We start from the raw sequence: 72089 nt of genomic DNA on the forward strand, positions 1-72089 counted from the left end.
TAATTGACTGAGCCACCCAGGCACATCAAATGAAGACTTTTAAACTAAATCATGGGCCTTAAAATGACATTCTGTTATTACAGCAGAATATTTTCAAATTTTAGCTTTTTAAATTAGTCCTGAAAATGTTTTGTGTGCCAAGAATTATGCAAAATATTTCATCTATCAAAATTATAATTACCGAGCATCAGATATCTAGCTGTAAAACAAAGGGGGAAATAAAATATTACCCTAATGATCTTCCTATGGGAATTTAATACTGCATGGGAAATAAAAAATGATGAAACTCTGATCACATTAATAAATTCACACTTTTCTTATCCCTGGCGGGGGGGGGGGGGGGGGGCTCTGTTAACATGGTACCATGTGTAAATGTGTTTCCTCACTACCAAAAGAAGTATTTCAATGAAATTTTTAGATTTTATAAATGACCTTTTTAGCATAACTGAAATGTGTAACAAGTATCTCAAAAATACCACAGCTGTTCCAGAATTTCTTTAAAAAAATTAAAAAATGATGACATGTTGGCAGGATTGGATGTACCCAAGAGGGGTGGTCATCCTTCCCATTTCCATTTCATTAGTTTTATGATTTTAATTACTAGAAGTAAATCCCTCTCACGACAAATAAAGTGTCTACAAGATAGACAGAAACGAAGTCTTGTACGTCCTTCATCTTTCAGCTTGTACTCAATTCTATGATGGATTAGAATAGAGCAAAGGGCAAACTCTACCAGCTTTCTTTAATCATAATACCAGCTATTTTCTTTGATCCTTCCAGTAATTAGGAAATGATTAAGTAATCTAAATTTCTATTGATATTCTATATATAAAACTTCTGCCATGCCCTTTGGGAAAGAGTCAATCTTTTTCTTTAAATATACACTTTCTCCCAAAAACATAAATGTACTGGAGAAGAATGAAAGCCTATGAAAGAATATCTATGTTGAAATCCTCTCTAGTCTATTTTGTAGTCCACATGAAATGGGCCAATCCTTTCCCTTCTCTCTGATTCAGCTTACCCATTAGTAAAATAAGAGATAAATTGTGGAGATAAATTACCTTCCTTAATTCATTAGGTTTTCTAAAAATAAAATCAAGTATGAATATTATTTGAAAAATAGAGAACATGAAATGAAGGTATTTTAAGAGGAAGATTGAACAGAACACTTGAAAACAGACATAACAGAAACAAGCTATTTGCAGACAATTTCAAGAAACTTAATTTGCTCAAGTTTGCCTCTATGGAAAGCTGATACATTCAACTTTTTCTCTCCCTTCTCTTTCCCCTACACATAAACAGATACTCTGCTAAAACTCCTGAGGTTTTTTAGTTGTGTCTTCAAAATAATTTAGGAGTGCTTTAATCTGAGTACTTCTGGGACCATTTCAAATTTTACAGAAATATACAAAAAAAATAATAATTAAGTGAATGTTTGTTAGATATTTATAAGGTGCCCAGTGTATGTCAGGATAAATGGTGCTGGGTTTTGTTTGTTTTTTCAGAACTGCAGTTGTCAAACTGCTACAGAGAGTGAGTGGGATTGAGGCAGAGACCTGGAGAAGCAGACTACCATTTTCCTAAGGCAAGCACTGAGGCTGGGCTGGGAGAAGGTAGGAAAATGGGGGAAGAGGTGAGGGGCAAAACAGGAAGGCAGGAGGGTAACACCCTCTACATATAAACTGTTTATGGTTTTGAGATATCCCACACCTGGCTATGGCTTAGTTTGCTTTACTCCACATGTCTCAGTAGACTTTAAACTCCTAAAATTGAGTCAGCCCAAGCAAGGGGCTGGCAAGAACCAGGGATCCCAAGAAAACAAGCATGTCTCTAAGCAAAGACCCCAAAGGCTTTGTGTTTTACTTCTGGTTTCACTCATTTGTGAACTGCACAGTTCATGTGTTGGGGTTAGGAGGAGTAATAAAAGGTGAGTTCCCCCTGGAGAGTTCAGAGGGAATTCATGCCTCCCCAGGAATTCAGATCAGGGGCACTATAATGAAATACAATCCAGTTACTGGTTCAGAGCCATCTCAGCCATCCCTACCCACTTACTTTGCTCTGACCATCTTCCATTTAGAATGCTAGCTTCAAGGTTCCATTATGCTAAAAGTAGAACCAAAGAACAAAGTTGTAAAATTCTTGGCTTTTATTGGTGGTGGGGAAGAGCTTAGTCCAGATTCAGGGCAGAGTATTAGAAGAATAAATGATCCACGCTACCCAGCAACCACCCTCCGTTCTCCCCCTGCATATAGTGGGCAAAGGTGGGGAATGGTACAAAAGAGAGCAGAGTCAAGAGAGGAAAAATGAAAATCTCTTAAAGACAATTACATCTCTAAGACTGAAGGAGATGGCAGGATCATAGTGACAGAGACTCTCAATTTACATTTAAAAATGTGAGAGTAGATGTGTTTTATTATGCTTCCCACCAGAAGCATTCATAGTACGCACATCTCTGAAGAGCTGCCCATTTACTCCTGGTTATAGAAGGGCACAGCAGACTCACCTGTATAAAATGTCCAGGAAGACGTGTCTAAACAGCTTCCGTGAGTAACCTAAATCCCCAAACAAGGCTCAATATATAGCTAAATATTTCCCTCAGGTGACTGTGAGTGGTGTAAATGAGACCACAAACATAGGTGCCAAGAAGGGTCCTTTTGATTAAAATAGGAAACCCTGCAATGAAAAGAGGCATGGATGGGGTGGCTGAGGTTCAGAGGCACACACACAGTGACCTCAGATGTTAGCATGGAGGAGCTCCAAAAGCTAAGAGCAAACAGACAAATGGGTATCTCAGTTGATAGAAACATGAAGAAATTTCTCTCTGCAAAGCTGCTCAAGGATGTAAAGTAGGCCAAACTCAGGCCCACGGACTTGAAGGACAACCACATTCTGCTCTCAGGGATATGTGAGTCCCCAGATGATTTAGATTTAAAACAAAGGCACCGATTTTCTTAGTCTTCTTTTTTAGAGCTTCTGCATACATTTTGAGGTCAGCAACGTACCATACCTATCAGAAGGATAACCCTGAGTCTGAATTTGCCTAGAACATGTGCAGGGTGATGATTTTCCACTCTCAAGTGTCCCACTTTAGACAATAAATGATATAGTCATCCAACCTTTAATTCCTTTTTTTTTTTTTTTGGTCTTGCTTCTACTTTGGTATCAGACAAATATGACTTTTGTTTTTGTTTTGTTTTTTTAATTTATTTACTTTTGAGAGAGAGAGAGATAGTGGGGAAGGGGCAGAGAGAGAAGGAGATGGAAAATCCCAGGCAGGCTCCACAACCATCAGCACAAAGCCTGACGTGGGTCTCAAACACATGAAATGTGAGATCATGACTTGAGCTGAAACCAAGAGTTAGATGCTCAACCGACTGAGCCACCCAGGCGCCCCAAATAGGACTTCATTGATGTTGCTATGTTTATGTTTTTTTAAGGTAAAATATATAAGAGAATAAAATAAATTCCTCCCTATTTTGATTTGGTTCTTTAGTAAAATAGGCTCACCTTAGAAGTAAAGCAGCCAAATATGGTGATTTGTTTTTCCAAATCAAAATTCTAAATACAGTCAATGATATTGTAATAGCGCTGGATGGTGACAGATGGTAGCTGTACTTGTGATGAACATAGCATATCCTACCGAGAAGCTGGATCACTATGCTGTACACCTGAAAGTAATCTAATGAAGTGTATCGTCTACACTGAAATAAACTTTGAAAAATAGTCCAAATGGCAAATGTATGCCAAATGTATGACAAAGGCAAACATTAGCAGGACAGCACAGACTAAAGAAAGCAAATAAGAGAAACTGCGAAAAAAATTGTTTGGGAATATTTGGAAATTCTCCCAAGATGTCACTGAATTCACTTCCACATCTGATTCTAAATGCCAAATATATACGGTATGAACTCCAGCCTCAGGGCTTTTAGAATATCCCAGAAGAATTATGTAGGTTACTGACTTGTGCTGTGTAGGCAGAAAGATAGACTTCACATGTGGCAGGGCAATAAAGCAAGTATTTGTCAGCTTCCAAATTGGAACCAACAATGAATTGGCTATTTGCAACACTGCGATTTCTACAGGCATGATGTAAGCATCCTTTACTCCTGTATAATGGATGGAAGGATCAATTCTAGATGTGCAGTGGCCCAGTATATTTTATCATTATATCATCTTATAACAATAAGAAAATCTAAAATAGAAACCTTTCTAACAGGCCAGGATATCCCCCGCCCCTACTCCTTGAAGACTACAGACTTGGAAAATTACATATTTATAAAATTGTGTTTATAATCAATGAAATTTTAGGATGCATAGCTCCAAGAGAAAGGATAGTAGTAATCAACACCCACACCAAGGAAATAGAAATAGTTAAGATGTTCTTATTTATAAGTCAAAGTCTTTGAGGTATATTTGATATTCTTGTTCCTACAAAGGTGAATTGAACATTTCTTCTTTATTTACTCTGATATTCCTCTTCTAGATTACAATTTCTTAGTTCTAACTTGTCAAAAAAAAAGTCTTAGAACCAAGTTATCCATTGGAATGACTGTAAAACAACCTTTTACATAATAGCTAGTATTAAAACCAAGTTTCTGAAGTGCTATGTCTTCTAAACATACATGAAAAAGCAGAGCTGTGAGTCAGTTCCTCATATTTAAAACTGTTTCGTCATTCACTTTTACTCCAAGAATTTGTAGATGTTCAGGCAACTTTCAATCCTCCTTCCTATTCAACAACCATGGGTCTTGGGAAGATAATACTCACTTCTTAATTGAAACTGCTCCATCCACATAATCAAGATAACGTGGATTGCCCCAAGACAATGAGGCACCGTCTATAAAGCAGCTGCCCCAGAGTGGATGAACACAGATAAATCTTGTTTTCTATCATACGCTCTAGAAGAAACTATTTATAACATTGCCTTAAGCAACAACTAATAAGGAGAAATATCCACCCAGAAATTTTGATAGTGACTTATAGAGACAAGAAAAGGGAGCCTAAGAGATGATAGACATGGGCTTAAATTCTGGCTCCACCATTCTTTTTCTTTTTTTTTTTTTTAATTTTCTTTCTTTAAAAAAAATTTTTTTTAATGTTTATTTTGAGAGGGAGGGACAGAGTGTGAGCAGGGGAGGGACAGAGAGAGAAGGAAACACAGAATCCGAAGCAGCTCCAGGCTCCGAGCTGTCTGCAGAGCCCAACGTGGGGCTGGAACCCACAGACCACGAGATCATGACCTGAGCCGAAGTCAGATGTGTAACCGAATGAGCCACCTAGGCGCCCCTAAGTTCTGGCTCCTCCATTCTCAAGTGGCATGCTACTTTGGCTTGCTGCAACAGTTTCTTATTGGTTAAGAGCCAGATGCAATCACCAAGAATCGTTAACACTGACACTTGATGATTCCATCTGTTCTCCCTTGCCCAAATAACAGTTCAGAGGACTGAAATTTGACTTGATAGCTGTTCTCTTTTTTTACGTTACCTTTTGTGGCATAAACTTCCACTGAAAAGAGACAACACAAAGGCATTCAGTTATGTGTGATACATGCATATAAGCTGTGCTTAGAGGTTCATTCTTGAAGCTGGTAAAGAGAAAGTGATTGTATTTGGGGGACTGCAGTAAATTGATTCTGGCATACCATTTGTTCCACAATTTACTATACTCCAATTCTTTGCCAGATACCTGCTCCATCTGTAATAAAAGTGTGCTGAGAGTCTCAAAGAATAAAAGAAATGCTGCTCATCATTTCAGCAATAATGTGTAAGCCCATGCACTTGGCTGAACAGGAACTGATGAACAAAATCTCTAATCCAAAATTACCAACGTGCAAAGATTTCCAATAAAGATGCTCTAAGAGATGACTGTTTTGCCTCCTCTCAATGTGACACAGCTATCTGGTAGAATCTCTGTCATATTAGAACCAGTGGACATTAACATATTTTTAATGTTTCTGCTTTGAATATTCAAATAATGAATAACCATCTTGTTATTGATCAATATATGCATGTGTCAATTACTTTAAATGTTTTGTACACATTGCTCAATGTTTTCAATCCCATTGAGAAATAAATATTTTACCCCCATTTTGCTGCTGAGGAAATTGAGGATCAAAAAGTCTAAGTCACTCAGATCTCCCAACTCAGAAGGGTTCTTATCCTCTCATCACAGCTGGATTAAACAAAAATAATTTTGCAATCCATCTTACGAGAGCTGTGGTATTAAAGTAATGCTATTCAAGTTAACGTATGATAATTTTAAATGACACCAGTTACTTTTTGATGGAAACTTGTATTCATTGTAAGTTTTTGCATGGAAAGACAAGGTAGGGAGAAAATATTAATAAAACCAAATGGGGGATAAAAAGGCATAGTTATTAGCACCAGAATAACCTCACAACAAAGGAAGCTTGTGTGCCACAAGCTTGTAAGAAGTATTGTGTTGCCTCTAATTGTCTGGGTTTTTTGTTTGTTTTTTTATTCCAAACTCAATCCTATTCCTCACATGATAAATTCAAGTGAATGAAACAGCAAGAGGTGAATTCCTCCTAAAATATCAGTCCTTCTGGATGCTAATACATGGCTTCTGCTCAAAGTGGTTCTGTTCAGCGTCTTCATTTGCCATTCATGAATCCTTTACATGCGTCCTTGCACCCCTAGCTTGATGATGCATTGTTTGCAGGCATCTTACCAAGAACTCAGCTCAAGCAGGAAATGCCCAGTGCAACAGCTTTGTGGTGAATGTTTGCAAAATGTCAAGAACACCTGTGCCCTGTCACCTGAATTTCTCCTTGGCGTGCGCAGAAAATCGAGTAACAATTATGTTTCGAGAGCAGTGCTGCATGCCTAAAGTCATATGGAATCAGGCACCCTAGCCCCAACTGAGAATACAAGGGAGTAAAAGGGTAGAGGCAGGGAAAGGCATTCGTTCATTCATGCCAATTTCAGCCCAAAGCCAGCAAAGCAGTGAGATAATATACAGGGTTTAACCCTAAGTCATATACTCTTCCCTCAGGCTTTAAATTGTGATTGGGACATAGATAACCCTTGAGAATGAATTGCAGGGACCTTACCCGAGTTCCCATCTGTTTGCACCATGAGCCTCTAATGCAAACATTTCCCAAAGCAAACGAGAGAAGCTGTCTTGGGAGTCATTAAAAAGGGACTGGGCAAAACATTAGAAAATATACAACCGAGAACAATACAGAATGGCTCCGTAGGGAATCAACTCACTTTGACCTAATATTGAAGACTGATAGCTGACAATGTTGAAACATTAATAGTAGATAAAATGCACTGAAAGGTCTTTGTTAAGCAAAGACTTTGTGTTAACAATGGTTGCCAAATAGGTATCTGATGAGTAGAGGGGTGGGGAAGGGAAGACCCCCAAGACAGGAAGTGGCATAGGTGGTCTTCTTATGGCATAGGTGGTCTTCTTATGGCATTGGAAAAGTAGATGAAATAGTAAAGGTTATATAGTTTGGGCCTTCCCTGGAGCCTAAGTCTCTTCTGTGTGCCTGATAGTACAGAGCACTGGCTCTTCAAAACAAACCTCTAATGATTAGCTGGTAATGCCTCCACAGAGAAGATAGATGTATTTCCACGCCTCTTCACCGACAGTAGAGATGAGGAAATAGACCAAAAGGATGCTTGGGAAACCTGAAATCATTTAGCAAACTGGGAGACTCAAGAGCAGGAAAGATCAGGCTGTCACTGTAGTTGGCAATCAAGAACTACTAAGCTCAACCCAGTAATTTAAATTTGTTTGAATTCCCGGATCCTCAATCAGCACCATTTGCACTAGAGGACCTTGTAACTTAGTTGAAGGAATAGGATTATGCTATCATAAATTTTTAAGGCCTTGTTTAAACACCAAAGAAACACAGTTAACAAAGACAAAGGGACTTCACAGATGGTGGGGACGACTGTGGGTGGTGTCATGAGGGAAGATGTTAGAGAGAGAAAAACTACACCAGGCACTGCCATGGACTGAATAGTGTGTCCCCCCAAATTCGTATGTTGAAGCATAGTGCCTCAGTGTGATTGTTAATTGGACACAGGGCCTTCACAGAGGTAACAAAGGCTAAATGAAGTCATCAGGGTAGAGCCCTTAACTGAATAGGATTAATGTTCTTGGGGCACCTGGGTGGTTCAGTCGGGTAAGCATTCAATTCTTGCTTTTAGCTCAGGTCATGATCTCACGGTTTGTGAGTTCTAGCCCTGCACCAGGCTCTGTACTGACAGTGCAGAGGCTGCTTGGGATTCTCTCTCTTCCTCTCTTTCTGTCCCTCCCCACTTTCTCTCTCTCAAGATAAATAAATAAACTTAAAAAAATAAACTTAAATAAACTTAATGTTCTTATAAAGAGATACACTGGAATGCTGGCTCTCTCTCCCACTCTGTGAGGTCCCAGGGAGAAGGCAGCTGTCTGCAAGCCAGGAAGAGTGCTCTCACCAGAAACCAATCCTTACAAACCTTGATCTGACACTTACAGCCTCCAGAACTGTGAAAAATAAATTTCTGTTGTGTAAGCCTCACGGTCCATGGTATTTTGCTACGCCAATCCAACCAAACTAAGACAGGTCCAGAGGGCAACTAGCATGCCTAGACAGGTAAAATAAATGATACCATGTCAAGAGTTGGCAAACTAGATCCAGCCTGCCACCTCCTCTTTATGGCCTGTGAACGAAGAATAATTTTTACATTCATAAATGGTTCAGAAAACACACAAAAAAATTTATGACATGTAAAAATTATATGGAATTCACATTTCAATGCCCATGAATAAAGTTTTATTGGAACACAACCACATGCCTTTATGTGTTATGGCTTCTTTAACACTATTACAAGAGAGCTGAGTTGTAGTGACAGAGACTGTATGGCGTGAATACCCTAAAATATTCACGATCTGGCTCTTTACAGGAAAAATTTGTCAACGTTTGGTCTCCACTGGTTCTCCAATAAGGTTCTTAAACCTTATTGTATATAGGCATCATCTGGAGGTCTTATTAAAATGCAGATTCTGACTCAGTGGAGCTTGAGTGTGCACAGTCCTATGAACTCCAGGTGATGTTACTGCTACTGCATGTGGACAACTTGATTAGGAAGATTCAAAATCCACTTTATCTAAAATCCTGACCTTCATTTAGAGGAACATCTTCTTTAGTGATCTGGTTGATTGGGTAATCAGCGCTCAGTACTAACAGAATTATCTTGGGATTCACCTGAGACTTTGAAAATCAGTTCTTAACAGGGATGGGTAGGACTAAAGCAGAAAGGTAATCTCTGGTTTACACATTTGCTGATGGAAAGCCACTGTAGGGGCCACCTGGGTGGCTCAGTTAGTTGAGTATCTGACTTTGGCTCAGGTCATGATCTCACAGTTCTGAGTCCTGCATTGGGCTCACCGCTGTCAGCCTGTCACTGCAAATCATGTTTTGGATCCTCTGCCCCCATCTCTCTCTGCTCTTCCGCTGCTCATGCTCTCTCTCTCTCTCTCTCAAAAAAATAAAATAAAACATTAAAAAAAAAAAGAAAGCCACTGTAACAAGGAAAGTATGTCAAAACTGATCATTTCCGGCTTATGTGAATGTAATGATTTTTTTCATTTTTTTATGTTTTTCTTCTTGATATATTTTTTTTCATTATATGTAAAATGGCTCTTGTTTCCTTTCTATGTTAACACCCAAATCTCTTTTTTGAAGATGTAAAAAAGGACAATTCTCTCTCTCTCTCTCTCTCTTTTTAAGCTTTTAGAGCAAAACATCTAAAAGTAAATATTGAGATTTGAACTGATGAGAAACAGATTGGGTATTGCCTGTCAACTCCCCAAAGGCCACAAAATAAATGATAAGGTAACAGCAGCCTCAGCTCATTAAAATGCAGCCTATATTCACTGAGATTTCATATGCATGTCTTCCCGCCACTGTCTCCTTAACAGATGTCATGGAATCAGACACACAGGGCCAGAGAAATGAAGTGCAAATACCACCCCAGGAGCCACCAAGACCCAAGCTGTGGGCACCCCAACCTGTGAGCCACACATGCGCAAGTGCATGGGTGTAAATTCATCAGGCAGAAGCCCAACATGTCATTTGAATCAAAAGAAAAATCTGGCATTTTAGGGATTTATCTCTAACAACTTTCTGATGTTTTGGTGATATAGTGCCTATTCGGGCCCCATACAAAACTAGCTATGTGATTTTGGAAAATATCTGGACAAATACCCTGCATATTTACACTGTCCTAAGTATCAAAATTATGAACAATTAAGCTTTATTTTTTGTGTTTTTTGTTGACTTATATGCTTTTTTTTTTTTTAAGTTTATTTATTTTGAGGGAGAGAGAGAATCCCAAGCAGGCTCTGTACAGGCAGCACAGAGTCCGATGCGGGGCTTGAACCCATGAACCATGAGATCATGACCTGAGCTGAAACCAAGAGTCGGACGCTTAACCAGGCACCCCCGATTTGCATACTTTTGATTGCTAAGTGCAGCACAAAGTATATGAACGTCATAAGTTAAACAATTATCTTCGGCCTGTATTTACATTATCCATATCCTGTAGTCAAAAGGGTAAGGCATAAAGAAGAGGACTAGGAAGTGATGAATTATTTCACTTTAAGTTAAAATAGAGGCTGGGCTGTAACCAAGATAAGTGATAATATTGCTACCCATTATTGAATACTTAATATGCACTACGGTACATACTATATTCAAGTGGGATAACATTGGGGCACCTAGGTGGCTCGCTTGGTTGAGCATGTGACTCTTGATTTTGCCTCAGATCATGATCTCATGGTTCATGGGATCAAGCCCCACGTGGGGCTCTGTGTTGGCAGGGCAGAGCTTGTTTGGGATTCTCTCTCTCATCTCTCTCTCTCTCTCTGCCCCTCCCCTGCTTGTGCTCTGTCTCCCTTTCTCTCAAATAAATAAATAAATAAATAAACATTAAAAAAATAAAAATATAACTTAAAAAAGTGGGATAACATACATAAGGCATTTATGTAACAAAAGGAAGCCATCAATAAACATATTCCCCCTTAACCACCCTTACAAACATAGGGAGGTTTCTCTCTCCCCATTTTACAGATGGTGAAAGTGAAGTGTAGAGAGACAGTATCTCAGCCAAGGCTGCACAGACAGTAAGCTGCTCAGCAAAGGCCGGCGGTCCCCAATGCCAGAATCACTGTTCCCAGCTGCCAGCAATGTTGTTCCAGGAAAATGCATCACAAAACTCCAGATTACTAAGAAATAGCATTCAAAGCCTTTAAAACTTCCCAGCCCCACTCAATTGAAGGGTAAAACCCCTTGGGGATGGTTTATTTTGTAAAATGGCATTGTTTTGGGAATCTGCTTGTTGAGCTAAGATGGAGTAGCTTGTGGCAAAGCATAGCTCCTGCCAAGACAACCTAGAAAAGCTGGAAAAAGTAAAAAAAATCAATCCATCAATCTGTGTAAAGGTATCAGATTTTTGCTAAAGCAATGAGAACTAAAGGGGTCAAGATTTCAGAGACAGGAACACTTCAATAAAAGTGAGCTGTTATCCTATGGAAACTTTTTTCCTTGGGGACATTTGCCAATTCTCAGGGCAGAGAAAGAACCTAAGAATGCAAGTTGCCTGGGCACAACCCTACAGGCAGGAATAGAGAAACTGGTAGGTTTTTGTGGTCTTGCAGAAACACAAATGGGGATGTGAACAGTCAGGATGCTTCTGAAAAGAGGAAAAGAAAACGGAAACAATGTCGGATTCTCCCCGGGACACACAACTGAGGCTATACGGGAGGATGAACAAGTAATTTACAAAGCCACTATGGGAAGAATGGAGTTGCCTGACAGTCCCTGGCTACTGAGGAGATGAGGATTAGGATAAATTAGGGTAAAACCCATTAAAGGAGGAGCCCAAGTGGTCACACTAGGCTCTTTGTTGAAAGCCTTGGAGGACTATATCCTAGGAACAGAATGAATGAGAGAACCTGTAACCCAGCCTGACTCAACTCAGTCCCCTACTGGGTTAAGCTAACAGAAGCTGAGTAAACTAATTATATGTACACGTGTGTATAGTTTACACACATGCATATACATACACACACATACATATATGGATATGTATATGTGGTATTTAGCATTCAATCAAGAATGACTAAACAAGGCAAGATACAGGACAATATAATATTAAAAAGAAATAGACCCACAGTGAGCAGACATTTTAATTAGAAGTTCAAGAAAATATAGAACAAGCTGGAGAAAACAGATGCAAAGAATGGCTAATTTCACCAGAGGACCAGCATTCATCAAAAGAATCCAATGAAAATGTTGGAACTATAAAACATAAGAAGTACTATTAAGAGCCTAATGGATGGGTTTATCAGCCAATTAGATACTGCATAAAACAGGGTTAAGAGAATGGAGAAAGTCAACAGAAAAGCTCAGCATTTTTTTAAACAAAAAATTCAGGAAAAATGAGTAAGAGATGGTGGAATACAGTATAAATGTTGTAACCTGCAAGTAGATGGGGAACTATTGAGAGAAAAAATGAGGCAAAAGTAGTATTGAAGGCACAACGACTAAAGGTTTTCCAAAATGATTAAGGACATTAACTCTCTGACTGAAAAATCTCATTGAACTTTGAGCAAGATAACACCGACACACACACCAACACACACACACACACACACACACACACACACACACCCTCCCCCACAATATGAGCTGTATCATAGTCAAATTGCTGAAAGCCAAAACCAAGAAAAACATATTAAAAACAGAAAACAGATTTTTTTTCTCAATAACTTATAATTGACTTCTCAACAGAAACGATCAAAGTCAAAGAAAATGACTGGTAACCTAGAATTCTACACCCCACAAAAATATCCTTCCAAAGTAAAGACGAAATACACACATCTTCAGAAAAACAAAAACTGAGAGCCCTTTCCCCAGCTGGCAGCCTGGAGGCCGCAGGACGCCTGGAGTTACTGTAAAGGATGTGAACCAGCAGGAATTCATCAGAGCTCTGGCAGTCTTCCTCAAAAAGTCTGGGAAGTTGAAAGTCCCTGTATGGGTGGACACTGTCAAGCTGGTCAAGCATAAAAAGCTTGCTCCCTGATGAGAGCTCTTTCTACACACAAGCTGCTTCCATAGCACAGTGCCTATACCTACAGGGCGCTCTGGGGTGAGCTCCATGACCAAGATCTACGGGGGATGACATAGGGAAGATCTAGGGAAACAAGTTCTAGGGAAACAAGGTCATGCCTCCAAGACAGGGGCTGCAGCCCTGGAGTGGCTGAAAATGGTTGAAAAGCACAAAGATGGGGGCCGTAAACTGACCCCTTGGGGACAGAGAGATCTGGACCGAATCGCCAGACAGGTGCCAGCTGCCAATAAGAAGCACTGGGACAAATGCTGGGTTAATAAATTGTCTCAGTCCAAAGAAAGAGAGAGAGAGAAAGAGAGAGAGAGAGAGAGAGAGAGAGAGAGAGAGAGAGAGAGAGACTAAGAGAGTTTATCACTAGCAAACCTACACCAATGAAACTTCTAAAGGGAGTTCTTTAAGCAGAAGGAAACAAGGCAATGCCAGATGGAAACAAAAAGGGTAAATATGTGGGTAACTGTATTTCAATGGCAATTAATGCCTTATGGGCTTTAAAACATATTTAGAATTAAAACTCATAATAAAAATCAGAGGACAGGAAGGGATATGTACAGTTAGAGAATTCCAAGATGTTACCATTATTCATAGTAATAGTTTGATTTTAAAATCAAATTGTAAAAAAAAAAAAATCAAAACACAACAATTTATTATAGTAAGTCAAAGGCACATGTTGTGTCTAGGGTATCCACTAACAAAATAGTAAATAAATGTGTAACTAACAAGTTAATAGAGTAAAAAAAATGGAATAGTTATAAAATGATTAATTTTACAAAGGCACAAAAGGAGAGAAAAGGGAATATTGAAATCACTGAGATCAATAGGAAAAAAAATGATAAATATAAAGCCAAGGATGTCAATAATTAAGTTCCAATGGATGAAATATTCCAATTAAAAGATTAACACTACCAGTCTGGTTAAACATTTGGGACACAGAAAGCTGGAAATTTTAAGGATGAAAAAAGATGTACCATGCAAATATCACCAAAATAAGCTGGTATGACTGTAACAGCACTTTCAGGTTTCTTTTTGAAGATATTCTAGGAATATAAACCCATTCTAGAAAAGAAAATGCAACTTCCTATTTTCTTGAGGGTTTAAATTATTTTTATGTTTTGTGCAATTAGCGCTCTGCATTGAAAAACAAAAAGTGAGATAAACAAAGATCCTGATGTTTCCTTGGAGGAAAATGGGTGAGGTTTCCAAGGTGTGATAACAATTCCAGAGTAGCTGTTGCTCCCCGTGGTGTAGGGCTAGCACCCTACATTTACATAAACTCAGAGGAAAATCAGAGAATTGGAACCACCAAATATAACCATAGTCTAAAAAATCTGTAGCACTTTTTTTATAAACTTCATTTCCGGAAACCATACATCCTGAGTCATCCCCTATGGCTTGGTTTATCATTTAATCTAAGACATTTATCTACTTCTCCCTTCTTTCTCTCCCTTTCAAATCCTTCCTCTGTGATCAGCAAATTAATCTATCTCCTCAACCTCTTTCTCAACATGCCCTCCACTTCGTGGCCTTAACTGAACCCTGGATGTTTATGGTCATGGTGGTGACTGTTTCATAATGATGACTCTGCAAATGGCACCACTGTCTTGCTGCCCTCTTCTTTTGCAGAAGCACGGGTCTGGCAAAAGCCAAATCCTGGGTGTATGTACTCTACTGTGTACCTTCTGTCAATCTCACTTCAGTGGCTTTATAAATATTTCTGGAGAAAATCACACACTGGCAACACTACTCTACTGTGGCAGCCTCAGTTTTTCAGTCATCATGAGAAAGTATTATGTCCTGTCCTTCTCTCCCCATTAAACTTTCCCTATATCTGCCTTCTCTCTTAGCTCTCTCACACTTCAGTGAGAAAAAAAGAAATCATGCACTGTGAATTTCTCCATCTTCTTAAAAACAAAATTCAAATCCACCTGCAAAGACATCTTTCTTCCCTCCTCCTGCTTCAGTGGAGAAAACCATCCCTGCTTCTAACACCGCTCTCCCTACACAGTCTGGATTCATCTTTTCTCCTCAAGGACCCAGAGTGATTTTCTTCCTCTCTTCTGCATCATCAGGCTCCCACTCACTCATTAACCATTTTTTTTAATTTTTTTTAATATCTATTTATTTTTGAGAGAGAGAGAGGTTGAGAGAGAGAGAGAGAGAGAGAGAGAGAGAGAACACAAATGGGGGAGGGGCAGAGACAGAAGGAGACACAGAATCCAAAGCAGTCTCCAAACTCTGAACTGTCACCCTAGAGCCCAATGCAGGGCTTGCACTCACGGACCGCGAGATCATGACCTGAACTGGAGTTGGACGCTTGACCCACTGAGCCACCCAGGCATCCCATTAACCATTTCTATCAACATTTAAAAATGTTCTTTCTTAAAACAAGTATTTTGTTTCTACAGTGACCCCTATAGCTGTGGTTACATTTTTCTGCTCCCCTCTCAAGTGGTGTCTGCTTCATATCTTCTCCCAAATGTTCACCGGTTCTACTACTCCAAGTTCTTCTGATTAAGAGAATCAACATACTGTATTGCCAGATCTAACAAACATTAATTTCCTACTCAAACTTTCAGAAATATCCTTACATTTCAGCACTTCTTCATTTGTGAAATAATTTCTTCCTTTGATTTAAATACCACTATTCTCTCCTGCTTTTCATCCTATGTCACTGACTATTCCTTCTTACCTGGACTTCTAATTACTTCATTTCCCCTAGGGCATTGTTTTAGGATACTTCTATTCTCTCCTGACATACCTGTCTACTGTCAAATTTACATCACCCTCAGACTAGTCCTCTGAGCTCCTCTGATATATATGGCCACCTGTCTCAGAGAAACCCTAAAGATCCCAGCCTCCATTCTGTCCAGGCCATGCCCAAATTAAGATACATCAACAATTTAAACCCAGAGAGCTGCTCAAGTAAAACTCCCATGTATTCTCAGGTTTCCCTTTCCTCTACTCCCCACATGTAATGTTCCAGTAAGTTCTGTCCAGTCTACCTAAATATACACATTAGTTATTAATATCATTAGTTATTAATATCATTAGTTATTAATACCATTAGTTATTATAATTAGTTATTAATATCAACAATATCATTAATATCATTAGTTATTAATATAAATAATAATTATTAATAAATTAATATTATATCTATGGCTATATATCTCCTGCCCATTCATTTCTCTGTCTCTATTGCCACTGCTACAGTCCTGGCCACCTCTCTTACCAACATTATTGAAACAGCCTTCTCAACCGTCTCTGCTTGAGCCTATGCCACTAGAAACCATTCTCTGCAAGCATCTGAAGAAACATTCCTTTAACTTTTTATGCTGAAATAATTGCAAATGTACAGGAAGCTGCAAAAATAGTACACAGAAGTAGTGTGTGCACCCTTCATTCAATTCCCCCCAATGGTTACATCTTGCACAACTACAGCAATTATCAAAACCAGGAAACTAACAAGGACACAATGATTGTATACTATGCTATGCCCTTTGGCCACATACATAGAGTCGCATAACCATTACTGCAGGGGAGAAATCTACTGAAGTTAAAATGATCATCTACTTCCTCTGCTTAAAGTCCTTTAACAATTTTTCATTTTAGATAAACAAAAATTCAAACTCTTTGCTCTGGTCTACATGATCTGCTCCCTGCCCACTCTTCCACCTTAATGCTTGTGTCTCTCACTTTCTGTGTTCCAACATCACTGAATAGTTTCCTTCATTTCCCCAAACAGGATGACTTTGCCCTCAACTTATCCCCTTTGTACATGTGTGTCTCTTTATCTGAAGCACTCTTTCCCTAGCTCATGTACTGCAACAGATCACCCTTGTCAAATATCTAAACCTGTTCTCTCTCAGCACCTGGGTTTCTTTTCATGAATCAGACCACAACTTGCAATTATATATGGAATTGTTTATATATCTGGCATCTGTATTGTTCCTCCACTATATAAATTCCATTGGGAAGATAAAATGTAGGTCATAATCTTCTATCCCTATTTCCTAGCATAGAGCATTGATATACGAAATGTAGCAGGTGCTCCACCTAATGAATAAATGAATAAGTAAGGTGGGATAAAGAAAAGAAATTAGTAAAATAATAAAAGAAAATTCATAGTTTGAAAACATTCTGAGAGCCTTTGATGAAAGGCCCCATGTAAGGCTGGAGAGGAATTAAGTAGATACGTAGTTGCTGGCCTCTGCAGTATGGCCCCCCTCCTCTGGGTATATATAATTCTAATTAATACTAATTGGATTTAAAACTGCATCAAGGAGGAAATTTTTTGTTGTTGCTTACAGCTCCTGAACATCAGATCTGAAAGACACAACTCCTCACTCAACACAGAACCCTCTTTTTATTTTAGAAGCCATCAGCACTGGTCCAGGGATGTAATCTTTTCCCTGTCTCTCAGAAGGGGGTGTGGTGCCCTCCCATCCCTAGCATCCAAATTCAAATAGTTTCCTACTATATAAACCAAATATCATAAATGATGCCCAACTCCAATATGTCTTAAAATAGATATGGTAGACATCACAGGAAAAGAGCGGGGGTGAATAAAACAGAAGAACATTCATGGTTTGAAAACTTTTGAGAATCTCTGATGGACAACAAGGCAACTGTATGGAGTCTTTCACTGACAAGCAGGTGCCTGGTTTCCAGTCCAGGCTCTGCTCCCTGCTAGTGAAGACCAGCTATTTTACCTTGGCTTTAGTTTTCTGGTTGTTAAAGAAAAGGAAAAAAGCCTTCCAGTTCATACAATGTACAAAGCTATTCCCCACCTCAAGTTGTATTCATAAGTTGTCATGTGAGTAAGAAAACAAAAAGAGAACCAGAAAAAAAAAAATAAACACTGTTACTGCTGTCTGGTCACTGTTTTTTGAACAGGGCTCTCTCTTTCTTCTCTCTCTTATTTTTTTAATAATGTTTATTTATTGAGAGAGAGAGAAAGAGAGAGAGAGAGAGAAAGAGCAGGGGAGAGGCAGGGGGAGGGGTATGGAGAGAGAATCTCAAGCAGACTCTGCACTCAGTACTGAGCCCAATGTGGGGCTCAAACTCACAAACCATGAGCTCATGACCTGAGCCAAAATCAGGAGTTGGACCTTTAACCTACTGAGCCACCCAGGTGCTCCAAACAGGTGATCTCTTTTGCATGAAGAAAACCTCATATTTTCTTTGTTGCCTCACTGTAGCATGAGACATGCCATTTTTCCCTACCTTGTTAAAAGCCTCTATTACAGAAATTGCCAGATCTATTAGTAAATCTTAATTACCACTTCTTGTGCTGCTTTTAGCCTCTAGTGGGGCAAAATTGCCATGATTTATGCTTTACTAACAATGATATTTTTACATTAGTAAGCAATTAAAGAGCCCAACAGCACTCCTGGGAACTTCAAAAAACCGTAGAAGGACTGCCATCATTTTGATTTATATCTACTCTAATTGTATTTACAGAAAACTTATAAAGGAAGAATATTGTGTCCAAATGTTTATGGTGCTGACAATAAATGCTTGTAAAAAGAGAAGCATTCATGCACATGCTTCACATTGCCTGTAGAAGTAGCATATAATGTCACAGAGAATGGACTTAGACAAGGTTACATCAGGTGGTGATCAGTGTTGGGTCTTAGACTTGTCTACCCAGGAAATTCAGATGGAAGGGATTTCACTGGGGGGTGAAACTTCTATCTTCTGTCTAGAGGGGTGACAAGTGGCATTGATTTCAACTTGGAGAGGGGATTGTGGGGAACAGTATTCCTTTACATTTAGAGTAGCATGGAGATCTATTAATAAAAAAGATCCATGGTGAATAAAATAGCTAAAATGGCAAGTTCTTCTGCAAGCCATGAGTAGAATGAAGGCCAGGAATTACTGCTTCTCTTCTTCAAGACATAGACTATTGGAAATCAATCCTTCTAATTCAACAGAAAGATTTACTTCTTACATTTTTGAGGCCTCACCAATAAGACTTCTTTCTTTCAGTCTTTATGTGTTTAGTTTTATTGTGCCTTCTGCAGTGTCTCCATATTTACTATCAAAACCTTACTGTGCAGAAAAAGGCTACATAGTACACTAGAATAATTGTAGGAAAATTATATTGATTAGAATATAAATTTTTTAATTTAAATCTTTTTGAGTTACCCATATTTAACCAAAAGCTGGTAAGAACCTAAACTCTGTACTTTTCCTTAAGTCGCAGAGCCTACCGTCTGAGCAGCAGGGCCAGCATCATCCACAGCTTGTTTGAATGCTGAGTCTCTCCCTATCCCAGACTTACTGAATCAGAGGTGGCATTTTAACCAGAGGATTCAAGGGGACATTAGTGTTTGAGAAACCCTGTAATAGAAGGTTGGCAGAGAATGGGAAGTCAGTGTGTCTATCAGGAAATTTAATCATGATAGCTGATATTACAAGGTCCATAGCTCTAAAAAAAATGGTGAAGATGAAGATGAAGAAGAGGAAGAGGGGGGTAGGTGAGGGGGAGGAAGTGGAAGAAGAAAAAAGGAAAAGAAGCAAGCACAGTGGGGGGGAAGGGAGAGGAGGAAGAGGAGGAGGAGGAGGAGGAAGGAGGAGGCAATGGCTTTTTCAAATTATGTCCCAAAAGTCCTCTTTCCTAAATCTGTCACCAAATGAACCAAATCTTTAATACAAAATTTACATGGTTATCCTTTCCACATTTAGGGCATGCAGAGAGCAGAAGGAACTTCTTTGACCTCAAGGTTCCTGCTTTAATAAAGCAGCTTATAGATGCCTCCTGCCTAGAAAGAGCAATTTGTGGCAGGTGGCTTAACCATAACTTGAAACTTTGCATTTAAATAACCAAGTCTCAGTGTCTACAGGGTGAGACTTATACAACATTTCAGAATGAGTTTGGAGGGTCCCACAGATTAAGCAGTAATCAGTGTCGGTTCGAGGCCATTTCACATGAACATTTCTAGAGAAATCATGGTGCAGCAGTCAAATCTTGTTTCATTTATGTATTTTCCTCTCTCTTTTCTACTAGAGGTTGTTCAACACCAGTGCTGGTGCTGGGCACACTGAATATTCTCCTGCCTACTTCCCCAGTGTGTACTCCCATACCAGATAATATTCCCATGGTTTACAAAAGCACATTAATACTAGAGGAATGAAAACAACCCACATCGATCTCGTTTCCACTTTCTTTTCAAGTACTGCTGCTTCATGGAAGTTTGAGGTTTACATCTTTTTAATTAAATTACATTTAACTGACAATTTCTGGTTAAAATTTCTATTGCGAATTCCAGATGATTGTAGAGTCTTGGAGAACCTGAGGAAATACAGTTAACCAAAGAAGATACTAAAAAATGAGGAATAATTCTAGGGAAAGTGAGGATGGTGGTAGACACACAGGGAATAAGCACAAAACAGCCTCTTATTTCTTTTTAAGGTTTTTCTGTTTGTCCTCAATCCTATCAAAAAACATTGCTGATCAAGAATTAAAGAAATGTCCAGTTGGGATGAAGACAATTATGAAGACATAATCCTGTGCAACCAAATCTTTGTCAGCATCTCTTTTTTCCCCCTAGTTTTATTGAGATGTAACTGACATACATCCTTGTAGAAGGTTAAGGTGTACAGGATGATGGTTTGATTTACATATTTTGCAAAACAATTACTGCAAGTTTAGTTAGCGTCAATCACTTCATACAGATACAATAAAAAGAGAAAGAAAAAAAGATTTTTTTTTCCATGTGATGACAACTTTTAGGATTTACACTCTTAACAACTTTCATATATATCATACGGCAGTGTTAAGTATAGTCATCATGCTGTACATTCACATCCCTAGTACTTGCTTATTTTGTAACTGGAAGTTTGTACTCCTTGACCACCTTCATCCAATTTCCCCTTCCCCAAGCCCCTACCTCTGGTACCAACAAATCTGATCTCTTTTTTGTGTGTTTAAATTCCAATATAAGTGAGATCATACAGTATTTGTCTTCTTCTCATTTATTTCACTTAGCAAAATGCCCATAAGATCCATCCATGTTGTCACTAATGGCAGGATTTCCTCATCTTTATGCCCAAATGATATTCCACTGTATGGATGTGTGTGTGTGTGTGTGTGTGTGTGTGTGTGTGTGAGTGTAAGTGTGTACTTTCCCCATTCATTTGGCGATGGACACTTAGGTTGCTTCCAAATTTTGGCTATTGTAAATAATGCTATGAACATGGGAGGGGGCAAATATCTTTGTGAAATAATGTTTTAATTTCCTTTGGACATAGTCCCAGAAGTGGGATTTCTGGATCATATGGTAATTCTATTTTTAATTTTTTGAGGATCCTCTATACTGTTTTCCATGATGGCTGCACAAGTTTACAATTCTACAAGCAGTGCACAAGGGTTCTCTTTTTCCACATCCCCTCCAGCGTTTGGTATCTCATATCTTTTGTTAGCATCATCTCAACCTGTTTAGTGATTAAGTGGCATAAGAAAAGAATTTCTCACGCTCCTAAAATACTGAGTATCTTAAAGACGACTCATATTGTGACTAGCCTTGTAATCAGAGTAATAGTTTTTTCAGTTGTCTAAGGGCTGCTACAGAAGGCATTTCGATGCTTCCTTTAAGGTTTATTCTTCTAAATAATTTAGTGCTTTTTAAAAATTATTTCAACATGTTTTTCATTATTGTTAATCACAGCATCCCAAGGAGACCCAATGGGCAGACAATATTTTCTCCATTTTATAGATGTGTTAACTGAAGCATTTCTGGATACAGGGTACTTTGATGAAAAAAAAAAAATAAATAAGTACCAGACTTCAGTTAAAAAGTCTCCTAACTTGCTGCTTAATATTTAACACCAACTCACCTTCCCAACTGCATCTACATTTTACAGTGATGGGGTTCCCTTTAGATATCTTAGTCACTGGTTGTGATGCTACTGATTATTGACACAGTTTGGCAAAGACTACTAGACTCACTTCATAATTGGAAAATCGACAGATAAACACATATCCAACCCATCCAGATACCCACTAAGCCTTCCAGTCCACAGCATAATATCTGGGAGCATTTTCAATACAGTTATTAATTCCTATCTAAAGGTTTCTGAGTGAATACATTTTATGCCTTTTCTTAGTTGTACATTCCAAGTCTAAAATCTGAAACTACATCCTGCCTAAAAGAGGTTTTCCTGTTCCCCACAGAGAACAATAGCATATGTCTCTACTGTTTAAGAGATAGTGAATAATTTACCAAATCAGAACATTCTGTAAAAGACACTGTTTTTGCTTTGATGCTCTTGTGTAACTGCCACTGACTTTAATGAGAATTACACACATCTGTCATTGGGCAGAATCAACCCCATTATTTATTAAAGCTGAAACCCACCATTTTCCATAAAGCTCTCCTCTAGTCAATAATTAACAGATATAAGACTCACAGATTTGTGGTGCATACTCTATCTTTCTGATGAGTAAAACATGGTGGTGAAAGAAAATGAGCTAGAGAGAAATATCCTTGGCCTGACAGTCTTTTTCCTGTTTGTTGTAGCCACATAACTAGATTTTCCACCTTTGGTGATTAAGAAGGAAACAAATAGCTTCAATATTTGTTTGTTTCATTGCTATCACATATCTATTATGGCAGGTAATAGGAGTTTATTTGACTAGTTGGTATAAATCAACCGCTTTATATTTTCCAAAATCACCAGGAGGATATAATGAGGACATGAGGTCCATATGAGTATCTTGAGGAATATGTAACCTTGAACTCTATCCTTGTTACTCAGATGTCTTATCAGTAGCCTAGTTGTACTGGCATCTACGGGAACTTGTTGGGAACAGGACCCCACACAGGTCTACTAAGTCAGAAATGCTGAGCTATCTCCTATTAGTGTGTTAACAAGCCCTCCAGATGATTCTGATGCTCACTGCAGTTGAGGAACCACTAATCTATATACTATTATCCATGACCTTGGAAAATAATTGCCATCTGAGAAAAGATGGAAAAGTAGTACTAATATTCTTACACTTCTTTTTTGTGTGATTATATTGTATATCATAAAATTATATTACTTTGTAATACAAAATATGCTTTCAAATAAAAATTATCCCTCCTATTTTCAATTAATTTCATAGATCATATTCACTGTTGAATTATCCTTTTTGGTTTAGAAAAAGAATGCTTTTCATGTTTAACTACTTTCTCTTTATGACATTTAAGTGATTCTTTTTTTGCCCTTTGAGTTCCAATTATTTGTTATACCTTAATTTATTCTGTAATTTTCATTGAAATATAATAAAATATACCAAATAAAACACTCATAATACTTGTACAATTCTTCTCATAATTTCTCTATCATTATCTACTTCTCCTTCACTAGTAAGGTCTACTAAAACATCCTTTTCTCTATTTGGCTAAAAATATTTTAGTACGAAGTGATCCTGCCCATTTATTTACTATCCCCCCAAGTCTTCTGATACTCAAAGAGTCGCTATTTGTTTTACAGTACTTTGTAATGGGGTTTGGGGGTGGGTAAAAGCTATCAGTGCCAGTACACAGCCAGACAGTGCATAAAAATGTCTAATGATGCAATTTATCTGTTAGACCAAAATACATTTCATGGGATGGAAGAAATAACTCTTTTAGTGCCGCATTCTTGGTACATTCTGCATTCAAACCTCCTCAAATTTTCTCTGGCAACATAGTCCATATTGCGATGATGGATAACTGATTTCCAGCAGTGCTGTAAAGTGATTATTAACCCATAAGCATTCGCCTGCTGAGATATTCTATGGTTTTAAAAAAGTTAAGAACCATTTCTACACTGCTGGAGCTATTATAATCTTTTTGAAGCCTTCAGTGTAGGACCTCCTGTCTCTTACCATACTTCTGTATTAATTTAAGCCGATTGCCAAGACTTCTTAGCACCTACAGTCTAGCTCCAGAACCACAGAAGAAACCACATGTCATGTTATGAAGGACAATGTTACCATGTGGCATAAATGCAACATATCAGTAGTCACCACGTGGAACCTTCAAATTACAAATCTCAAAGGTCAGAATAATAGGAGTATCCCATCAAATCACAGAATTGCAGGGACAAAAAGAACCTCTGACATCACCAAAGCCAGTTACTTAAAAAAAACATTTGGAAGGAAGCAGGGGACCAGGGGTGCTGGAAAACCTAATCTCCCAAAAAGCAATCAAACAACAAAATCTTAGAACCTTAGGCGGAAAACAGACCAAAGTGGCCTGCTCTGGCTGAAGGATGAAAGGGTAAACAGTCACCCTATTTCTCTCTGCTCTTGCAGAGATCTGCTTAGGCATCTCAGAATCACTTGGTACCTAGCCAAGCTCAGAAACTTCTGGCTTAGTGCAACTCCTTATATCTTACAGATGAGAAAACTGAGACGAGAGGATCTAAATAACTTGCTCCCCAACTTCAAAGATTATTGATAACAGAATTTGGCCAATTTATATGTATCGTGACTCTTAGTCCACTGATTTTTCCACTAAATTGTATAAAAGCAGAAGCTGACCAAGGAATCCTGAATGGGAAAATAAGAATAGTAGAGGCTGTTCCTGGAGTAGGGGTGGTGTTCATTACAGGTTCCATCTCACTCCTGAGGCAAAACAGGTCATAATAAAATCTAAAATAATGTCAGGAGTAGGTATGACCAACCAGAGATGCCTCCCTGCTCTGAACATAAATGAGACTGGCACAAAGATCCACACAAAACACCAAGAATAAACAGAGTAGGCAAAAGGGCCTTGATAATCATTACCTTTAAAGTGGAGGGAAGAGAATGCAGTTTTAAACAGAAAAAGCAGGGGAAATCACATTGTAAGAAGGCACCTGGCTGTAAGTTTGGTTACTTTCTCTTCTTTTGATCCCTATTTAAGGAAAGTCGTTAGCATGAAATATAAAAACAAAGTAAAAGAACTTGGAGGAAAGAGATCTGATTCAGGGAGAAAAATTCTGGAAAATAACAACAAAGTAAAACAAATTGTCAATATTCTCAGAGAGCTGAGAGACGAAATTGTCTCCACTGAACAAGAACATAAAGCTGTCAAAAGGGAAAATTCAGAGAACAATTCAAAGAGTTCTTGAATATGGAAAATATAAAATAGAAGCAACAGCTGGGATAAACAGATTTCCTAAAAAGTAATCCACAAAGATCAAAGGATAGATAATAGGTGAAAGAAAAAAAAAAAAAGACAAAACCTGGAACAACAATACTGGAAGTTAAGCATCCAGAGCAAGAGAAGAAATGATCAACAAAATAATTAAAAAAAAAAAAAAAATCTCACAGAACTGAGAGGACCTAATTTTTGAGATTAAAAGACCCACTACATGGCTAGTGGAATAGAAGAAAAACACCAATATGTTATAAAGACTAAAAAGAATCTATATGCTTCTAGTGAAAAAAATAATCACATAAAAATTATATGACATTAAAATGGTTTTGGACTACTTGAAGCTACATAAGAATGTAATGTTGAGGCATCTGGGTGGCTCAGTCACTTAAGCATTGAACTCTTGATTTCTGCTCAAGTTGTGATCTCATGGTTCATGAGTTTGAGCCCTGCATCAGGCTCTGTGCTGACAGTGTGGAGCCTGCTTGGGATTCTCTCTCTATCCGCCCGTCCCCTGCTCATGCTCTCTCTCACTCTCAAAAATAAATTTAAAAAAACTAAAAAAAAACAAAAACAAAAACAAAAAACAAAACCTAAACAAACAAACAAAAAAGAATGTAATGTTTTCAAGGTGTTGATATCCACCCACATATCTATTCCTAGATAATTTGTTAACAATATTTATATGTAAAATAACGATATTTCAGACATGCAAAGTTTCACAAAACTTACCTCCATACACTTTTTCTCAAAAGCTATTGTTGGAGAAAGGATTGTACGAAACTGAAGCACTAACATGAGAAAGGAAGACAAAAATGTGGTGAGTTGAATGGTGTGGCCTCCTTCTAAAATATGTCTACCCAAACCCTGAACATGTGGCCTTACTTGGAAAAAAGGTCTTTGCAAATACAATTAAGTTAAGGATCTTGAGATGCGGTCATCCTGTATTTGGGGTGATCCCTAAATCCAGTGACATGAATCACCATAAGAAACAGGCAGAGAGTGATAGATTTGGTAAGACACAGGAGAGAAGGACATGTGAAGGACGAGGTAGATGGGAATTATATAATAACAAAGGCAAAGCATGCCTGGAGCCACTAAAAACTGGAAGAAGCAAGGGTACATTATTCTCAGAGATTCCAGGGGAGTGTGACCATACCAATACCTTGATTTGGTACTTCTTGCCTCCAGAACTGTAAGAGAACGAATATCTGTTGTTTTAAGTCATCAAGTTTGTGGTAATTTGTTATAGCAGCCCCAGGAAACAAAAACAAAGGGATACAGGAAATGGTAGCTCAAACACAGGAAGAGGAATTGAGGATCATTAGTGGCATTAGAGGATCATTAGATGGCAGTGAAGGGAGATCTCCGGATGACAACTGTGGAATCAGTCCAAAATGGCTCTGGAAGAATCTTCTTCAAAAAGATGACATTAATTAGTGACTTCCTGGTGTCGATAAATTTTTAAAAGGAGATTTAGTTAGGGGCGCCTGGATGGCTCAGTTGGTTAAGCATCCAACTTCGGCTCAGGTCATGATCTCACAGTTTGTGAGTTTGAGCCCCACATCGGGCTCTGTGCTGTTGGCTCATGGCCTAGAGCTTGCTTTAGATTTTGTGTCTCCCCCTCTCTCTCTGCCCCTCCCTGACTTGCGCTCTCTCTCTCTCTCTCAAAAATAAATAAACATTAAAAAAAAAAAGGAGACTTAGATAATTGGCAGATAGTTTGGGTTGGGTTAGTGACAAGTACATAGACAATTCAGCAAATGACATTTTAGAATGGAAAAGTAAATAAGATTTACCAAAGGTCATAAGAGGGTAAAGAATAAATACTGATCTGATCAACAGTATGATAAAGCTGTATTAGAAGGGTGAAGGATAGAAGCAAGAGCATAAGGTTGTATGTGCATGCAGGTGGATGGGTGAGTATGGTGGAGCAATAGTGGAAAACGAACAAGAAGTCAGGAATTTTCATTCCACAAAAATGAATCCCTCAAACTGAAAAACGAATAAATAATGATACGGTAGTAAATATCAGAAGGATTATCTAAATAATTGAAAACAGCTAATTCCAGGGGACAGCAATACATTTTGTAATGATTAAACAAAATATTTAATATTTAATAAAACTAAAATTAAATAATTTTGACATTACTCATGTTATTTTACAGTAATTTTACTTAACCATTAGTATTACTCATAATATTTTCGGTACTCTACTCATGTATTCTTCAGCACATTCTTGTGGGGAAGGTACTCATTTTAATGATAAGGACCCTTGGGATACATGGTCACATAATAGTGTCAGAGCCAAATTTGGAAACTAAAGAGGCACTTTCAGGCTTCCTACATTAACTTCACCATTTCTTACAAAAGAAGATATTAGAGGGGATCTAGGAATATTGTTTAATAAATCTTGTAGAACTGGTATACTCTCAAAGTTACGTAAACATAAAGTTTTGGTTTAAAAAATAACCTGTAGAAATACTTGATCAGAAGATAAATGCTGCTGCTCTGCCATTTTCTTTGATGCTGACTCTGCCTAAGAATCAAAGTAATCTGGGGGTGGGAATGGGCTGTGATAGAGGGGATGAACATTCCCCTCTATCAGATAGAAACTCTGACTGCTCTTGGTTGTTCCAGGTATCAAATGGTGTAATTGGAAAGTACCACCTCCAGGACTGCCTGTGATAGGCAGGAAGGTGGATAAAGGTATGGACCCCCAAGGAAGGGGGAACTTGGGAAGTCCTTGGGAAGACAGCCTTGCAGCCACATGCACCAGACTGGCACACATCCCTACAACATTTACATTCTTGGGTCAACACTTGATTCCCATGGATTGAACCACCACCTGTTTAATCCTAAGAAAATTGAAGAATTTAAAGAAATTAATTTGCATGAAAATGAAGCAAAATATTTGTTTGCTTTCTTTAGTTGTGCCTGAGTTTACTTAAGAAAATTATCTCCATTCTATACGAGATGAGTAAGTGAAGTATTCAAAGACATCCTCATTAAAGGTAATAGATTTTTAATTTTACATCTAAGATGATATATTGTGATAGAAACTTTTGAAAATTGCTCTCTTAGTAATTTTAACAAGGTTTTCCTACTTTATCTACTCAAAATAGGTAATGAAAAGGAAGTTCAGGATCTAAAAATATAAATTAAATATATATAATTTAAATTAAAATTTATATATATATATATATATATATATATATATATATATATGTTTTGGGGGCAGTGGGGGGGGGGGAGGGTATATCCAAATCCTGAATACTATAATGAATTGGTTAATATGGTTGAGAATGCAGAAATCCAAATAAAATTAAATTATTGCAGCTTCAAAAACTATGGACTTTTTAGATTTCTGACTGCCAAAGGGTAAATTCAGGAAAGACACTCCAATCATAGAGACATTTCTTATATTTCTAATAACTGGAAGAGCTATACTTCATGAATATTTACCAAAACAAGGCTCTAAATTTTAGACTTTAGAGCATTCTAACTGTTCTAAAAATATGCTGACTCATTCACCTTGCACAACAAGCTTATGGCATTACTACTTTTAATATCATCATTATTTTGTAGAAAGTGGCATGGAGAGGTCAACTGGGACTATCAACTTGGGTTGATAGCTCCAAAATCCAGGATCTGCAACACTGCATTCTTGAGGATCATGTTTGCTAGTTATTATAAGTTGTAGGGCCTCATAAGATGTTCACTGAAGGAAATGCATGACCAAGGGACACATGCTGTTCAATTCACGGCCGTATCCCTTGTCTCACTTAGATAACTTCAAGAAACATGAGAAGAATCCTCATTTTAAGCTAAAATGAATTATTATAATAGATCAATAATTTAAGTATCCACATGCTATTTTCTTTCTTTTTTTTTTATGTTTATTTATTATTGAGAGACAGAGAGAAACAGAGCATGAGCATGGGAGGGCAGACAGAGGAGGAGACACAGAATCCAAAGCAGGCTCCAGGCTCTGAGCTGTCAGCACAGAGCCTGACGCGGGGCTCAAACTCACAAACCATGAGATCATGACCTTAGCCGAAGTCCGACACTCAACGGACTGAGCCACCCAGGCACCCCTCCACATGTTTATTTCTATGCAATAAATTAGTGGTTGGTTTTGGCTTTTGGTTTGTTTATTCTAGAATATTAGGTTGATGTAGTGTTACATATGAAGATAAGAGAACAGAGTTTTTGGCTTTTTGTTTGTTCTAGAATGTTAGGCTGATGTAGTGTTACAAATGAAGATAATAGAACAGAAAGAACAAGTCTTTTAGATTTAGGGTAACTTGGGTCCACTATGTGACTCGGAGCAAATTTTGTGACTGTTAAGTTTCAAGGTTAATAATAAATTTGAATGTACTGTGAAGACAACTATATAGAATAATTAGCAGAGAGTTCATCCTCCATTTATATCAGCATGTTTTATGACTGGCAGGGTCTATGATAAGTATATAGTTTGCTACCAATCAATAAATTGGAACCACTAAATTCTACTCCTGAAACCAATACTACACTATATGTCAACTAACTTGAATTTATTTACTTATTTTTAAAAGTTTATTTATTTGGTGGTGGGGGGTGGGTGGAGAGAGGGAAAAAGAAAATCCTAACCAGGCTCTGCCCTGCCAAGGCAGAGCGGTGATGCAGGTCTTGTTCCCACAAACCATGAGATCATGACCTGAGCCCAAATGAAGAATCAGATGCTCAATTGACCAAGCCACCCAGGTGCCCCAAATAACTTGAATTTAAATAAAATCTTGGAAGAAAGAAAAAATAAGAAATAGGACAGATATGAGAACAAAAATACTCTTCAAAATAATTTCCATTAGGGTGGTTCAAGTAGAGCTCAGAATGAGAGAGAGAGAGAGAGAGAGAGAGAGAGAGAGAGAGAGAGAGAGAGATCTTCAGAGATTTATTTTAGCATGGGAGGTCCTCATTTTATTCATTGATTTTCTTTGTATTCTAGCCATGTTGATGCAGAAAAGATCAAATTTAACAGGAAATGTTGTCTGCATTTGTCCTCAAATTACACTTGAATGGATTAGCTAACAACCATAATTTTGGAATTACAGTGTGAAGAAGAGAGGCCACTTGAAATAAAACTCACTCAGAATGAGAAAGAGGAGGGGCAGGGAGGAGACAGGGGGACTGGTGCACAGGAATGATTTTACAGATATCCTAGTAGCTTTCATTGCCCAGAAACATCACCAGAACTATGCCTAAATAAACTATAGGTTACAGATGAGCATTTCAAGTTAAGACCAAGGGACTAAGAATAAAACAATTCCATAGTGCTTAGATTACCCAAGATGATGAAATGTGTTTTGGCAGTAAGTGATTTTTCTAATACAATCAAGTTACAGAAAATTTTACCCTAGAAACACAACTTGAAAGACTAAATCCATACTCTTAAGACATTCTATACATGTGCTAGCATTTAAAAGTTATGGATTATTGGACCTTGACAATGAGCCAGTTGCTGTGCTAAGCACTGTACATATTGGTATGTTTATTTATTTATTTAAGAAACTTTGAACTGGTGAGTTTTATTGCATGTAAGTTACACCTTGATAAACCTAAATCTATTATTTTTTTAATTTAAATTTTAGTTACTTAACATACAGTGCAATATTGATTTCAGGAGTCAAATTCAGTGATTCATCACTTCCATATAACACTCAGAGCTCATCACAATAAGCACCCTCCTTAATGTCCATCACCCATGTAACCCATCTCCCAACCACCTCCCTCCATCAACCCTCGGTTTGTATTCTATTGTTAACAGTGTCCTGTGGTTTGTTTCCCTCTCTTCTTTTTTTTCCCCCACCCTTCTCATATGTTCATCTGTTTTGTTTCTTAAATTCCACATATGAGTGAAATCATACAGTATTTGTCTTTCTCTGATTGACTTATTTCACTTAGCATAATACATTTTAGCTCCATCCACATCATTGCCAATGGCAAGATTTCATTCTTTTTGATGGCTGAGTAATATTCCATTGTGTGTACTATTCCATTATATGTATATATACACATACCAAATCTTCTTTATCCATTCATCAGTTGATGGACATTTGGACTCTCTCCATATTTGGCTATTGTTGATAATGCTGCTGTAAACACTGGGGGCATGTACCCCTGAAAATCTGTATTTTTGTATCCTTTGAGTAAATACCTAATAGTGCAATCGCTGGATCATAGGATAGTTGGTATGTATCATTTAAATCTCACAAACAAGTCTATCAAGTAGCTACTATTATTCCTACCATTTTAAAAGGGGAAAAATGAGGAACAAAAGTCAAGTAACTTGCCCGCCCATGGATCATGCCTGGCAGATGGCAAAGCTTGAACTTTTTAATAATCTGACACCAGAACCAACAAGCTTCACTCCCACACCAGCTGGGCCATATCTCAACTGACGTTGTATAACCTACATTTTCTAGTACAATGACTTTCCTGCACATAAAAAGTGTCCAGTGAATGCTGAATATTTCTCTTACAGTTAAAAACACTGGCTATTTCTGTGAAAAGGCATGCATGAGAGGATTACCTCTTTAAATCATGATTAGTCATAAACCCTTCAGCAGGGATTCATTTATCAGATTAACCTAGCAGAAAACATGGATCTGAGAATCTAGGATAAATGAAAAGGCAAGTTTGATATAAGAGAGGAATAAACATAATGTTCATAATTGTGGGACACAATTATGGGATACCATCTACCCTTTGACATCTAGTCTGGAAGACAGTAATTTAGATGGGATAAAAGATGCTAACCCTCTACCCATTCTTCATATTCCTGCAGGGTGACTGTTCCCTGACTACAAATGATGGTTTTGGTGCACCACACCCAATGATATCACAATCCAACCCTCTCATGATTCTGGAAATGGAGACTCCCCCTCCCGCCCCACAATCAAGTCCCTTCCTTTCCAGAAGATGAAAATTTAAGATAACAAAACAGGAGGTTTCAGCCACCATATCTCTATACAGAGAGAAGATAAATTTAACCTGCTGAGAGAGCCAGAGAATGAAAATCCTACAGTCACACAAATGCCTACTCCTAGTTCCTGAGGCCAAGGTGTTGCCGATTCTTTGCATGGCTTCATGTTGCTCGGACTGCCTGGGATATTGATGGCTCATAAGTCTACCATTTTTCTTACATTAGTTAAGATTGGGTTTCCATCACATACAACTAAAAAAGAGAAGCAAATCTTCACAACAGCACACTTCTACCTTATTTCCTATTGTTTTCCCCAAGGAACTCATAGGTGATACTTAACATGATTCTCATGTTTATACTGTAAGTACCTTGTGGCCCATCTTACCACCCGAATCCTTTTACTTGAGTGAAAAATAAAATTCTATTGTGAGATTTTTTTTACTCCTCTTCATACAAGTTAGCCTATACTATTACAGGAGGTGACTTATCCAAAGTCACACAGTTAATTAGAAGCAGACCCGGGACTGGGATGGAAATCTTGCTCATTCAATGCAGTCTCCTCAAGACACTACATAATTTGTAACAACCATGTAAAGGTGAAAGGGAGTAATTAAGCTTTTATTCCCTTCTAAATGAATGCTTTTGACTAAGCCAGTGTGCTTAAAAGGCAGTGGTATTACATGACAAATTATACAAATGAAAAACTCACCATAACATTAAATGAGTAAAGGAAAAACCATTGCCTTCGGCTCAGACAGCATTTCACATCAGTTTAATTAAACACTCACACGAACATACAAACACATACACATCCCTAAACAATCACAAATCTAAATCTGAGGTTCATTATGCCAACAAGCCAGATGATTTGAAATAAAACTTCAAATGGATTCTGTCAGAAATGAAAAAGAACAAAGGGAAAAGAGACAATGTGGCTACATCTATGGAATATAAAATACGATTTAAGCCCTTAGGTGCTGAAGCTACAAGTACCTTATTTTTAGCCTTGAAATTCATGGAGGAGAGATTGTGATTTTCATTGAGCTCATGCAATAGGTAAGGAAGCTGACTTTAATGAGATTGCTGGCTTGTATCTACCTCTAGAGCTTTGCTTCAGTTGTCTTAGGATTTAAGCGCTTCAAAATGGTATCAAAGTCCTTTCCCAAATAGCTCAAGCAGTTGTTATCTGGAAAGAACTAATCTTCTTGGTGAAACCGATCCAAATTATTTTTGGTAAGGTATGGAAGGCAATAGAAGACAAAGTAGGGTGGAAATGGATAAGATGGGGATAGAAACCCTGATATCAAGATCCAAGTTGTTGTAATAGTTCCAAATCATCTATCAGGCTAGACAAAAATACGTTGTTTTTGGAAATTCAAAATTATTACCTTAATATTTATCTTTTGCTTTGCAAACTTTTCCTTAATCCTGATCACCCCTGTTTTTCCCCCTCTTCCCTCTTCTACAATCCCCACAACCACAAAGCTCACAAAGGCCAAATAATCTCTCTTGATGGCAGAAATAGCAAAACTGTTTCTTGGGTGGTTGGTACAGAAGAGATGCTGATAAGAACTCCGTTCTCCTTTCAGAAAATCAAACCTTGCCCCACCTCTGCCCCCACCCCCACAGACAAAAACACTTGGCTCACACCTTCCTGTATCATCAACCCATTTTTTTTCCTGTTTCAAGCATAAAAGTAATTACGAGCCCAGCAATAAATATCACATTTTTTACCTTGACAGAAAGCAGGAATGATACAGGGGTTTAACAGTATTATTTATTATCCACTTTGTACACATTATTTTCTGCCACTATTGGAGCTTTGTGTTCATTTTCTTGCAAGCAGCTATTTTCATATTAGCTTTACCCTGATGGTGCCTACTGAATTTGAATGTTTTTAGAACACATTCTATCTTCCATCTGGATGCCAGTAGAAAGAAGACCTTGAAAGATCCCCATAAAGTTGTTCAAGTATTATCTATCTCTGGAGATGAAGAAAGTAAAATGCAGATGGGTGAAGTATTTCCTGGGTTTCTACCCAGAATCAGACATGAGCCTCTCATCAATGTGGGGATGGGAAATTGGCACCAGGATGACTGAAACCATGATCAGTTCCCTCGCACTTGCCCATATTTTCTTACTGAAATCAAAGAAAGCCTAACTTTCTCAGAGGCATGACTTACTTCCCTCAATTTTAGACAGATTTTGATTCAGGGAATGAAAAGAATTTTGAAGACCACAGAGTGAAGCCCATTAAGCAACAAAATAAAGATAACCAGTTTGGGGATCACCATTTCATTGTTGTCCATAAAATAGGCAGAAAGTCATCTCCTTGGCTCTCTGACACAGGAAAGTATTGTGATGTGAAGGGAAGAACCAGATGAAAGGGGAGAGATCTGAATCATCTTCCTGGTCCGTCACCATCCAGCTGTGTCACCTTGGAGAATTCACTTCTTTTCTCTATAGGTTTCTGTTTCTTACCCAGGAAATTCTGTGTCTCTATGTAAATGACTATTCAGAATGGAGGCCATGACCCCCTGTATTTGCAGGGAGAGGTGGGGTCAGCTTCTGTGAGTTCAAGGGGTGATAGAAGCTTCTACTTGCACAGCCGAAGGAGTGAAGTCCAGGTCTAGGAACTATGTGGCCTGATGTTGAAATCGATTACTCTCTCAAACCTGAAGCCTTAAACTTGACAGGCTTGAAATCAGCAAATGAGCAGGCAAAGAGGAAACGTGGAAAGTTGGTTAATTTGGATTCCTGTACTTTTTCCTTTTATGCCTCTGTTAATGAATCCCACAAGTCTCCCACCTTCCCCATCACCAAGGACAGCCTCCTTCTCTTTCCACTACTCCATCTTTTTAAACAAGTATGGTAATGTCGCATGACTCGCCCCCTCCCCTCCACAACCTCATAAGCCTATTAGAATTTAAGGATGGAAAGTTGAAGTGATTTCTCCTGCTTAAGTTGTTCCTGTGGCTTAAGGCTGGGCTGCAGCTGTCAGCTGAAGGCTCAAGATGATTAATCCTAAAAGACCTTTAGAGACACAGGCAAAGTTTTTAGCAGCATTATATCAACTGATTTATTTAAAAAAAAAAATAATAAGTTGAGTTCAGGTCATTGCTGAACCTGAAAAGTACATCAGAAGAAGGTGGAAGGAGCTTTGTTGGACCCTGCACACTCCCCATTTCAAGAGTAATTGATTGGAAGCATTAAGTCTATGGTCAGAATGACTCTGCTGAGGACTAAAATAAAAGCCCTGGAGGAAGACAGGTGACCTTGAGTTAAACATGGAGAGAGGTGATATATTATGGGAGATGCCAACGTATTTGTTAAATCCATCATCTGAGGTGAACTTCAGAGACCAGTGCCATCAGCCAAATGTTTAGAATCCTAGAGTTTTAACTAAAGAAGCAGCATCAAAGGCCACTTCTCCCTGCTCTTCCTCTAAATGGTGAGCTGCCTGAGAACCATGAATGAATGGCTAGAGACTTTAGACAACCACATCCCTGAAAGCAGAGTGCACATGTGCTGACAGTCCAGATGTTTCCTTTCCACTAAACCTTGAGCCCCTAACCTCAAAGCAGAAATCACCTTCTAAAAAGAACTGAACCATCCAGTGGACTGGATTTGCAAATAGCAGGTGACTTTGAAAACAACTCAAGTACTTCATAACATTGTTTGCTCGTCAGTAGTGGGTTTTCCAAAAGAAAACTTTCAAAAATACAGATTTTAGTTTTGATCTGTAAGCTTTTCTAATGTGGCAGGAATGGCTGGCATCCTTTTAGTTTGGAAGATAGGGCCTGGGGTTCAGGTAAATAATTCATCCAATCAAGAGGGTTCTTTTGTTTCCTTCTCTTGTAAGTTCCTAGTACAGGAGCCTCCACATCTGTGATCACATCCTTCCTATATCCGTCTGTGGTTTGTCAAATACTACCTTTTAATCACAGCTTTATAGTAATCTGTGATGACGGGATTCAACCTGAACCTGACTCTCCCCAAAATTGAGACTATTCACGTAACTGTTAGTCAAGTTACCCAGAGAATCTTCCTGTCTCTTAAAAACAGTGGTTCATGCAAATGACAAATTCATTTGGCATCAGGTCAACAGGATCCAAAGCCAAGGGTAGAATTCACTTTTGGGCTTCTAATTTCCCAAATTAAATGTTTAAATTCATCCACCAAATCCAGTCCATTGAAGCAGCAATACTGAAATTGAATTTCACAAATATCTGGAGATATTGTGTATGAGAGTGGCTCTGGCAGTTTGGGACATCCCAGGAGACCCTCTAACACGTTACATAGTAACGTCTTCTGCAGGTAAGTGTGGGGAAAAATATTATTTTACCGAGTGTTCCCTACTATCACTAAGCAATGCTATAAATGAAAAGCCATACAGTCTGGGCTGTAAGTTATCACATAAATAGTCATACTATCTCTATTTTTAGATCTAAGAGCTCCCAACCACTTGTGTTCACCTAGACCCCAAACAAAAGAATTACTCTATTAGTTCTGCCTAAAATTATAAATACTGTCTGTTTCTTTGGCTTAAGGCCCCCACACGGTCCTTAAAAAAACAAGTATGTTAACAGAGAAATACCACAGATTAAAGTTTCAGATGGTTCTTGAATTCTGAAAGCAAACTGTACCTTATTCATCTTGATATCCCATAGAAACTAGCACAGAGTAGGTGTGCAATCAGTTTTAGTGAAATAAATGGAAGGGATAGGTCTACTCTGGCAATAATACTGCATATTTGTTCATCAAACTCACTTTGGTCAGCCAAGCAGATCATTGAAAGTAAAGGTGCAAAGAGAAATCATTTTTTTTTTAATTTTTTTTTTCAACATTTTTTTTTTATTTATTTTTGGGACAGAGAGAGACAGAGCATGAACGGGGGAGGGGCAGAGAGAGAGGGAGACACAGAATCGGAAACAGGCTCCAGGCTCCGAGCCATCAGCCCAGAGCCTGACGCGGGGCTCGAACTCACGGACCGCGAGATCCTGACCTGGCTGAAGTCGGACGCTTAACCGACTGCGCCACCCAGGCGCCCCGAGAAATCATTTTTGAAGGGATTGAAGAGTGGTGGGAATTGGGCTCCCCAAAGGAGAAGTCATGTGAGTGCAGACAATGCAGCACGGATAGCACGTAGACATGAAGTCCCAAGACTTGGGACAGTAGAAATAAGGGAAAAGGACAGCAGGGAGTTTGTCCATGGGGGTACAAGAATTCCATGGTACCTCTGATTTATTTCACCCAACTGTAAAAGACAGTTTTAGGATAAAGGAGTGCATCTGTAATGAGCACCAGGTGATGTATGGACATACTGTGTCACAATACTCTACACCTGAAACTGACATTGCACTGTATGTTAACTAACTGGAATTTACATAAAAACTTAAAGACAAGCCTCCCTTTGGGGCGCCTGGATGGCTCAGTTGATTAAGCACCTGACTCAGGTCATGATCTTGCAGTTTGTGGGATCGAGCCCCGTGTCAGGCTTTGCGCTGAGTATAGAGCCTGCTTGAGATTCTCTTCCTCTCTCTCTGCCCATCTCCTGCTAGTGCTCACTCTCTCAAAATAAATAAAGAAACATTTAAAAGTAAATAAACAGGGGTGCCTGGGTGGCTCAGTTGGTTGAGCATCTGACTTCAGCTCAGGCCATGATCTCGTGGTTCACAAGTTTGAGCCCCACATCCAGGCGCGGCTTGGAGCCTGCTTCAGATTCTGTGTCTCCCTCTCTCTCTGCCCTCCCCCATTCATGTGTGTGTACAAAAAACATTTTTAAAAAGTAATTTAAAATAAATAATTAATTAAAAAATTAAATTTTTTTAAAAGCCTCCCTTAGAAAGATCTCCTGAAAAAGACTCTCATCCCTTGCTGAAAAATCTCTTACAAAATTTCTTCCACACAGCATAGTATGACTTCAGGAAATTGTGTGGGTGACAATCTAGTTAATAAAGACTTTGGGATACTCTGGTTTCATAGCTCCGGTCTGGCAGGAAAGCCTCCAAAGGGCCTGGAGAAGACCCTGCCCTTCCTCACTGCTGCCTCAGGAAGCAATGAGGTCATTCTTCTGCAGTGAAAACTGACTTCATTATTGCAGACTTCTTTTCAGTTCTCTGCCCTTCATGTAAGACAGAATTGCAAACATTTCCATATGAGAGAAACAATAATGAAAATTCAAGGTTCAGCAAGGTCATACAACGTATTCCAAAACCTTTGAGAAAGCCTATTTTTCATTAGTCCTTTCCATGATTAAAAAAAGGCTCTGTAGGGCTCATCTGATTGCAGGGCTTAGAAGTACCTGTGAGACACCATGTATTCTTGGTCATTATCCTGATATATATTTACCTCAGGTTCACTTCCATTTAGCTCCATCTAATTTCTTCTCCCTCTTGCATGACTTTGGGCTTAGAAATATATTTCAAGTTCTTGCCATAAGCCAGAACGAGGTGCTGCTGAAGTGAATTTCTTCAGAAGAAAAAATTCTATTTTTGTTGTTGTTTGTTTAGATTTCCCTAAGTCTATAGCAGGCAATCCTTCACAGATGATTTGTTCAGTCTAATCACATTGCTAAAGCATAAACAACAACCTCTATAATGACACATACTGATAAGGAAGGCCTACGTGTGTTCTCATTTATATACGAAAGGAGAATTCAGGCAGGGGAGGAAGTTGCATTCTATTTTCAGCATGTGAATGGTTACCAGAGCAAAACCCATGTAACTTGTTGCTCCAGAAGAAGGCAGAGGATTACCTCAGCACTTGGAGGTCAGCATTAGGTAGATTCCTCTTTTTAAGTGTCTTAGGGCAGATTCTGCCTATTTGTTACTGTAAGTAGACAGTTCTTTAACTTTTACTGTGTTTGTGACACAAAATCAGATTTGAAGGTTACAGCCCCTGCCCTCCAGGAGATCGGCATCTAATTCTAGAGACAATAAGTGTGATAAAAGGATCAACAGATGATTCATAGCTTTATATTGTTTTAAAGCTGTCAGGGAGTATGATATTTTGTTTTCCACTGGGGAATGTTTGTGTTGTATGCCGAGATGTGGCAGACACAAAGGAACAGGGGAAATCACTGTGGTTCCTGACTTAAGTATTTGGAAGCTTCCCATTTGCTGAATCCTTGGAAACCCCTCAAATGAAATACTTTCTATCCTGTAATTCTATAATTTCAGTCCTGCCTTTCTGTAGGCATTACTCCATCGTGACTGCCCTGATCAATCCTAGGCATATTGACTAATTTAAAAAATTTAGATTCTCTTCTTTGATGGTACTAGAGATTTGAAAATAAGATTAAAAAATATAGAATATTGAAAAGAAAATTGAGTGCTGTCAGGTACACTGTAAGTATTATAGGAAAAACGTTCACAATTTATAACCTCTTCTTTAAATTCTCCAGAACCCAATTCTTGCAGAAGGGGGGCTACCTGTAATCCTACTGGAAATCTACTTTTGTACATATTTGTAGAAGTCTATAATAGACTTACCTGCAGCAGAGCCAAGGAGCAGTGGTAGGAGAATCAGGTCTGTTCCAAAAGTGCCAAAGACCCCTGATTATATTCTACCTCTTTAAACAATTTTGGCGGTATTTCCAGCATTTTATACATGTCCCTCAATCTTTTTCTAATTTTGCACACACACTTGACTAGCTGTGACAGAGATAGCGCCATGTAATTATTGAATCCCTTTTCCTTTCCCTATTGAGCACCTGACCAGGGACCCCCGGGGCCATCTGACTGAAGCCTATCCAAAGAGTGTCAGTAAAAGTGCTATGTGCCACTTCCAGGCCTTTACCCAAAAAATTCCCTTTGTGATTTCTACCAGTTCCTTCACTCCTCATGTGCCAGCTGGAGGCCGGGGACCGGATGGAGGGCTATGAGGTCCTAGTTATGCAGGGCCATTGGAAAATGCCCTGGAACGTTAAGAGACACCCACTGCCTCATATCTGACTATAACATAAGGGATTAAAATCTTTTACTGCATTAATTCAAGCATGGAGATTTTTCCTGTTACAGCAGTTATCACACCCTGGTTAACAAAACAACATAAGTCAGACGAGCATCCACTTAAAGGTAAAGGTTCCGTTTTCATCAAACCTAAGCTTTCCCATAATTATCAAAATTTATGAGACTTGTACTTCTTACCTCAAGTGTACCAGCCTCCCATTTTCCACTCATTCTTTTAAATTAGTATAGGGGCACCTGGGTGGCTCAGTCAGTTAAGCATCTGATATTGGCTCAGGTCAGGATCTCATGGTTGTTAGTTTAAGCCCAGCGGCTGGCTCTGTGCTTACAGCTCAGAGCGTGGAGCCTGCTTCGGATTCTGTGTTTCCCTCTCTCTCTGCCCCCTGCTCCCCCCAGTACTCTGTCTCTGTCTCTCAAAAATGAATAAAAACACAAACACAAAAGAAATAATAATTTAAAGAAAGTATAAAACAGGGGCACTGGAGTGGCTCAGTTGGCTAAGCATCTAATCTTGTGGCTCGTGGGTTCCAGCCCAATGTCAGGCTCTGTGTTTGTGCTGAGAGCACGGAGTCTGGAGACTGCTTGGAGTTCTGTCTGTCTGTCTGTCTCTCTCTCTCTCTGCCCCTCCCCTGCTCATGTTCTCATTCTCTCTCTCTCTCCCTCCTTCTCAAAAAATGAATATTAAAAAAAACAAAAAAATAAAGTATGAGTATATCTGAATATTCAAATAATTGGATAAATATTTCTCTGTATGCAAAGGTGGTCATGTTGCCTAAACTTGGCAAATAGCAGCATCATCAGGAGAGGACTCAAAAGTATTTTCCAATGATGAACAAAAGTCTAATGTCAGCCCATAGTAGCTATTACTGTTGTCAGTTTACAAAAATGGAGGGTGTCAAAAATTAAGTATAAGAAAATCATAAACTACTTGTACTGGTTTTATGTATAGCCCTGAAATAAGGAAAGCAGCAGTTAAACAAGCAAACACTTTACTTTTAAAATTATATCTTTAAAAAAAACTAACAAAAATTTAATGTAGCAACATCTATGAGTTTTGAAATAGATGTGTAGACTGCAATCATGGGAGAATAAGACAATTGGAAGGGCATTATTGGTCCTCTGAGGACTAACTCAATCCAACTCTACTTCTGTTTAAGTCTCCTGACTCCTTAGCATGGTGATGATTGGTTGGGATGGTAATTTTGCATCTGTTGTATTAATGCAAATGTTTACATTGCTAAACATATTAACTATTAATAAGACTGCAAATTGGCCATTAAGAAAAACAAAGAAATTAATGAGAAACAAATGCTACCATTAACTTGAAGGTTTGCTTGAAGGCATGGGATGAGGTTGGCCAATGAAACTGATTTCAGAAACTAATAAGAATTAGCAATTAAATGTTTCCAAGAGACCAGCAAAATTATCCAGTGTGTCTGAAAGACTCACTTGAGATTTATTCCACCTTCATCTCTGCTTCTGCCCTCATCCTTCACTATGATCAGCACTTTTTGAGGAACAATTTTTACGGTCACTACATCATCCCAATTTCCCATATAAATTCTAAGTCTATGTGGTCAAGAACTCCTAGGCTGTACTCTCTGTGTACTTCTTTTGCAGCACACATGGTTTCTCCTTGTCATGAGTTGATTGTTTCACAGTTTATTTGCATGTCTGCCTCCTCCACTAGACTGTGAGCTACTCCAAGGATGAGATCTTGCCTTACTCATATGCATCCACAGAGCCTGGCATAGGGTTGGGGCTCAAAAATCTTTGTTGAACAACAACAACAAAATCCTTGCTGAATATATGGGCATAACCATGTTTCTTTACTGATTTGTGATTAATACCCATGCATATAAAATTACAAAACAATATAGCTCATCATTCAGAAATTGCTCTACAGGAACCGTTCTTAAAATACTCCAACAGCAAGAAAAAACTCAAAAAGTAATTTAGAGCATGGGCTCAAGCTCAGGCTATCCAGGTTTGAAATTCCAGCTCCATCCTTTACTTCCTAAATAATCTTGGGCAAGTTAATTGAGGTTTCCAAGCCTCTGTTTTCTTATCTTCAGAACGAGGACAATAATAAAGGCAACTTACAGCAGTTTTAACAAATGTATGTAAAGTGCTTAGCTGAGTGTTTGGCATAGAGTAAGCATTCAGTAAATATCAGACACGTTTTCTTTTTATTGTGGCTACTCAGAAGGCTCACTGTATATAGTGTGTTCTAATTTGAAACCTGCAAAGACTAAATGTAGTCTCACTTCAGCCTAAGTTATGGAGAAGAAATGTCATCACTGAATTCTATAAAGCTAATATTGCTTTACAGACAAATACTCGAATCTCAATCAAGGTCAAAAAATCTTTTGAAAGGTATAGAATATGGCATCTATGTGCAAGAGGCAGACATGAATTCGAACCAGTCATTCCTAATTTGTTTCTGTGAAGCATCTCCTGAACAAATATCCTCTGAAATAGTCTACTCCCCCAAACAACTCAGGTGAAATGGGTAGGAGAGGCCCCTGTAAGGCTAAGTGTTCTCTGAAGTTTACCAAGTTATGTGAATTTTCATATCATGTCCATGACTGATCTAACATGAAAATAATGGGATTGTTAGGAAACCCATGGGTGTATTATCCAATGTCTTCTTAGCACCCCACTGCATAGATCTAATTCAAGAGCACGGAACTAGGCTTGGGTGTAGGGTCTATAAAGCAGTGTGGCTTTATCAAAGGTTTGGAGCCAAGAGACAGACTTGGAGCCAGCTGTGCCTCTAGCTTCTCGAAAGCTGTTTTTATTGAGTTTACCTATGAATCTACCTGAATCAAGTACCAAGAAAAGAAAATTCAATAATTATCTCTGGTAATGCAATTTATCAACCAGCACTGAACTATTTTTTATCAAAACCCAGTTCACTGGGCTTGAAGAGGCAAGCGTGTTTTATCATTTGTAAAATGAGTATAATCATAGCCGTTTCCTCTGTGTCCACATGACAATTGAAAGAAATACTGCTCTGCCAAGTACTGGGAAAGCCAGGAGGAACTATACCAATATAAGTTGGTGATGGGGGGTTACTGTTGTCATTGTGACCAGTCTGGTGGTGACATACCCCACTCAAGATGTTTTCAGCATTAACTAAACAAGGACAATTAAAGGACAGACATATCTCCCCCTTTCAGGAAATACCTTCAACAATGGGACTGGCAATGTAAAGGGCTAGGCTATTGGCCTAGGCCTGAAAAGAACCACTTCAGGCAAAAGGCCTTCAACAGATGCTCCTTTGTCAGGATGAGGGGCGGGGCTTCTTTTCAGATCCATTGTGATCCCTGAGTCCCTGAGGGCATCTTCACAAAACTTTAAGCTTCCCAGTAACAAGTGGTGGCTATTGTGCTACTAATGACTGTAGGACTCAGGAAATCAAAGGCCCTGGGGAGCACAGGCAGACTTGTGAAGTGTTCCTAGGCTTGGATACTTGAAAAGGAAATTTACTGACCATGGGAAACAGGGAGAAAAAAGCCAGCAACAGATGTGTATTCCTTGGCTGAGAGTTACCTATATCAGGTCCCCTCATCTTTTTTTAAGTGTATTTATTTATTTTGAGAGAGAGCACGAGCGCAGGAGGGGCAGAGAGAGAGGCAAAGAGAGAGAATCTCAAGAAGGTTGTGCACTGACAGCAAGGAGCCCAACACGGGGCCGGAACTCACAAACCCATGAGATCATGTACCTGAGCCAAAACCAAGAGTTAGACGCTTAACTGACTGAGCCACCCAGGTACCCATAGCTCTCCTCATCTTTAGGAACCTCATACCCCACTGCTAACTTTTGGGAAATAAATTCTCTCAAAAGCAGACTAATTTCAAGCATAAAGCAATTTCTAGTACTTGCTGGGCAGATGGGGGTCCCTCCCAATTAGGAAGTCAAAGTTACTCAAAAACTTAGTAAAGTGATCTAAATGGAATACTTTCTTTACTGTTAGCTCTACACACCCTGAGCCAACTGGAGCAGCTGGTCACCTCACTTCTACAGAAGAGCCTCTTACTGTCAAATTAATCTCAGACTACATATCACCTCTTTTCAAAGTCCACAGATTTCTGTGCATTCCCCTTAAGTGATGAAGAAACGACAGACACCAACAAACACACAAGCCTTCTTCAATCACAACTGCCTCCCCCCAGAAATCAGCTGTGGCAGAGACAGGATTTCTGTTGCTCCCAGAAAGAGTCATTTCACACAGCAAGCTCGAGTATAAGACACACAATTTCCACGGGGAGACATAGACAACAACAAAACAAAACAAGCCGTGCCAACTGCCTGCAGAAAGTCTCCCTCTGGTTTCTCACCGTCTACTCTTTCAAACTCAAGTTGAAAGTGATGTTTTGTGTTCAAAGTTTTAGAACTGCCAGAATACATCTGAGCACCTGCTGCTGCTGGGAAATCTACATTTTCACCTGTTGAATGTGTAAAGTAGATAATTGCAAATTAAAAATCCCCTCTTCGTGTCATTTTCCATGCTCACTGCAGATTTGATGGGCAAGTCAGCAATCCTCAGCATCTAATGAATATGCTTGCTTAATTCCATAAAACCTAGCTCTTCACACAGAGAGCTTAGTTACACCTCTTCTATTAAAATTTATCTACCGCTGACATCTGAATATCTTTCTTTAAGGACACGGGGGACTAAAGCACACATTTTAGATCCTAAGCTCAGATGTTTGGGTGTTCTGATTCCATACCCAGCTACACGGCTTTTGATAAATTACTCTACCTACTGGTACTTTCATCTTTTCATTCAAAAGAAATGGGTATAAAAAAGTGTCTTCCTACCTAGCAGGAATTCAATGAAAGTATACTGAGAACATTCTGTTTGAAGGGAGGAAACACTAAGAATCTTAAGGGAATAATTCAATTAAATAATAAAAAGACCTTACATCCAATAGGCTGATAATACAGTACAGGTAAGCAGGACAAACACATGTACACAAAAGATACAAAGTTACAAATGAAATATTAATCATTTCATGGAAATTAAAGTTCTAAGTGCTAAAGAGGCCCACTCTAAAAGCTGATCGACCTGTTCTGAAGGGAAGCTATAAAATGGAAAGCTATAAAGTGGAAAGCTTCCACTTAATAGTGGAAAGGCACACTTCCAAAGGTATCAGATGACTGGTGTCTCTATCTATGTGGAAATCTTTATGTTTGCTTATGATTGTGTGTTTTCCACCTGGTTTATGCTGAGGGTTTAATGTGGAAAGAATCTTTCCTTCCACTGCTTGGATTGCATCCTCAGCACTTAATACAGTGCCTGGCACAGCAGATACAATTGAAAACTACACCTGTAACTGAGACCACAGCGCTTATGGCTAATGGTTCTAAATTCAAATTCCAACACCTAAATCCTTGAATCAATACTTAGTTGTAAGACTCTGGACCAGTTGCTTCACCATTTTAAACCTCAATCCTCAATCTCCTCAATATTCAAACAGAGATAGCATAGCATCTAACTGAGTTAATATTATAGAGTTCTTAGCACAGCCCCTAACTTATAATAAGCATTCAATATATGCAAGCAATTATTATGCTTGTGTCCCTAAACAAAACATCAACCCTTCTACCAACTTGTTCCTTCACCTAGGCTCCTTATGTCTGATTTCTGATCACCCACTGCCAAAAACTGGCGACACAGCAGAGAAGGATATTAGTTCAGAAAGTCAGCAGAAGAGGCCACCGTGGTTTGCACTTGAACCTATTCAAAAAGATGGGACTCATGAGGTCATAGTCAAACACAAGAAAGAATCATAGGAGCAGGGGACCAAGCTCTACCTCCCATGTTCCTGTTGTGAGGATTAAAACAGATGACATATATAAAGCCTTATGCAGCAGCTAGGGAAGAATCAACACAGTGAATGTCTACTATTATAAGTATGTTTATGATTATGATCACTCTATGGTGAGAGTACAAAAGAAGGATATGATAATCATAGCAGTAACAGGCCTCATCTGGGCTTCTTGAGAATCTATGGATCTACCAGCAGGTATGGGAGAAAAAAAGGAAGCCCAGAATGTCCTTCAGAGCTATAATTAGGGATTTCCAGAAATAGTCAGGAGAGATTGAAGAGGTTGTTTCTATATTCATTCATTCATTCATTCATCCATTCATTCATTCATCATTCATCATTCATTCACTGAATAATCTCAGTGCTTACTCTGTGCCAGTAGTCGTTCAGGCACTTGGAAGATAGCAAGTAACAGAACAGACATGAATTCCTATGATAACAGAGCTTACGTTTTAGTGAAGGGAAATAGGCAATAAATTCTAACAATAATATGTTAAAAATATGGTATGCTAGATGGTTTCGGTCCTAGGAAGAAACATCAAGGAAGGGGGATAGGGATGTGGGGAAGGACTATAAGTTTAGGAACATAGGCCCAACACAACCTCACAGAGAAAGCGACATTTGAGCAAAGACCTAAATGTGGTGAGAAACACATTGTGTTGCAATATCAGGGAAGGACTTAAAGCACACACTTTAGATCTAGGCAAAAGGAAAACAAATACAAAAGCCCAGGGCTGAAATTAGGCCAGTGTGTCAGGAGTGTATCGGTTTGTCAGGAGCAGAGTGGGCTAGAGTGAGAATGATATCATATGGGCTCAGAGCTAAAGTGGGAGCACAGACTATGTAGCATCTTCAGGGCACTGGAAAGGGTTTGGTAGATACTGATTGAGATGGGAGGATATTAGCAGGTTTTTCATATGGAAATGATAGGACCTCACTTACAGAAAAATAGGGTAACTCCAGTTGTTCTGTTGAGTACACTGTACTGGGCCAAAAACAGAAGTTAAGACCAAGTTAGGAGGTTATTGCCCTAATTCTGGTAAGAGATGATGGTGGCACTGGCTACAGTGGTACATGTACTGAAAAGTATTTATATTCTATTTATAAATTGAAGGTATAGCCAGTAGAATGTGCTGACAGATTAGATATGGGGTGTGACAAAGAGAGAAAAGAATCAAGAATGACACCAGTTTTGGCCTGAGCAATTTAAAGGATAGAGCTTCCACTAACCCAGGGAAGACTGCAGGAGGAGCAAGTTGAGAAGGGAAGGAGATCAGGTGTTCAGTTTTGAAGAACTTAAGATTGATGTGTCAATGAGACATTCAGGAGGGCATGTGGACAAAAGAATCTAGAGTTCAAAGGAGAGGTCTGAGATGGAGACAGAAACAGACATGTCTTAACAGAATACTTGAAGTCATGAGACTGGATGAGATCACCAAAAAGAAGAAACATGGATAGAGAAGAGATCTGAGGCTGAAACTTGAGGTCCTGCAATGCCAGAGATCAGAAAGATGAAGTGATACCAGCAATTAACTAAGAAGTTAAGCAACAAGTAAGGAATACAGTCAGAAGAATAGTATTGTGGAAGGCTAGGGAAGAAATGTTCACAGACGAGTGATTAGCTAGATCAAATGTGTGGAAAGTTTAGCCAAGAGGACAACTGAGACCTGAACATTGGGTTTAACCATATGGAGATTACTGGGGACTTTATCACCAGCAGTTTTGATGCAAAGAATGGGGCAAAATCTGACAGGTTGGTTTGAGAAAAAGTAAAAAATAATAAAAGTAAGAAACAAAGGAGAGGAGTTAGAGATGATGATGATGATGATGATAAAACTTCTTTAAGAAGTTTTGATGTACAGAGGAGCAGAGAAATGGGGCAACATCTAGAAAGAGAAATGGGATCTAAAGAGGATGATTTTGATTGTATCAGCATGGGAAAACAGCAACAGAATGAGTGTGGATAAGAATCATCTTGTAGGGGCACCTGGGTGGCTCAGTTGGTTAAGCGTCCGACTTCATCTCAGGTCATGATCTGTGGTTTGTGAGTTCCAGCCCCACGTTGGGTTCTGTACTGACCGCTCAGGGCCTGGAGCCTGCTTCAGATTCTGTGTCTCCCCCTCTCTCTGCCCCTCCCTGCTCATGCTCTGTCTCTGCCTCTCAATAATAAATAAATGTTAAAAAAATTTAAAAAAAGAAACATCTTGTAGAAAGGGTAAGGTAATGGTATGCTAGTGATTATACCTGTGGGTAGGGGCTGATATAAGAGGTTGATATTATGAACCGTTTATAACCATGGGGTAAGAAGAAATTACGACTAATTTATGGGATGCTCTAAAGTTGAGAAATAAACCACCTTCCTCGGTGTGCAAAGCCCAGCACAGCAGAAATTGCCATTTCTTCCCTTTTCATTTTTAAGGCTTAAGTAACATGATTACTCTAGCCGAAAGCAATAATGAAAAGGACAATTAAGTGTTTTTATTTTTAATATTCTCGCTTCCTTTTCAGGATTGAGGGGATTTTAAATAGCATACTCGGCTAATCTAACTCTAAAATATATTAAGTTCCTTAATAGGAAATTAAAATAAAAAACAAACAGTATGTAACAAGAAATGATTAGAGCAAAGATTAACTAATGAGTAGAGGTAATTTAAAATTTTATGTCAGTCCCTTTGATATCAAGAAATAGAGTCAGGACATTTCAGTGAAGCATATTTTCTTTATCCTGGGTGAACTACTATTATTGTATCCTTAAGTTATATAAATCTGGGTCAAGAAGGGACCCATGTTAAGCATAGGAGAAAAAGTAAGGAAAGAAAGCATATAAGAGAAGATCTCATAGACATTAACTGTTTCCCTTGTATTTCAAGTTGGTCACAAGAGATAAGGAGGTTCTGTTTTGGTAAGAGGCCTAAGGATTCTGGAAAGAAGAAATCCCAAGATCTACAGCCCAAGATTCAATAACAACGATCATGTACAGGACACTCTATCTAAGACATGTTGTCTGGGAAGGTCAGTGAGTCTCCTGAAATCACACAGTTGAAGTACACTAGGTAAGTGACCCATACTCAGTAAAAAGGCTGAAGGTTCACAGGGGAAAGTGGTGTCAGGACATGGCCGATAGTGGAGGTGCCCTAGGAGTAACCAGTGCCATGGTGGTGACTTCGGGTAGGGGGAGGATCTTAGCTGATGTGAAATATGAAGCAGAATAAAACCCTGGGGTTTGCTGTGCAGAGCACCATGTTTTAGCCAAGATCTTGACCACAAAGGACATCAAGAATAGGTTTCTGTAAATGGTGCAGACTTGTCTTTGCCAGTGACATTATGTGGCATTACCTGAAGGCTGTAGCAGAAGTGAACAGACCAGATTATAGACCTCTCCAAGGTTCACTTTTAGAACCAAGACAGGCCACTTTGGCCTGAATTATTTGTTTCTTTCTTCCCTCCCTCCCTCCCTTTTTCTTTCTTTTCTATACAGTTTAGATTTGGGGAGGTGGAAATATCTTTAACAGGAGAGCTTAGATTTCCTAGTGATAGTTCCCTAGGGACTGAATATGTAATATTCAGTTATATATAAACAGATAGATAAAACGATATATATGTGAATCCACACACATTATATATATAATGATAATACATATAATAAGTGAGTGTGATTAAATTTACCTCTCAGTTGGTGAAACAGGTCATGTAAGATATAATTAACTGAATATTTTCAATAAAGATTTATCAATAAATTCAAAGCGGATTGAAACCTAAATGTGAGACCTGCAACCATAAAAATCCTAGAAGAGAACATAGACAGCAAATTCTCTGACATAGACCATAGAAACTTTTGGATATGTCTCCTAAGTCAAGGGAAACAAGAGCAAAAAGGAACTATTGGGACTACAACAACAACAACAACAACAACAACAACAACAATTACACAGCAAAGCAAACCAACAACAAAACAAAAAGGCAACCTACTGAATGAGAGAAGATATTTGCAAATGATATATACAAAAAGAAGTATCCAAAATATATAAAGAACTTATACAACTCAACAACAAAAACAGAAACAATCTGATTTTAAAAAAAAGCGCAGATGACTGGAATAGGATTATTCCAAACAAGACATACACATGGCTACCAGATGCATGAAAAGATGCTCAACATCACTATACACCAGGGAAATGCAAATCAAAACCACAATGAGATATCACCTTACATCTGTCAGAATGGCTAAAATCACAAAGACAAGATATAACAAGTGTTGGTGAGGATATGGAAAAAAAAGGGAACTCTTGTGCACTGTTGGTGGGAATGTAAATTGGTGCAGCAGAAAACAGTTGGGAGTTTCCTCAAAAAATTAAAAATAGAAATACGATAAGGCCCAATAATTCCACTACTGGATATTTACCCAAGAAATACAAAAACACTAATTCATAGCTACATGCACCTCTATGTTTATTGTAGCATTATTTATAATAGCTAAGATATGGAAGCAACCTAAGTGTCCATTGATAGACCAATAGATAAGGAAGATGTGGCACATGCACCCACATACACACGCACACACACACACACACACAGAGGACTATTACACAGCCATAAAAGAGGATGAGATTTTACCACTGATTATAGAATGGACGGACCTAGAGGGCATCATGCTAAGTGAAATAAGTCAGACTGAGAAAGACAAATACCGTATGATTTCACTCATCTGTGGAATCCAAAAAACAAATGAATAAACAAACAACAAAAAGTAGAATCTGACAACACACTGATGGTTGCCAGGGTGGGAGGGGGATGGGAAAAAAGGTGAAGGAAGTGGGAGATCCTGGCTTCCAGTGATGGAACAAGTCAGGAATAAAAGGCACAGCAGAGGGAACATAGTCAATGATATTGTAGTAGCACTGTGTGGTGACAGAGGCTAGCTTCGCTTGCGGTGAGCAGAGGGAAGTTGAATTAGTATGCCGTACGCTTGAGACGAAGGTAACATTGTGTGTCGACTATACCCAAATTAAAAAGTTAATAATGAGGGGTGTCTGGGTGGCTCAGTCAGTTGAGCATCTGACTCAATTTCAACTCAGGTCATGATCCCAGGGTCATGGGATTGAGCCCCACGTTCTGCTCTACTCTGTGTAGCCTGCTTAAGATTCTCTCTCTCTCTGGTATATGTATGTATGTATGCGTGTGTGTGTGTGTGTGTGTGTGATTTATATTTATATTTATAAAATACATATAATTAAAAAATAAAAGTGAATGTATCAAAAGCCACATTTAAAATATTTGCTCATTTTCTTTTCACTATCACTGTCTTAAATTTATGTTTATGCTTAAGTCGTCTTTGATTGCTCAGTGATACACACTCGGAGGCTGCTATTAATAGATGGTGGTACATTTATGATTCTGAAATAAAATTCCTGTGGAATAGGTCACAATTAAAGATAATGAAAAATCATAAAGTTTGGGTATTTAACTATTTGTGTCTTCTTTTACTGTGTTGTTGACTGACTCCCTTTGCCCACTGTCTCTAAATTTCATGCAGTATAGATATATTTGATATATTGCAAATTTTTAATACATGGCATAAAGGTATTTTCATGTCCTGCTACATCAAATAACACTGGATAACAAATTCCAAAATAGGACTGAATGCAGTCCCTTCGTTTCCCGCTGCTTTAAGAGACTCTGCTCTAGGTGAGATGCTCTCCTTTGTGATTTCTCTCTGTAACTATTCTATTGCATTAAATTCCAGCCTTTCCTTTTCTGCCTTTATTCTGGTACCTCATTTTTAAATCAAAAATTTCATTGATGAATTTTTTAAAAGCACAGTTCATAATTACAAATGATTTCAACTACAAAAGTGAAGAGCCTTTTGTGACAAAGAGAACCAGAAATGAAAAGCTAGTACAAAAAGCCCTCCGTGTGTCACATTTCCATAAAGTGCAGTATAATAGGGATTCTATTCACTTCAATACAAATCAGAGAGGAAATCCTGTTTTAAGAAAAAAAAAGTCTGAAAAACGAAAATGCCAGATAAATTCTCTCTGGGAATAGTCTTCTTGGGAACTAGTTTTATACATCAGAAAGACCTCAGACTCAGTATTAGAAAACAGCAGATTCTGTCTCTAGATGCATGATTTAAGGCTGGTCACATAAACTCTGAAACAGCTTATCTGTAAAATAAGGGGTGACACCAGCTAGTTCTTGAGTCAAGTAAAGGTCTGAAGTCTATGAAATCTATCCACGAGTGTCATATATATAATCAAAATACCCCCATCAGCTATGAGTAACTTCAATATCCTCTACTTTGCTTCAATGTTTTTCTTCAAACAAGAGATAAGTTCAAAGCCATGTCATACACTGGGGTCTTTTAAAGGTTAGATATGAAAGGCTGATGTTTTTTAAACCTGAGTATCATTAGATATATTGAAAATTGTAGGTATAAACATTTGACCTCACATATAATTAAGTTGTTACACTAGCAAAGTTTTCATGAAGGTATCTGGCATTTTGAATAATCTTTACTGTATCTCAAACGTGAGCTGGAACCAGAGGCTAACTGTCCACCATTACCATCCTAGACCACAAACAATGCTCTCACCTGTTTTACATGAAGGCATCAGAAAATATGCAATATTCATTACTATATACCTGGCTACTTATTTGAGAAGAATGAAAACTGCAGTTTGATGTATATTTATTGCTTAAAACACTAATACATAATAATAGTAGTAATTATTATTATAAAATGTAGTTTGTTATTAATGTTTTCATCTCTACTGTAATATAATAGATTACCCACTTAAATCTGAAACCTGAGTCTTAAAGATAAATCCTCCAGGAGCATGTAAAGCTTTATTTTACATATATAGATATAGACATAGTCTTCAAAAATGAACACCAACAATATATTTAAACAAATATAAGCTGAAAATATATTCTCAATGGAGAACAAGGAACTAAGGGGCAATTCTCTTTTATTTTTTTAATGTTTATTTTTTTTTTTTTTGAGAGAGAGGGAGAGAGCAAGCCGGTATGAGCCAGGGAAAGGCAGAGAGAGGGAGACACAGAATCCGAAGTAGGCTCCAGGCTCTGAGCTGTCAGAACAGAGCATGACACAGGGCTTGAACCCACAAGCTGTGAGATCATGACCTGAGCAGAAGTCAGATGCTTAACTGACTGAGCCACCCAGGTGCCCCCAAAGTGGCAATTCTCTTACTGTGACAGAAAAGAGCCAGCCGGACAAATTTATTGAGCATCAGTACAACTTATACACAGATCCTCATTGAAGCAACTAATTTGAATCATGTCAGGTGATTTTAATGACAAGTCTAGATATAAAAACAAAACTAGCAACTTTAAATAAATGATGAAGGGTAGACCAATTTGGGGGCTAATGCTGTACGCGCGCACGCGCGCGCGCGTGTGTGTGTGTGTGTGTGTACAATGGTTCTGTGGGCATTGGTGTGCATGGGTATACCTGCCACTACCCCTCTATCAACGAAACCTGTAACTACCCCCAAATAAGAAAGCAGCCAACCTCTTGTAGAACCTGACATATTGTATCAGCTCAGATTTCAATATTTCCAACTATGCCCTGGAATTAATCCACTGAATAACCAAGGCAGTCAAAGCACAGATACATTAGGCTCAGCAGAACACATTCTTTAAATGTTAGTGCCATACAATGAATATTTGATAAGTACATCATTAATAAACCTTGGTGCAACATAACTGATATGTGGATGTTTAGTGGGAATTCCAAATGATGTAGCACACAGCATCTCCTCGTCCTTCCATCATCACGCAGGTTGCCCCTACACCACACGATGGGCACAACTGGAAAGGCAAAATCTGATCTTCATTATCCATAAAAGATTTTCACCACAAGACAGATGATTACGGCCTGGCTTTATTAATTAAGCATGCATTTCTGCAGACCAAAGTAATTGAATAAAACGAGCAGTAGCTTTTAAACTACACAAAATATTAATGTTGCAGAAATAGATTCCACCTTTATTCCATGTCTTTAAGCCCCTATTATTTTGAGAATGAACAGCAACTGAATTTAAATAAATACTGACTGAGTCTCACATACAAGACTATTTTCTTTTAATGTCTTGCTTTGTGACTGTCACAGTAAACGGATTTATCTTTCCTCTCATTCAATTGCCTTAAATTCAACCTCAACATACTCTGAACCTTAAAAGAGCCTAATCCCCGAATATGGACAGGACAACTATAGATGTACTGGTACATACAGAAATGAAGTAACTTGTTGCATCTCTAAAGAGAAGTGGTTGCTCTTGACCCAGGTTGCTAGCAATCCTTGATTCTCTTTTCACTGAATCACACACAGGAAATGAACTACACATTCATTCTCAAACATTTCAAGCCCTTATTTTTAAAAACAAAAAAATTAAGTTTGTATATTTTTGAGGAAGACAGAGACAGCACGAGTGGGGTAGAGGCAGAGAGAGAATCCCAAGCAGGCTCCACGCTGCCAGCACAGAGCCCGATGCGGGGCTTGAACCCACAAAACCATGAGATCATGACCGAGCCAAAACCAAGAGTCAGCTGCCTAATGACTGAGCCACCCAGGTGCCCATCAAGCCCTTCTTTATTTTGAGGTCAGGAAGTATGCTTGGAATATGACATGTCCACAGAACAGTTCCCGTTATAGCTCTGTTTTCAGCAAGAAAAGATAAGGCTTCTTAGAATATCAGCTTTAAAGCTTAAAAAAGAAAATACACTATTAAAGGAATCCCTGGAATGTTTTCTTGCTGTGACATTTTTCATGTGCACATTATTTTGGAGCAAAATAGCTCTAAAACAACATCAGTAAATTTTGTAGTGATTTATGAAAAAAAAAATCATTTTCCAGGTAGTTTGGTACACTGGACCTCATGTAAGCAAAGAATAAAATACACTCAATACAGAGAGTGCTCTTAGTGTTCATGAAATCATCTGAGGATAACTTGGTTAACAACTAAAGCCAAAACGAATATGTATAAAATGTATATGCATCCACAATGAGGTGCCAAAGATCAATTTTAAAATATCAGAGAATATAATGGCAACAAGTCAACTTTTTGTCCCCAATTCTGCTATGTACTATTTTTATTTTGTGGTCACTAGCATTATTACACCGTTAAAATTAATTCCACTTCTATTGACTGGTCACTATATATAATTCATCAACCTGCTATATTAACGTAATAGGAAGCTTGGCCCTCACCTTGTCTAGAATACTTTTATTTGTTATGTTATTAGTTTCATTTATTGGTAATGAATTTGATCCTTTACAATTATGCTATTGAGTCTCCAGCATGCCTTGCAACTGAAGCCTCAACAAACATTAAGCTTTAAAGGTGATGTTTTAATTTCAATTTCTAATATTTTTTAAGGGCGCTGACACTAACTCTGACCATAATATTTCCAATCCCCTTGAAGAGAAAAAGCATTTCCATAGTTTATTGTCTGCACTCGCATCGTAATGGCAAAGCTGTTGGTATTATTACAGTACCATAGCATACATTTCCTACGTGAACTAAAAATACCACTAGACTATTTAAATGATTCATTTTACATTAGTGCAATTGTTTCCAAGTGTGCTTCATTCTATTTTATTCACCCCACTTTCATTCCTGTTGCAGCATTAACCATTAAACTCTTACTCTGAAGGTAACATGAAAGAAAGTTAAAATTCCTTTATTAGGTTTTCAAGTCCGGTCATGATTTTTATGCTCATTTTGATTCATTTTTTTAAAACTGACATTACTAACACAGATTAAGAGATAATTCTAATTTAGTGTTAATTAGATTTTTGTTTTGTTTTTCAAATCCAGGAACCACCATCAGTATGTTTCAATGTATTCCTTCTCTCAACATTTCAGCTGAGCTCTCTTTGCTATTTGCCTTTTGTTCACGTCATCTGTAACCATCTTACTCCTGAGCCACTCACTGGGTCTTTACTGAAGACCTACTACCATGTTGAGAAGTTCTTATTCTGCCCAAGCCCTAAGCAGATCAGATTCTATCATTAACCAGCTACATGACCTAAAGCACACATCTTTGTCTCAATGAATAATGGTTTCTGCATATGTGAAATGAGGTAGCTTGACAAGGACTCCAGGGTTCTAAATGAATCAGACCTGGCCTGTGGCCTTTAATTCTGTGTGTCATATCAAGACCCAGGCACAAATCAAGACTTTCAGTGAAACAGCTAAGCATGGCTACATTGGAATCCCAACCTCTCTACTCAGTAGTTCTGTGATCCTGGGCACCTAGCTAACCTTGAAGTGCCAATGTTTCTTCAACTGTAAAATGGAGTTATTAGTTCCTGTTCCATAGGATTTGTTGTGAGGATTAAAATTAGCAAATACGTTTGAGGTGTTGAGACAGCACATGGCACATCACAGTCAATGAATGTCAACCAGTTTTGAAGATTATGGCACCCCCCCCCATCCCCACCTCTTTAAGTTAAATACAAAATTCTGACCTCTCCATATGCTGACTGTTGGTTTCAGTGGAAATAAAAAGTTCAATCATTTTTTCAAAGTTACTTTTATTTTCCTGCCACCGCTTTTGCTGGTGCTCTGCTAAAACAGAACTTCCTGAGCATGGGCTGCGTCCTATCAATGTGCTGTGAATTGGTGACAGGTGAACTGTACTTCAGGACACCATACCACTAGTAGAATTTCATGCATGTGTTCTGACATGAATCACCATTCTGAGCAATTTCTTAGATTCTTATTGTAAGACCTGATACCAGCAGCACTGGCAGCCCACATTCACCCATTCTTGGAACAGGGACCCTCTGGTTCAGATCCAAAAGCATCTGCCTGTTTACCTGAATCTGGGTAGGGAATTAGGAGCAAAGATGGAAATAATGAAGATGATGGCTCAATGTACCCCTTCCCTTTAAAAGGGGATGCTGGAGGGGCACCTGGGTGGCTCAGTTGGTTAAGTGTCTGACTTTGGCTTAGGTCATCATCTCGCAATTATGGGTTCAAGCCCTGAGCTGGGCTCTGTGCTGACAGCTCAGAGCCTGAAGCCTGCTTAGGATTCTGTGTCTCACTCTCTTTCTGCCTCTCCCCTCCCCCCGCTTCAGCCCGCACTCTCTCTCTCTCTCTCAAAAATAAACAAACATAAAAAGAACTTTTAAAAACGGGTGGGGGAGGGATGCTGGAAACATGTTTATGAGTGAGTAATACAGCCCGAGAAGAATGGGGAAGTTATTTTCAAATATTTAGAGAAAGAGATTGACAATGGGATAAAAAAACATGTAATGAATATTAAAGTTATAATATTTTATTAGAGCTCTGAATATGCCTAAAGTAAAAATACAGCAGGGTTTTACTTGTATAATATTAATAGAATATATTTCCGCCTAAAGCAAATTTTCTTTCCAGACAATTGAAATTCATTGTGTTAAATCTCAAAACTTCTGAACATTTATCTACTTTCTGGATTTGTTTAGGTACCTGCCACACCTTTCATTGAGTCCTTGTGAAAATAGCTTATCTGAAGCTACTGCTTAGTGGATTATTAGAAGAAACCAGATAACTATATCTGCTTGCTCCCTGTAAACCCAAACTGGGGCGGGAACAGGTAATGGATTCAGAGATGGTGAACCATAGGACGATTAGCAAATTATGGTACTGCCAGTGTGAAAAGATGAACTGGAGAAATAGCATTCTCCTTCTTTGAATATCAGAAAAAAACCCAGAGAGCATGAGATAAAAGCAACAGTTAAGAAGAATGGGAGCTTTGAGAGATGAGTCCAAAGGGGTGATGACAGGCCAAAATGATGTAGGATCAGAATCAGAAAGAAACAGAGATATCACCTTATTAAAAAGAAAAAAGAAAAAAGAAAAAAGAAAAAAGAAAAAAGAAAAAAAAAAGGTACCAGAGGCCTCAGAGACCTATATAAAATAGATACAGTAGTCAGTCCATGGGCTAAGTTCCTAACCACTTTATTTTACTTGCAATTTGTAATCCCTAGACATGTGTGCCATGCATACACATGTACACACACACATGCACGCACACACACACACACACGCTTTTTTCTTAGGATATATTTAGAGACTCTATTGTAACCAAAAGAGCTCAAGTAAAACACCAGTTTTACTGAAATGGATTATAAACTATGTCTTCTTATTGAACAGAGCACAGTAAACCTACTTTAACCTTTTCTTGATGGCCCAGGGCCATCATTACTGACAACTACTGCAAGGTGGTGTAACACAGTGATGCTTTCTGGACTGCTGGGCGTGTAAGGCTCTTTATCTCTTCCCCAAATAGCCTCAGAAATGATGCTTTCTGAATCCCTAGCTTCCTTTTTTGTAGTTTTTCAATCTCTCCCATTACCATAAATCTGCTTGCTTCTAACAGCTTTCTTTCTATCTTTCTGCTTCTCATCTTCTGGAGGCTGGGAAAGAAGATAACCAAGCTTGATGAATTTCTGGGTGAAATAAGAATATGGCTTATATACCCTAGGTCACTTCCTCAAAATATGATATCTATCTACAGTAAAATCCTGACGAGTGGAAAGAAGGGAGAAGAGACATATTTTGGGTCTGCTGCTCACCAATTCCCTCCCAGGTATTTGATCCTTGTCTCACAACATTCCCACAGTAAAATTCAACTGTTTTGCATGCTTATTTCAACAAAAGATGCTGCCACCCGAAGCTTAATAACTGAGGAAATTATTTTAATATATTTATATTGTATTATTTCAAAGGTAAAATAAAGGCATCGAGACCATATTTGTAAAATAAAATCATATAACCAAATAATTTCCTTGAGCTATTAAAATAATTTTAGTTTTCTTGTTGTTGATCCTTTTCAAATTAAACCTACTTGGGGCGCCTGGGTGGCTCAGTCGGTTAAGCGTCCGACTTCGGCTCAGGTCACGATCTCACTGCCCGTGGGTTCGAGCCCCGCGTCGGGCTCTGTGCTTACTGCTCAGAGCCTGGAGCATGTTTCAGATTCTGTGTCTCCCTCTCTCTCTGACCCTCCCCCGTTCATGCTCTGTCTCTACCTGTCTCAAAAATAAATAAAACGTTAAAATTTTTTTTTAAAAAACCTACTTTAAGGGGCATAAGCTGTTCTTAATCTTCTATATAACTATACTGGCAGCAACTTTCTCAAATGGTAAAATTGTGTTAGATGGTTCACTCACTGAGAACACAGATTTATTAAGTAACTATTACATTCCAACAATAAGCTAGGCTTAAGGGATGTATTGGTGAACAAAATAAACAAGGGTTCTGTCTTGATGAGGCTTATGTTATATTCAAACACTACAGGCAATCATGATGTAGTTTGGATAGCTTAGTAAAGCACATTTGGCCAGACTGAGTAGATTTTCCTGAGGTGACATTTCCCCAAATAATCTCCTTTATCATTTGAAACAGGACACATTTAAGAATCAAAATGGCATTGTGAATAATTACACAGGGTCATTAGGCATACGGCTGAAACTTCCAAGGAAACCAGATAGATGGTCACTGCTTCTCTAGGTCAATGTCTGGCACATAGTAGATGTCCAATCAGCATTTACTGAAGAGGTTGAAAAGGTATGAATAAAAACGACCATCCAACTAAATTATTAATGAAAATAGCAATGTTCCTTGACCAACTTTTCATTCTCTCTGTCATCCACATAAGCAAGTTTAATCAAATCTTAGTTACTTCCTACCTGTCTTATCATAAAAATGATGAAATAGTGTGGCCATTGGCCAACACTCTTGAAAGATCACTTAAGAAAATTACATGGACTGAAGGCAGCTCTATTCCACCTAAGTCTCTGTCAGAGGCAAGCTTGTTTCTGAAATTGTTCTGCTTTCCATAAGCTGCTTTTCCCAGGTGAATATTAACCCTTTATTTACTGTTATTCATTTTAATGTTAGAATTATCAGAATACAGTCCCAAATAAGGTTATAATTAGAACAAAAAGCTCTCTCCCAACTGTTCCTCCTTTAAAGCTTTGCTGGCCAGGTGTCACAATTTCATTGCTATTTTCCTTTCCTCTGAACTAGAAGCAAAGGCTATGGTATTATCACTTCTACCTGGGCTTTATAACTATAACTCAAAATTTATCTATACTAAATCATTAAGGAAACATTGTTCTAAGGACTCTTAAGTTAGCACTCTCTCTATATAAATGTGTATGTGTGTGTGAAGGTATGTGTGAATATGTATATATGTATGTATGTATATATGTGTGTGTACACACACACACACACACACACACACACACACACACACACATATTCCCACCCCCCAAAGGGATATTCCATACCCTTTCAAAGGGCTCTAAGATTAAGGCGATCATCCTGGAAAAGAAACTAGCAAACATTAATTTCTCCATTTTACTTCCATGAAACTGGTCTCCAAATTCATTTCAATATGTTTGCCAAATCATTGGGGTCAACCAGAGTCGAGCTGAGGATGTAAGATGGGAAGGTAAATTCACAAGCAGTTATGGCATTCAGAATAATCTGTATCTCCATTACATAAAACTACATATAAGAAGTACATTAACCCCATTCTGCTGCCATTTTGATCTGAACACTCAGGATCCCATTTGTAAATCTCCAATGAAATGTAGTCTTCCCTTCTTTCCTCACTCCACTGCCACCATCCATCTACCCAACCACTTCCATTATTTCTAGGCAGATAAGTATTAGAAAACCTCTCTCCCCAAAGTCTTAAAAAGTCTTTAATGATCTCCATTTTCCTTGAATAAAACTCAAAATTCTTAGCCAGTCATTAAAAACTTTGCACAAGCTTATCCAACATGATTTCCTTTTATGAATATTTTACCCTATATAAAAGTATACTCTCTATCCACCAAAGCATATCCTACCAGTCTTCAGACTCAAAGATCCTCTAGTCTGATGAGCTTGAGCCAGCCCCTCTTTGGGGGTCCAAATGAGTAGAAGTTCCTCTGTGAAAGCTTCTCCAACCACCTGGCCTGCACAGCTGTTCTGCATCTCTCACCTTGTAACAGAACCATCTACAGCCCCAAAACCATTATATCTAACACACACTGCCTTATATTTATACATATCTTTTTAAATTGATGCCCAGTCTTCTTAACTGGCTTCTTAACTACACTGAAGAGTTCTTAAAGGCAAAAACCATCTTAGACCTCTTTGATTCCCTCATTATCTTTAGCACTGGCTATTTGTTGATGATGTTGTTTGATGACGATATCAAAGGATTTGAGGAACAAGAATGTTACAGACCGCAATGAAGGTGGCCTTTATTATGAACTAGCCATTCTTGCCTTTTTTTGAAATTCTTAGGCACAGGGAGGTGTCCCTTGTGTCTCTTCCATCTGTGAGAAATATTTTGTTTTCACAGGAGGACTGAAGTCTTTGAGGTCCTTTTAAGAATATGGAGAAAAGAATTGCTTCAAAATTGTTCTGAGGTTATTACTGTGAAACAGCGTAACTCTCTCAGAACTACTCAGACAGAACTGAGGATGGAAACTGGCAAACAATGCTCCTGAGAATATAACACAAAAATCAATCAATTGAATTCAAATGTCTCTCTGGGCATTATGCTGAATCTAATATAACCTCACAATTTAAAATTGGAGATAAGGTTCTGCTCAACTCACCTCAAAATGAACTGCTAAGGAGATAAGGAATCTCAATGGGTCTGGTAGGTTTGCTCTGGCACGCTTTTCCATCTTAATGATAGCAGTACATAAAGAGGAAGATGATTCCATGACACCTGCATGTAAATTGTCACAGCAGCATCAATTCCAAAAGATAGCAGCAGGAAGGAAAATGCCAGATGAGATTATCAATGACACATGAATACATATCAGCCATACAGAAAGCAGAATGTGTCATACCCACATTATGAAATCCTACAAAAAGTGTTCTTTAGAATTAGCACAACAAGAAAAGCAGCATTTCAGATGTGCTTATGTACCAAAGCCAATAAAATATAAGGCCAAAACTAATGAAGATCCAATATGATCTGAAGAGGTGGTTGATGGAGTTATTGAAGTCAGAAAAACAAGAAATACAGTGAAGCTTCTACCTGACACAGGTATTCATTTGGCATTGTAGACTTGAAGAACCATACATATTGTAGATAGGTAGTATATAGTTTCAAACATCCTGAAAAACTTGTTATCATCTTTCCTTTTTGATCCAGGTAAAGATGAACACTGAGGCTGTTGCTTAGGAGTACAAGAAATTTTGAAATTACAAAGAGTGTTGAAAAGGTTACAGACTAGGAAGCTCAAGAGTTATCATCTCTCAACTACTACCCTCTCCCAACAGATCTGCAATACTAGATTCCCAAACAAGGGGTGAGTTACTAGAGATTCAGAGGTGCTGGATAAATATCTCGAAGGCTGTGCTGAATCTTAATTCCCAAGCAAAGCATCACTTTCTTTCAGTCTCTTTTTTCCCTTTCATTTCATTGAAATATTCCCCACTCACGTATTCAAAATCCATTCTTGTGTGAGAGAAACTGAACATCTGAACATATTATTACCTTAAGGAGAGAATACACACACAGACACAAGTAGAGAAGTAGCAGATAAACAACATTTAAAATTTGCATTTGAAGAGCACACAATGTATGTGAATATATAAAGTGGGTGTATTTATAAAGAATTATGCAGTCTCTTAAGTTTTGTTACAGCATTTTTTTCTCTGGATCAGGTCTGCATAATGATGCTATGAAGAGAGAAGTAAATAAGTACAGCTGCAGGATGCTTTATGGATAATCTTCCTGGAAAATCGAATATCATCGGTAATACCCCTGCTGTTTCCAAGCCTACATTTTAAATCAGAGGCTGTGATAACCACCGCATTCACTGGAAACTATTATTATTAGTTGTTGTTATTATTCTTCTGTTGAGTGGAGTGTGTTTCCACTTGTTAGTTATCAAGAACCATAAATTTCCCTGAATGACACGGTTATTTAGGGATTGAACTAAAAGTTATCAGCTTGCTCTTTCGTGGGTTTTGTTATTGTTTGGCTTCCTTTTTTCCTCCCTGGAAATAATGTCCTTATTACAATTGTTGAAAAGCTCTTGCATTTGCTTTGCCTTGCCTGTCCCACCCCCGTCAAATTCATTGTGTGTTTTTTTTTTTTTTAAAGCATTGCTTTTGTGAATTAAATTTATAGCCTGCCTATAAAATATCCACTGCCCTTACTGAGGGAACATCATTTTTGAATTGTACAGTGATCCAATGTGTGCTTGCTTGATTACTGACCAGACACTGCCTGCTTTTGACCATACTTCAGGTTTGGACTTACTCTTATTTAAAAATGTAAGCAGTCAGATCACTCTCAGATCACTCTGTCACTGCATCTAACTGTCTAGCTGAAGGGTTTTGATGAGTTTAGAGATGATTACACAGAAAACACTTCGGAGAAAAACAGATTAAATTTCAAAGCAATAGACCACACAAGAATGCAGTTTAATACTACACTAAGCCAGAGCAGGAGAAAAAGTGTCTTTTGACCTTTCCCTTCTGCTATAAATGAAGTCAGTTATTCCATATTCAAATGCAAAATAAAATGTCAAACATGTTAAATTTGTACTCTTGAAAAAGAAAAAGAAAAAGGACTGTTTGCTTTTGTCTCGACCTTCTAGTTCAGTGCTCGTTAAACCAGCTGAGAAATACTATTGGTCATGTTTGGCAGAAATTTATTGGCTTCGCTATTGTTTGTTTTTAGCACTAAAATGTGTTATGCTACAAAAAAAAAATGAGTTGATTTTAAGCTTATTGGCATAAAGTCTTCCAAAGATTGGGCTATTTCTAATAAAATTAGTACTGTTTTAAATTTATATTATTATGTCTGAATTTTCAGAGTCATATTTTAGTTTATACTCAGAAAATGTGCTAGAGAAAATTAGGAAAACATTTAATTTTAGTGGTGAATTCCTCAGGCCAGTGACTGGATACAAGGCAGAATGGTAGACTTCCGAGCCCTGGAGCAGGTACCCAATTCCACAAGCCCTTCTGGGCAGAGGGCAGGATCTTCCACCTCGTTGGTCTTCTCTTTGGTTAAATGGGCTACAGTCATTTGAGACTCCCCAGCCAGAAACCTGGGTGTCTGTCTCCTCAATTATTTCCTCTCTTTCTGTCAGCCAATCAGCAGCCAGAACAATTCTCCTCCCACAAATCCATGCCCAGTCATTCTTCCAGCCTCACCATGTCTGCATCCCTCATCCATTATAACCTGGGACATTTCAAGACTGGTTACTCTGTCTCCTGTCTCCATCTCTCCCTATTCATACATGTATCTGAATCATCATTTTAGAATGAAAATGTGATGTGGTCACCTTGGTTATGATCATCAAATATCATCCCTGCAGTTACACAATAAAGTCCAAACTCCTTAGCACAGATTTGAAAATTGTTAACAGACTAGCTTCTGTCTATATATCCAGCCTAATCTCCCTGTCTGCCTCCTTTCTCTATTCTTCATGCTCTAAAGTCATGCCAAACTATTTGCAGTTCCCTGATTGAGACCTAATTTTTCCTCAGTCCCTTTCTTGCATGTGTGCTGTCCTTTCTGCCTAGAACATCCTCTTTCTTGCCTGTCTGGCACACTTCCATGCATCCTTCAGGACTCCCTCAGGAAAGTATTTTCTGAGCAGAGCTATGCAAGACTTTCTTGTTGCTGTTGTAGTGGTGGTGGTGGTGATCCCAACATCCCAAGTACATCTCCTTTTTTTTTTTTAATTTTTTTTAAGCTCTTTTCACTCTCTTGCAAATATCTCTGGTGTGCTTGTTCCCCCTACTAGATTATGAGCTCTCCAAAGTCTGGGAGTATGACTTCTCATGCAAGAAGCCTAGAGCATAGCAGATGTCAATTAATATGTATTGAATTTGTTAAGGATTGCTTATAAGGGTGATTGCTGGCTGCACCTCATGAATCTAATTCCAAAAATGTTTTATTTTTTAATGGTCCTAGCAACACATCATAAAAGTGAACATTCCAACATTTACAGTGACTGGTGGTACTGGCTAAATTGGCTTATAAATATGTTTAGTATCACCCGCATAAACAGTTTATTATTTCTATTATTAAAATATTGTATTATTATAATTATTACACTAAAATTGTGATTTTCACATTTCTACTTAAAAGCAAAAAGCTGGGACGCCTGGGTGGCTCAGCTGGTTAAGTGTCCAACTTTGGCTCGGGTCATGATCTCACGGTTTGTGGGTTCGAGCCCCAAGTGGGCTCTGTGCTGACAGCTCGGAGCCTGGAGCCTGCTTTGGATTCTGTGTCTCCTCTCTCTGCCCCTCCCCCACTCATGCTCTGTCTCACCGTGTCTCTCAAAAATAAATAAATCTAATAAAAAATATTAAAAAGAAAGAAAGAAAGCACACTAAGGAATCCTGGGCCCTATTTTCCTCACAACAAGCATCACTTGAAACTGTAACAGCTTTTCCCCTTATGCGGGACATGAGCTTCTCCCCACTGCCTGCTTTACACCCGCTCACCACCTGGCCCCTGCAGGCCTTTGCTGTTTGACCCTGATGTAGACCAATGTGATGGAGGGGACCTGCACAGTCGGGAGATGATTTGTGTAGAAGTAAGGACTTGTGAATCTTTTACATTTGCTTCTCAATTAGTAAGTTCTGCAGCTTTATTCGAATCTACTGGTTTTGGCCATTCATATCTTAGTCTGTACAAATTTTAAAAATGGATTGGATCAGTATGTGTCAAAGTATTAGAGATGTCCATCAAGGAAGAAGTGAGTGGGGAGAGCTACGGAAGGTTAGAAGTTTGCTTTTTATATCCTGGGCCACCGAATATTTGGTTGAAATATGGGCTCTGATACTAATAAGAGTTAAAAAAAAGCACCAAATGAGATGGTATCTAAAGAACCTACCATATCAGTTCAAACCCTATTGCTATGATTTTTAATCACGGCCAAGGTAGACTAAAATTATATTTTTTGTCTGTCTTCATTTGTTAACACAATGATTAGCCTACCTTTCATGAATAACCAACAATTTCTTTGTAGTGGTAGGTATCTCATGAAACTCTACACAGTTCTAACTGCTCTTGACAGATGAGAAATTGGAGAGTGTCTCCTTTCATACAAAGATTATGAATGTCACTCTGAGATGTTCATGTTAGAATAGAGTTTAGTCTTCCAAAAGGGACAGCGGCATAAAAAAAAAATCACATTCCATAACTGTATTACATTCCTTCTCCATCACCTAAAGGACAATGTAATACCAAGCTTTAATAATGCTCATTTGATTGACTCTGCCCAAACAGCCTTTTATCAGGCACAAGCTACTTCTCTATGATGGATGACTATGGTTTATGGTGCAGATCTCATTTGCAAACGGAGTTTGAAAATTCCCCTTCACTGGCAGAATTCTGATGAAGCCTGTACCATCATCACTTGCACACTCAAACTCATTAGAATAAAACGAAGGAACGAGTGGCTGAGGTTTATAGATGATTTGCTAATCTTGTTGTGTGAGAATAATACATTTAATTTTCCTTTGTGGGACCTGACCCATCTGGAACTTTGTTTGCTATGACTTGCCAGATTCCCTTAGGTGCTTGGAGTACTTCCTTTTGTACCTTTAAGGTTAAAGAAGGGCAGTAATCAAATCAAACCCAGCTAGAAAATACCTTTATGGATTCAAATTTCCCAAAATGACAATGTCAGGCTGAAGAAGATGAAAATGCTAGTGTTTAAAAATTCAAGAGTAAGCCCTTTGAAGAGGGAAGACAAGGCAGAGGAATGTTCTAAGAGAAAATAATTGTGTCTTGATTTTTTTGTTTGAATGGTGGTAGGATTTAAAACAATATATTCTAGACTGAAATTAAGGTAAAAATAAAATAAATAACAGCAGATCCTTAACAACATTTCATAGACCTGGAAGAAAGAGCACCTTGAGAAACATGGAAGAATAAAACACAGATATTGTACTCTTCTTCATGCACAAATCAATACAAACGTTTCTCACTCCTAATATCTCAGCCCTCATCCTGTTTTCTGTGGGCCTTGTGTTATTCTCATTCCTGATTCAGTATCATGCTATAAGGATTGCTGTTTCTTAAAATAAATGGTCTCAGACAAATGAACATCTCTCATGACTTTCCAGCTACTCTAGAAGTCAGTGATAAAAATCAGTGATTCCAAATTCTTGGTGATTTTCATAGGAAATTAATCATAGGAAGGTGTTATTGACTGTTTTCTTATGTCCACAGCCTCCAGGAAAAACTTGAGAAAGATAAATGTGCCCACAGATTTGCCATTAAGTTCCTATCAAGTGATCCCCAGATGGCAGTATCAGTATCCGTGGTTTATAACAACAGAAGTCTATTGAAAGTAGATTTCCATTGTACTATGAAATTACTTGTACCTTTATGGTTTGTGAATTACACAGAGCACTTAGAGAGGATGATTCTCCTTTAGCTTTCCTTCTTCTGTGCCCTCAATGAACTTCCTGAAAAGAGAGCCTTGGCATAATTATAGTCAATTCTGATTGGTACAAATCTGCACATGAATCATCAGAAAATGACTGATTTCCCCATATAACAATGGTGCTTAAGACTCAGAAAGTGTGAAATGAAAACTCAATGTTCTCCTAACAGTGCAATTTAGAATAATGTCAATACACCACATGCTATTTTTTTAAAACCTTATGTTTAAAAAATAAAATAAAATCAAAATGGCAAGTTCCCATGTGTGAGACATTTACTATGCAATATCACTCTCTTCCAACTCCTCTTCAATTGTTGAGGGCACTGAGCAAAAGAAGCTGCACCATTAAATGTCAGCCCTATAATTCACACTCAATGGGCAGGCAACAGCCCTTTCACAAGCCTGAAATGAATGGATGTAGAAGCACTATAAATATCAGCTCACTTATTAAAAACAAAAGAAAAAAATGATAAAAAGAAAGAGAATCCCAGAGAATCTTACCTAGCTTCTAAGAACTGTCCTTGTGGATTCTCACCCTAAAGCAGGAGAGCATGAATGCACTCTCAAGAGAGATTTTTAAAGCTGAGAGTGTGTATTAGTCTGAAGGAATGCTCTTGAAGATTCCATCCTCTGTAACTAGTGCTGATGAAAAGCAAGATGGAAGAGATGTGATTCAAATTGGGGTCTACTGAGAATTCTGCTCTTAGCAGGACTGGCAACAAGACACATAAAGCAAAATCTGCTGGTTCTTAGTCGACCTTGCTTTGTCACATCCTTCTCTCCTAAATCTAGCCATGTTACTCCTTAATCCCCGAGTATGACCCATCTAAACTGCACGCTGTCTCTTCTTCCCTGGGAGAACATCTGTGTCCCAATTTCTTCTTTACACTTCCTCATCATTTATTCATTCATTTATTTACTAAACAACTATTTATTTAATCTGCAAGTATTGTACTGAGAACTCTGTTCGATTCTGTGGATACAGAGATTGACAAAAATTCTTTTCTGCTGAATGGTCCTGATCTAGGTCAGGTCCCTGAGAGGTCTGCTATTTAATAGGATGAAGTAATCTGTGTTTAAAATTTCAAGAGAGTTTATTACCTTAAAATCTCAAAAAAAAACCAACCCAACCTAGACTCTAAGTGCACCTGTTTTAAAATTTTTTTTAATGTTTATTTATTTTTGAGAGAGAGAGAGAGAGAGAGTGCGTGCGCATGAGCAGGAAATGGGGCAGAGAGAGACTGAGACATAGAATCCAAAGCAGGCTCGAGGCTCTGAGCTGTCAGCACAGCTCAAGCCCACAAGCTGTGAGATCCTGACCTGAGCTAAAGTCAGATGCTTAACTGACTGAGCCACCCAGGTGCCCCCTAAGTGTACCTTTTTAAGGCACTTAGAGTCTTATCCCTGAAATTACTGATATGGGAAATTCTGAACACAAAGGCAAGATTAGTACTGGTCCCTGTGCCTTACCTAAAATAAGGCCATTTTTCATCTCTATATATATTTGAGCTAGAGGCAAGAAACACTGGAGATTAGGGTATCAGTTCCTTGCCCAAAACTAAACTACCACACATGTGTTCCTCTATTCTGGATGATATGTTTCTTCACTTTGAACTGGAGTTTTCTTATTTGTTTTAATGTTTATTTATTTATTTATTTGTTAGAGAGAAAGAGAGAGGGACAGAGACAGAGCAGGGAAGGGTCAGAGAGAGAAGGAGAGAGATAATCTCAAGCAGGCTCCCCACCATCAGTGCAGAGCTCCAAGAGAGGCTCAAACTAACGAACCGTGAGATCATAACCTGAGCCGAAATCAAGAGTTGGATGCTTAACTGACTGAGCCACCCAGGTGCCCCTGAAGTTTTATTGATACATACCCTCCATCTATACTATTAATCACTATTATGAGACCGCTTCCTTTTTATCCTGTGATTACAAACATTATACATACAGCACAGCTCCTTAGAAAAGATTCAAAGAGTGGTATGTTTACTTGTGTTTTTCCCTGTTGCACTTCCCTAACCAAACCTGGAAGAAAATGTATATTAATTTTTGATCTAATTTGCCTCTCCCATCTGGCTCTCACACTTTGTAGAAGCAATAAGAGATGAATAAATATGCAGAAAATTCATTATTCCTTTTACTGAAAAGGAGAGGAAAAGTGTTTAGCCACTGTTCACACCTCTTCAATTGATCTTTCCAAGTCTGCCTAGTGTCTGAAGGGTGGAAATTACAGGTCCCTTGGGTTCACTGCTGTTCAGTCAAGACCATAAGTAATTTACCTAAATGTACCCCCATAACCCATTTACTACATAATACATTTTATGGCATTTTAGTGGTAAACTATCTGCTAAGCTTAGAGGCAGCCAGTACCATATGATAATGAAATAGTGTTGCCACTTGGAAATCTGAAGTGCTAAGAAAATGCACAGCACCGCTTTATTATCGTAGCCTCATTGTATTAGGTGTGAAGAATCTGCATTTTAATATATATCTCGATCTACATAGAACATTGGTTTTTTTAAAGAATTTCTTTGTTTATATCAGTGCCCAAACTTGTAAAAGGAACTTTGAAAGGAACTTTTAAAAGGTTCCGTCATTTTCAGGCCACCTGGGTGGCTCAGTCGGTTAAGCGACCAACTTCTGCTCAGGTCATGATCTCAGGGTTTGTAAGTTCAAGCCCTGCATGGGGCTCCGTGTTGATGGCTCGGAGCCTGAAGCTGCTTCGGATTCTGTGTCTCCCCCTCCTCTCTCCCCCTTTTATTATTTGTAAATAAATAAAATAAAAGATTCCATTTTCATATAACTTTAAAACTTTTATACAGAGCAATTGGTGTATAGTGTTTTGAGCCACATGACTGAATCTTGCAGATTTTTCCAAAGGGAAGATAGTCTGTGAACTAAGTAGATTGTGTTAATGTGGAAATTAATAAACTTCTACTCATAGTTCCAGGTGGGCCATTAGAACTGAACTATCTTTTTTACAACACTCTTAGTAGCCCAACATAACATCTGTTGTAATACCACATAGAGAAATAGTACTATAGGATTCTCTTGATTAAAGCTAAGAGACTAACCAGAGTGGCAGAAATCCACACAGCTCAATATCATTTTTGCATGTCACAAAGTTGCAACTACCCCCAACAACTCTGGGCATGTCAGAGTTGAGCCAGGGAAATTGTGTGTAGGGGGCGTGGGAGTGGGGAAGCCAGCAGCAAAAGCTGGAGGAAACGGGAGCCCTGGGATCTGTTCTCTGAAATTAGAAATGGCTAATTTCTAATTAGCCACAGTGGTACTGTGGTACTGTGGTACTACTACCACAGTGGTAACGACAATGGCTCACTGATAGTCAGTGAGTCTGTCACTATAGCCTTCTCTATGTGTCACTATGTGTCACTATAGCCTTCACTTCTCTGTGTCACAGAGCCTTCATCTTTCCTCTGGCTCTTAATACTTGTGAAAAGCAGTGAGGGAGGGCCAGTCCAAGCTTAAAATATGACATCTAAATACTCATTTAAAGATGACCAGTGCACCTGGGTGGCTCAGTCGGTTGAATGTTCAACTTTTGCTCAGGTCATGATCTTTGGTTCGTGGGTTTGAGCACTGCATTGGGCTCTGTCCTGACAGCTTAGAGCCTGGACCCTGCTTTGGATTCTGTCTCTCTCTCTCTCTCTCTCTCTCTCTCTCTCTCTCGCCTCCACCACCAATAAACATTAAAAAAAAAAAAAAAAGATGACCAGATGAAAATTCAAATACACGACCTCCTCAACTGAGTGAATTCTAGAGGAACTGTACTGTCTGCTAGCATGGAAGAGGGAAGGAAAAGAGGTTCTGAATTTAAACACTCCTCTTGAATACAGGTGGGCAGGCATTGCCCTTTGAGATGGTCTGGACCCAAGGGTGAAAATTTACCCAAGAAGAGATAATTAAGGATAAACATAAAGTAAAGCATGTAAACCATTCTCCTGTGATAGGTCAACAAAAATACAATTTGAAAATAAATAACACTAATTCATTCTCTTCTTTCTTCTTGTAATAATAAAGTAACTCTACTTAGAGCAAGGGTTAGAAGTTCTGTGAAATCATATGTCAGAACGTGTGTCCGCCCCTTTAACTATCCAGGGGCTCATATTTAAACTGTTGCTCTGGGGAGGATGGTCTCTCTTCTGAGGCTGCCTCACAACCTTCTATTTCTTGCTCCATCTGTTCCAGCCTATTTCCAGCTGCTGTTAGAGGCAAGGCCATGGTAATTATCTCCTTAACACATAATTTATCTTGCTGCGACCATCTTTGGTCTGCCAGTGTGTTGAGAGCCCAGTGTGTTCTCTTTCCGCCACGTGGCTAGGATCTGACCTGCGTTATCCAGCTCAGCCAGGGTCCACTATCTCTGCAGGCCTCTGCTCAGTCGAGTCTTGCAGGACCCTCCATCTCTCACTAAAATCCCTTCTCCCTTCGGCAATTTGACATCTCAAAGACACCAGAACATTCACCTCCCTAACACTTAAAACTGGATCCCAGAGAAAAATCGGTGACACCGACTACATCAGGAATACCTACACAGTAGTGGTACGTGGTGAAAAGAACGTGAGTTTTCATCTTTGTCAAGACAGGA

General features: G+C 38.5%; 1 pseudogene; it reads left to right on the forward strand.

The window, feature by feature from the left end:
- The first annotated feature begins 11739 nt into the window (after window positions 1-11739).
- Window positions 11740-25235, forward strand: LOC116738391 (annotated as a pseudogene).
- The last annotated feature ends 46854 nt before the right edge of the window (window positions 25236-72089 follow it).

The sequence above is a fragment of the Lynx canadensis genome, chromosome D3, assembly GCF_007474595.2.
Source record: "Lynx canadensis isolate LIC74 chromosome D3, mLynCan4.pri.v2, whole genome shotgun sequence".
Lineage (NCBI taxonomy): Eukaryota > Metazoa > Chordata > Mammalia > Carnivora > Felidae > Lynx > Lynx canadensis.